The sequence below is a fragment of the Camellia sinensis genome, chromosome 8, assembly GCF_055761805.1.
Source record: "Camellia sinensis isolate YWXY chromosome 8, ASM5576180v1, whole genome shotgun sequence".
In the NCBI taxonomy this organism is placed as follows: Eukaryota; Viridiplantae; Streptophyta; class Magnoliopsida; order Ericales; family Theaceae; genus Camellia; species Camellia sinensis.
The window spans coordinates 16,637,922-16,710,010 of NC_138968.1; the positions used below are offsets into that span (position 1 = coordinate 16,637,922).

Below are 72,089 nucleotides of genomic sequence, written 5' to 3' on the forward strand. Positions count from 1 at the left end.
TTTTTTGAAATATTTTTTCACAAATATTTTACTATTTATATATATCTATGTAAAGTGCATCTAAAAAAATAAAAATATATTTTTTTAATTTTAAAAATATTTATTAAAAACAAAAATATATGAAAAATAAAAAATTCAATTTATTATTTTTATTTTTTTGGTGATATGGTGGTCTTCTACCTAAATGCCAAATTTTGACATATTCTTCTCATTCACAATGAAACTTGCTAATGGCATTTTAATTTGAATTTTGTGTGTGTGCGTGTGTGTGTGAAAAATAAAAGAAATAGCTAGTACATCAATGAAGTCACATTACTAAGCCCTTGTTTGGTATGGTGCGATCAGGTTAAAATAGTCGCAAAAAAATAAATTAGATTAAAAAGTTAATAAGACAAAATATCATATCTAAACCATAATCATTTCATTTACCACTACAACAAATTTGGGATTTAAAGACAAAACAAATTTGTCCAAAAATGTATATATTTCGTCACCCAAAGTAATTACGACGAACATTTTTCGTCACCCGTTTTGTCGCCAAAGGGTCGTCGCTAAAGGGTCTTAGAGACGAAAAAAAAAAATCTTCATTGAAAATGATAAATTTATGACGAATTTTTTTGTCTCCAATACACTTTGTTGGGAACATACTTGTAAGTAATTAGCGACAAAATATTTTGTTATTAAAGGAGAAATTAGAGACAAAAGTATTTCATCATAAATATAAGAAATAGAGACGAAATAATTTTGTCACGTTTAATATAAATGAAGACGAAATTTTTTTGTCAAAGAAGCTACCAATAGAGACAAAAACAAATTCATCATTAAAAATGAAAAATTTGTGACGAATTTTTTTGTGTCCAATACGCTCTGTTAGGAACATACTTGTAAGTAATTAGCGACAAAATATTTTGTCATTAAAGGAATAAATTAGAGACAAAAGTATTTTGTCATAAATATAAGAAATAGAGATGAAATAATTTTTTCACGTTTAATATAAACGAAGACAAAAAAAAATTTGTCAAAGAAGCTACCAATAGAGACAAAAACAAATTCATCATTAAAAATGATAAATTTGTGACGAATTTTTTTGTCTCCAATACATTCTGTTGGGAACATACTTGGAAGTAATTAGCGACAAAATATTTTGTCATTTAAAGAGAAATTAGAGACAAAAGTATTTTGTCATAAAAATAAGAAATGGAGACAATAATTTTGTCATGTTTAATATAAACGAAGACGAAAATTTTTTGTCAAAGAAGCTACCAATAGAGACAAAAATAAATTCGTCATTAAAAATATTGAAATAATGTCAAAAAAAATTCGTCACACATTGAGGGTAATAATGACAAAATGTGACAATATTTTTTGTCATGACAAATTCATTTAGCGACGAAATAAAGAATTCATGACAAAATTAATCCTCCACCTAAGCTAAATAAGAGAAAAAAAAACCTTCTTTAGGGATGAAAATTTTTATCAATAATTCCATAATATTTTTTTCCACATTATATACCTATTTTATCAAAATCTAAATTTTAGTTCAACAAATATGACCCTATTCATGTTGAAACCTGTTGAATATAACAATTCCATCACAACTTAACCTAACATGTTATCAACACATTTACGAATTAACAAAATGAAGATATTCATTCATCATTACAAATAATTTCATCCTAATACAATAAAATAGTGAAATATCCACAAAATATCCAAAAGTTATAACTTGTTCAATTCCACCAAAAATCCAACAATAACTAGTGCAACTCCAAAAAGTATGTGTATCCTTATCAAACAAAAATGAACATTCAAGCAAATTACATCATTGTTGCACGTCAAAAATGCCACTCTAATCCAATCTGCAAAAAAATAAATTAAAAGTTTTAGTAATTAATCAATTATACAAAAGATTAAAAACATTAGTAACTCATCAATTTACAATTAGATCAATTATACAATTTATCCCTGTAACAGACTTTTTTTGAGATTATGAGAACAAAAAATTAATTTTAAGGCTAATTCACAAATGGTGCATCCCATTAATGTGTCGTAAGTTCATACAACTTATATTGGTCCCTCCCAAGGTGCATCCCATTAATGTGTAATAGCTTACCGCTCAGGTGCTAAAGCTGAGTTATCATCACCACTGGAGAAAGGAAGAAGATCAATGAGTGTGGATGGGGGTTCCGTAGTCAGAATTATAAGCTACATCTTCACGCTATTTGCAAGGGGCAAAAAAGAAAAAAGAGAAAAGAGAAGCACCAGGTTAATATTGCAGAAACAGCAAAATCAAAGCCAATCAACAGTTAGGACTCTCACTGACAAATCTTCTCAATCTAATCCTAGTTGCATAAAGTCTAATAAAAGTTCAATTTCAATATCTGAAATGTTTCACTGCTTTGCCTTTGTATTACCAAGTTAGTAAAAAAAATATATGAAACCATTTGAAGCATAAAACAACCATCGTAAGTGAGTGGTAAGTCTCCCAAACACACAACAACACAACTCTCAAATGAGCCATACCAGCAAGCACAACAAGTTAACAATAATCCAAGTAGACAAATTACTACAACTAAAAGAACAACAAGGTCTTTAACACTCAATCCCTGAGAAAAGCCGATAACCAGATTGACACTCACTAGGACCTTTTAATAGGTGTATGACGGGCAAACCTCAAACAAAGATACAGTCCATGAAAAAGAGGCATGAAATATAGAGGTTTAGAACAAGGCTCATAAATTGAATTTTACATCAGCTATTATCAAGAAGATGCAGGATTTAAGTCCTCCTTAAAATTTGGATTTTTTATGTTTTTTTTTTTTTAAATATCAAAGGATGAATGAATAAACTTCGAAACAGTGTATAACCGCATTACATATATATTACAATGATCAAACTTCGCAATAACTTAAATACAATATGGAAACACAAAATAATATGGATACCAAGAAAAAAGGTATGGAAAAAAGTGCCCCCTGTTTAATTACAATAAAATAAAATCTACAACCTTACAACACATGTATAACACGTTCCCTTCACTAATTAAAATCTACTCAGTGATAGGTTTTATAGGGACTAATATGAAATTTATCACCCAACTAACAACTTTTCCTTTTATGCCAGTTATCTAATATGGCACCATGGATAATTCTCCCCTATAAAACTCCACACCTTTTACCGCTGGGCATGTAATCATTGGAATGACTTGTACAGATATAAGATATAAACAAAATTAAACTAGAAGGCAGCCTTATAGAAAAGGATTGAAAGACATGTGAAAGAGATATACTACCAACCTCATCAGAAGATTCAAGCCCAATATGTTCCTCATGAAACCAGTCCTCCCAAATACAGCACTGAATCATCTCTACCTGTTCCTCGGCTTCTGGATCAGGATAGGGGCGACCGCAGGTGCAATATGAACCTTTGAAGTTATGATTATATGAATTCTCCACATTTTCGATATCTTTGTTTGGGAAAAGCTTGCAAAAGAACTCCCCAAACTTTGAGTTTCCACAATCACACCTAAAGTTTCTCTTGGTCCACAATTCCACAATCTACTCCAAATAGCAAAAAGTAACTACCATCAAATGCAAGCAAAAAGTAATACAACAAGATCTGAGATTATACAACACAAGGTACGAATGACAAGATTGCATATTTAATAAAAAATCTGATTTGACAAAGAAAACGAAAAAACAGATTCGAGCAGAGATACGAGCAGTGGTGCAGTGATACGAATGCACATCAAATGCAAGCAGTGATGCAGAGATATGAATGTACATCATTACAGGTCCTCTCCATTAATAAAATGACAAACGGAATATAAGCGATTAAGCCAATACTAGTACTGTATTATGAAGTAACCACACTGTCACGGATATAATACGTAGTATTTCATTTAAATTTGAAGTAATATGTAAGGTAGAAATTCAAGTCATTAACATAAAAGAAAAATCAGTTAAGTTCAAAGTATGAAAACCAAACTCGATAAGGAGGACTATCATGGAGATTAAAGCTAGATGTCAGTAACCATCGCTAATGAGACTCATTATATCCAAATGGTTTGTTTTGAATAAGCAAGGATCCTTGGACAAATATTCACATGACCCCACCCACTCCCCTCCTCCCTTCTCTCTTCCCAAAGGGTAGTTAATGCATGCCAAATGTCATGTGTGATTACCATATAACACGACAACACAACTGGAAATTAAAACCACAAAACAAAAACAAAAAACAGAACAAAACAAAACAAAACAAACAAACAAAAAAGAACAAAATGAACCTTAGATGCAGTAACATTAAAATTTTTAAACTTGGATAGATTGACGTTATAGATACTTTCATGGCCTCATAATAAGTTAATATTTAATTTTACTGAAGAAACTCTCTTATAAATGCATTTGATAAATTGTAATGCTTGGCAAATATAGCGCTATGAGCACTACCTATAAATAACACTGACATGTGTTCACAAATCTACACCCATAAGTTAATGAGATATGTATCACAGAAAGATTATACTGAGAATACCTCATGGCCATCATGGCAAGACAAGCTACATGCTGTGCAAACCCCGGCATTCCCATCAGGAGTGCAGGTCAAGCACGAGAAAATCGCCTGCCTCTTCATATAACCTTTGGTATAGGTGCACTCTTTGCCCTCATCGCCACCCAAAACCAAATCCGCTTCCTATGCATTGGCATAGAAAAGAACGCAACATCAAAGTAAAAAACATTATATAACACAGAACGCTAAAGATAATAAAAAACAAAAAAAAACATTTTGGTCTCGAAATGAGATAGAGTTGTACAGAGAGATAAAAAAAGTGCCAGGAAAATTTGGCAAACAAATTTTTTTTCTCATTAGCTGTCAACTTTTGATTGTTTATTACACGGGAAAGAAAAATAAATAAATAAATAAAACAACCTTCAAAGTTTATCTAAAAAGAAAAAATATATATTTCTCTATGCCTCATTTTTCTGCTGGTATTCATTACTAAGTGAACCATAAATGAAACCCCACACTTACTAAAATTCAAACATCAACACAAATTAAATTTAGTTCTGACATTTTAAGTTTTATTTTGACATCCCATCTACATTCTCAGTCAAAATGGCACATATGTCTAATATACTTGATGGTTTTCTCATTAAAAAATTGCATCTATTTACATTTTATTCACACCTTTGCCCATGATAGTACAACATAATTAATAACAAAACAAAAGTTTAATTACCTATTCTTTTAAATTAACAAATCATAATAACGAATTACAACCGTTACATTTCTTATTCCAATTTTATCCTCCAAGTAATCTGATAATTCTTATTATGTCCAATCTCCAATTTTGTCCTCCATTAATTATCAATGACCAAAGCATTGCCATTACAACTAAAACACCAACTTTGTGCTATATCATTTGATTCGTTTATAGTCTACTAAGCACACATACAGACACAGGACGCGGGTTCAAGTACAAAACAATAAAAACATGTTGACACACTAATTTTAAAAGAATGAAGACACAAACATGTTAAGCACGCAAAAACCAAATAGATATCTATTATTCTATTTATATCCATATATGAATAGAATAATAAATTATTCATACCTTGAGTGACAAATAAATTCATATTTTTATATGAAAAAAATAACAAATAATTTATTTTCCATGTCTACTTTGGAAAGGATGCAAGAATAAAAATGATTAACACCTATTTTAAGATGGCCCAAAGTATTCAAAAAATAAAGGGGAGTTATTAAAGCCAATGCATAGAGATTCCAAATTAAAAAATCCTAAATTAGGGATTCATAGACATGACTTCTTTTAATTTTAACCATTTACCCCTAGTTTCATTTCCTTCAAACTTGCGCGAAGAGTCCAAGACCCTTGATATGTAACATACCTATGTGCCAAAGTGTGTTTGATTTTAAGAAAACTAGAAAAAGAAAAGGAATCATGTGGACTCATTTGACACATATCTAACACACATCAACAATTGTGTCAAGATTCAAGAATTTTGATGTTCAACACGTGTCAAAAATGAACACACCTCATATCCATGATTCCTAATTACTACTAGATATTATATTCTATTAATATTTTTAACTAATTTTATGATTTTACCTCAAATTGAAAATCAATTATGTCCGAGGCAAATTTCAATTGTCTTCATATCTTTTTAACTCTTTCATAAATGTTCACGGTATAAGCCTTACTTATTTATGTGTTATTTCATAATCTTCTCTATGCAACTTACCCATATAATCCCAATTATACCTTCTTTTCTTGATTAGCAATAATCCAACTTATATCTTATATGAATTAAAATCGATTTTGGCCTTTAACTTATATGCTAGTAAATTTTATGTTGTTTATCACATTTTTTTTTTATTTTATTATGTCTATAATAGTCATTTATAGGAATATTTCTTTCCATTTTTGTACTAGATAAGTAGTTTATAGTATATAAAAAGATATTGATTTCCATGTATGTATGTCTTCAGCCTTTCATTTTTATATTTTCCCTTAACAATAATTGATAACAATTGAGTTGTAACCCATCAGGGTATTCGACTGGTAAGTTGTATAAGTTCTATCCATGAGGTCTTAGGTTCAAGTTATGATGTCCTATTTTGCCCGATATGTGAGGCTAGTGGGTGATCACACACACATATCCCAAGTTTGTGCTCCTGGGGTGGGTGGGCCTAGGATCAATTCTCGATTATTCAAAAAAAATAATAATAATTGAGTTGTTGGCTAATGTAAATGTCATATAAATCTTCTATTTTTTTGTTTACACTCTTGCAATTCATAGTAACTTGTTTAATTATAGTGGTAATTCCATAAGTCCTAATTTTTAATGGATGATGATAATAATCATGCTATTGTGCATGTATACAAATAGATATAAACACAAGCTATTACATAATAATATAAGTTATAACAATGACCTTCATTTCATTTTAGATAAAAATTTCTCACTTACATGAATGCATAACAGTTTTAAAAAGATAATGATATAATTCCTTCAATGTTACTTTTTATCAACCTCTGCCAAGACTCGCATACGAATCTCTTCAGCTTCAAGCTCTGAAAGCGCAACATCTAGAGTAGGCAGAGAAGATTTGTGTAGGGGCTGGTCTCTGATGTACTCAAGCTGTGGGTTTTCAACTAGCTTGACTAAAAGAAATACCATATTAAAGAGCACAAGATGGAAAATGGAGACTATGGGGACCATAGGTGGTCTTTTTTTAAATCCATCAAGCTCGGTCAAATGCAGATGACTAGGAGTAAATACAATTCTAATATTGCAAAAAGGATTAGTTCAACCAGTTTTGAAAAAATCCCAAAAAATAGATTGCTTACCACCAGACTGAAAACCAGGTTGTTAACTTACTTCTCAAAACTAAAAACTATATGATATCATACACTCACTCTTCAATTGGATAGTAAGCAAATTAATATTGAAAGTGATCTTTGGAATCGTATGGGATTATAAACGATGTTCTGAGCTTAGTGTCCATTGTGCAAAATAAATTCCAATATTCTAGCAAGAGAAAACAAATACAACAAAAATAAATAGAAATAAAAGAATAAGAGGCTGCCACATCACTGGAGGTGCATAATCACATATACCTGAGTAAGCAATCCTTTCTTCAAAAAATCATAATTTTCAAGTACTCTCTTAAGAAATATTGCATATTCTTAGAACTTGCTTTCAATCCCAAAACTTTATTTTCTTCCCCATATTCATAATTTACATTTCAAGATCAACATAAACGAACACACACTCCAGCAAGGAGTAATTTGATTCACATTGAGGGAAAAAATAGATAACAGAGGAAGGCCAAGGAGAGCATGGTTTAACGTACTAAAAAAGGACATCATTGCCATGAACTTGACTGAGTAGAGATAAAGCCAAATGGGTCTATGTAATTGGGAGAAAATTTGTTAACTTGAGCTGACAACACATTAATAGGACCTTAGGATTCTCGTACAATTGAACAAACTAACCAGAAACAGAGCCATTAAGTGTTTGATCATCCATATACAATTGAACAAACTAGCTTGTTTCATAGTGCAGTAAGCATTAGAAGCTGTCGCAAACCATAGTAAACCAAGTGACCTTTAAACATTCAGCAATCCTCTGCCCAACAAACACTAACTTATAATAAAAAAAAAATATTGGGCAAGAACCAATAGAACCATTTGATTGACATAAAATCTAATTAAACTGTGAGCATTATGGGTTCCAATTAACTAATCCAATCCAACAAAAAGCTAAGAAGTAAGTCCTCGGTTTCCTCAGCACCTAAGGCTATGTTTGGCTGGGGGATTTGATGAGTGATTTAGAAAAAGAGAGGGAAAAAGTGTGTGAAACTAGGTAAAATGCATGTAAATTTATTTATATTTCAACTATCTTTTTCCTTTCCCTTCCCAAATCCTCCAACCAAATACAGCCTTAAAAAAACCAAAAATCCCTCATTCCAGAATTCAATTTACTTATCTTTCCTCCATTTTCGCAGCAAACAAACACACAGTAAGGAAATAATATAAAACATCAAGACATTTGCATGCAACCGAACCAAAAAAAAAAAAAAAAAACTAGGATTTTAAACAAGGCAGAGAGGTTACCAATTCCTGATCCTCAACATCCTTGAGGTACTTGTGGATTGAAACCGTGGGCTCAGCTTCAGCTTCCTCTTCAAACACATCAGCCATTTTTATCCAAATGAGATCAAAAAACAAATTTTCTCAGTGAAAGCCCCAAATTCGATTGAACAAACCCGAAACAACTGATGAGGACTGTTGTACAGAGCCAAAAAAACCTATATTCTTCGAGAAAAGAGGTCGAACATGGCTTTTCGAGACATGTTAGGGCACCAATTTATCGGTGAAAACAATAGAGAAGGTGATCGCAGAGAGGAGTGAGGAGGGTTGAGATTATGTGGGTCTTGAAGACGAGCTAGGGTTTTATATGAGACTAGGGACTCCGTGGACATTTTCCCGCCATAATAGAAGGCCAAGTTGTCTACTTTTTTGATGAAATCAAACAAAAAATGTAATCCCTTCCCTCCTAATTTTTTCACTTTTTTTAGAGTTCTTTGCCCTCATTCTATGCACATTTTTTCCCCTCCTAATCCCTTCTCTCCTAACAAAAAATGGACTCCAGCGTTGCCACGATCTCTGCCAGTCGAGGTGGATCGAAGCACCCTACGCTTCCGAGGCAGACGAACACCACCGTCTCACCCTACTCTTCCCCATTCAGGCATCGCCGATGAGGTTAGGGTAGTGAGACACAGTGATGAGGCTTTGGAGAGTGGTAGAGGAGCTCAAGGTTGGGGTTTCCATGAAGGCTCAGGTTGTGATGAAAATCTGTGAGACTGAGACAATGATCTGCGAGGCTGAGATGGTTTGGAGAGAGAGAGAGAGTGTGTGTGACATACAAGTGTTTAGAAAGAGAGCTACGCCCAATTCGAAGAGTGTTTCATTCGAAGATTGTTTCATTTTACCATTTGGCGCCAAAGTATTTCATTTCGGCGCCTATATTTATTTTGGGTGATTATTGAGACCCTCCAATCACCACCCTACACACACGTGGTGGGTGGTGATTGGAGGAGAAGGAAAAAAAAAAAAGTGACCAATTAGGTGAAGAGAAGGTCAAGGGGGTGGGAAAAAAATAGGGTCCAAGTTATTATTGATTTATTTTGGTCATATTATTTAGACATAAATTGCGTTTCATGAAAAATAAAATATTTTTAACAGTTAGCATATGTGCGTCATGGAAAGTGTACTTTCTAACGGTTGATTTTTTGTGCGTCGTAAAAAGTGCAATATTTTTAATGGCTGACTTTTTGTGCGCTGTAAAATATTCAATATTTTTAACAGCTAGTGTATGTGTGTTGTGTATAGTTGATGTATTAACGGCATGCCATATGCACGTCATAGAAAGTTTTATTATTTACGGCTAACATCGCAAGCTGTAAAAAAATCATCATTATTAGCATTTATCACCTACTCAATAGACACGCCGTAGTTGAGAAATTATTTACGACATGCAAAAAAAGTAAGTCGTAAAAGTGAGAAACCACGGCTTGCATTTACTGTATGTCGTTAATGTGGAGCTGTAAAAACTCTGTTTTGTTTTAGTGCCATCTCCTTCTCCCTCTGTCTCTCTTTCTCTCTATGTGCCTTTTGATGAACCCTAGCCTTCTACTTTCCTTTTAATTAGAAGCAGCCAAAGAGTTAAGGGTGTGTTTGGTAACGTTTACGTTTTCAGTTTATATTTATAAAAATTTTATAAACTGGTTTTTGTTTATTTTTAGAAAAACATAAACTACAAACACGTTTGGTAATTGACAAAATGTTTAAAAAAATTTAAAAATATAAAAAAGAGTGAGAAATGGCAAGTGGTGGCAGGTGGCGGCAGAAGACGGCGGTGGAAAGTGGTGACGGTGGGTGGTGGTGGTGGGTGGGTGGCTGACGGTGGCGGGTGGTGGGTGGTAGCGAGTGGGTAGTGGGTGGTAGTGGCAAGTGGGTGGCGGGTGGTAATGGGTGATGGCGGGTGGGTGGTGGTGGTGGATAGGTGGCGGGTGGTGGTGGTGGTGGTGGGTGGGTGGGTGACAGTGGCGAGTGGTAGGTGGTAGCGAGTGGGTGGTAGCGGTGGCGGTGGCGATGGCGGGTGGTGGGTAGCAGTGGCAGGTGGGTGGCGAATGGCGGGTGGTGGGTAGCAGTGGCAGGTGGGTGGCGAATGGCGGGTGGTGGCGGGTGGGTGTGGGTGGTGATGGTGGGTGGGTGGGTGACGGCAGTGGGTGGTGGGTGGTAGCGAGTGGGTGGTGGTGGTGGCGGGTGGTGGCAGGTGGCGGGTGGTGGCGGGTGGTGGCGAGTAGGTGGCAGGTGGTGGGGGGTAGGTGGCGGGTGGTGGTGGTGGTGGTGGTGGTGGGTGGGTGGGTGGGTGACGATGGTAGGTGGTAGGTGGTAGCGAGTGGGTGGTGGTGGTGGTGCTGGTGGTGGTGGAGATGGGTGGTGGGTGGTGGTGGCAGGTGGGTGGTGGGTGATGGTGGTGGTGGTGCTGGTACTGGTGTTGGTAGGTGGTGGTGGCGGGTGGGTGGCAGATGGCTGGTGGTGGTGATGGTGGTGGTGGGTGGGTGGGTGGTGGTGACAGGTGGTGGATGGTGGAGGCAGGTGGCTGGTGAGTGGTGGTGGCAAGTAGGTGGTGGGTGGTGGGTGGTGGCGGGTGGATAGCAAGTGGGTGGTAGTAGTGGTGGTGGCGGTGGTGGGTGGTGGGTGGTGGTGGCGGAAGACGGCGGTGGAAAATGGTGGCAGGTGGTGACTAGTGTTGGGTGGTAAAAAAAAAAAAAAACTCAAAACTCAAAACTCAAAACTCAAAACGGAAACACATTTTTTGTGTTTTCATTTTTTGGCCAAATTTATAAATTGAAACCACTGATTTATAAATCAAAAATTTTACCAAACAAGTTTTTATTTGAGTTTTTTAAATTTTTGTAAATATAAACAGAAAACTGAAAACGTAAAAGTGTTACCAAACGACACCTAAATGTATTTTGAATTTTTTTTTAATTTTATAATTTGTGTTTTGGTGTTCGGGCTTTTTTTTTTTTTTTTAAAAAAATAACTTGGGAATTGTATATCTTCTTTTTTTTTTTATAGATAGATATATCTTTTTTTTTTTTTTTTTTTGGTGTGGTTTCTATTCGGGTATTTGTTTTTCAATTTATTTAAGATGGAGTTGTGGGTATCTTTTTTTTAAAATTTAATTTATCTGTGATTTTCATTTGTTTTTAATTATTATTATTTAGGTAAGTTATGATGTGAGTTAGATATGTGATAGACATGTAAGTTTTATTGATTTAAAGTTTATTTAGATAAACTTTAAAGATTTTTTTTTTAGTTTTTAATTTTTTTTGGTTATGTTATAATGTAATATATAAAATATAGGTAGATATCTACAATTTTAAAAGAAAATATTATCTGATTTTTTGGGGAAGAGAAAATGAATGCAAGTTTTAATATTTTTTTTTGAAAATTGGTGAGAGGGATTAGGAGGGAGAGATTATGAAATATTTTTGTTATTAAATAAATAAATTAGTCAATAGTTTTTTTTAATCTATTTTGTAAATTAAAAATCAATAATTTTGGAAAATTGATTAATTTGTCCTATTAAGTGATTTAAAATTTTGATAGATATACATAAAAAAAAAAACATAATTATATTATTAAATCATAATTCAAATTTAGATGTTATATCTTTTTGAGATTTATAGCTAAATTCTTATCTTTTTATTTTTTATTTTTGTGTGTAACCATAGTATATGAGAGAAATTGAAAAGGGTGTTGTAATAATTATGAGAGAAGTCAAAAGGGATTGTGGGTTGGGAGAAGTCAATAAATGCTGAGGTTGGGTTGGGAGAAGTCAATAAATGTTGAGTTTTTTTTTTTTTTTTTAAATCAAAAAATTAGAAAATTAAGATTAGGAGATTGAAGCTCCCAGAGGCCTTGGGGTTAAAAACCCCTTTTTGCTTAATATATAGTATAGATATATATATATATATATAGATATAGATAAATAAATAGATATAGATCGATTGATAGATAGATAGATATAGATCGATAGATAGATAGATAGATAGATAGATATAGATATGACACATACCATTTATATGACACAAGGACCAAAGTACCGGGACAACTGCTGCAATTTGCTCTCATCTAAATTAAAGGGATTTAAAAAGTTAAAAAAAAAAAGAACAAAAAATTATAATATTAAAAAATGTTCACTAAAAACATATAGATTAAAAATTAAAAATTAATTATTGTAAACTCCATACTAAACAAGGTAATGTTTTCTATTAATTTGAAAATTAAAAAATTATTATTAATTTTTCCTCTGTTTTTTTTTCTCATAAAAAAAAAATAGCTACATTAATTATTTTCTTTCTTTCTTTTTTTTTTTTTTTTTTTTTTTTTTTTTTTTGTTGAAAGGGGTTTTGACCTGCGATTTTTCTAAAATGGGTGTTCTAGACGGAAATGGTAGAGTTGGTTCAGACAATAAGAAAAAGTGCTTATGCAAGAGGCGCCTTCACTATGAGCAAGAATAGTCAGTTTTGCATAGGGTGCCTTCTTGTATAATAGCTTCAATACTGGTATGCATGAAGGGCTTAAGTGTGAGACGTATAAGAGGGGCTTTAGTGCGAAAATAGAAGAAATGGTTTACAGAGTGTCTTCTTACTTCACGACTTCAATACTTGTGAGAGAGGAGTAGGCTCAAGTGCGAGAGAGAAATGAGGGTTTGTAGGAAGTGTCTTCTTGGGTCACGACTTGAGTGTCCGTGCACATGAAAATGAGTGATAAGGGTCAGAGTGTGTCTCTTGGGGTCACGGTTTTAGTGCTCCGAAACACAAAACCATAGCATATTAATAAAGAGAAATAATTAGTGAAAAAATGTTTTTGTCTTCTTAAATACAAGAACAGAGAATTTATTATTGGTGATGAAATATTTTTGTCTTCCACAACATAACCCTATGAGACGAAAAATATATTCATTGTGCAATCAATCAGAATTTATTAGTGACTAAATATTTTCATCTCCTACAACTTATTCTTCCAAGACAAAAATATATTTGTCGCTCATTTAATAGAAAGATGAAACGGCATCATTTGCATGATGGAGTGTTTATTGGTAACGAAACATATTCGTCTTCCATAACTTCTCATTCCTAGACAAAAATATATTTGTCGCCTAATAAATGGAAATATGCAACGACATCGTTTAATAGATAGGGAATTTATTGGTGACAAATTACGTTCGTCATAAAAAATATATATATTTTGTGACAAAAATGTTCGTCTCCAATGAGCTAAAATAATTCGTGCCAAAGCAAATAAAATTGGCGCCTAAATTTTGCAGATGAAATTTTTTTTCGTCTCCTATATGTTTGAGAAAAAATAAAACAAATGACAAAATTAATATTTTATCATCTTTGGGTTAAATTTTAAGACAAAAAAAAATTTCGTCACCAAATTTTGTCACAATAGCCTAGATTTCTTGTATTTTGTTTCCTTGTTTAATTATTATTATTATTTTTTTCATATTGTGGTGAGGGGTTTACTATGAGAAAGAATGATAGCTTTGCACAAAATGTCTTCTTGGATAATAATGTTTGCATGCACAAACGGTGAGAATAGAGGAGCTTTAGTGCAAAATAGAAGAGATGGTTTATAGAGATTATTTTCTTGAGTCACAGCTTCAATACTTGTGAGAGAGGAGACTCAAGTGCGAGATAGAAACGAGGGTTTGTAGAGGGTGTCTTTTCGGGTCACGACTTTAGTATTTGTGTGTGTGTGAAAGTAAGTGATTAAGGTGAGAGTGATCTCTTAGTTTCTGACGACATTTTAATAAAGAGAAATAATTAGGGATAAAATATTTTCGTCTCAAACTCATATGTTCGTTGCCTAATCAAAAAAAATACAAAAACAACGTTGTGTGGGGATGGAGAATTATTGGTGATGAAATATTTTTGTCTCCTTCAACTTAACCTTATGAGACGAAAATATATTCGTCGCACAATCACTCAAAATGCAACACGACACATGGAGAATTTATTAACGACGAAATATTTTCGTCTCCCAAAACATATCCTTCCGAGACAAAAATATATTTGTCGCCTAATTAACAGAAAGATAAAATGAGCATGAAGAGTTTATTGGTGACGAAATATTTTTGTCTCCCATAACTTATCCTTCCCAGCGAACAAATATATTTGTCACCAAATAAATAAGAAAATGAAACGACATCGTCTAATAAGTTTCGAATTTATTGGAGACGAATTCCTTTTGTCACAAAAAACTTTAAAATTTGTGACAAAAATGTTCGTCTCCAATGAACTAAAATAATTGGCGCCAACAAGAAAAAAAATTGGAGCCTCTTTTTTTTTTTCTGATGAATTTATTTTTTCGTCTCCTACAGTTTTGAGAAGAATTAAAAGAAACGACAAAAGTAATATTTGGTCATGTTTGGGTTACATTCTAAAACGAAAATAAATTTTATCACCAAATTTAAAAAATTAATTATTGAAAACTCCATACTAAACAAGATAATGTTTTCTATTAATTTTGAAAATTACAAATTTTTTATTATTTGTTTCTCTGTATTTTTTCTCACAAAAAAATAGCTACATTAATTATCCTTTTTTTTTTTTTTTTTTTTTTTGTGGAGAGAGATTTTGACCTTTGATTTTTCTGAAATATGTGTTCTAGACGGAAAGGGTAGAGTTGGTTCAGACAATGAGAAAAAGTGCTTGCGTACATAGGGTGCCTTATTGGATAATAGCTTCAATGTTGGCATGCACGAAGGGCTTAAGTGTGAGATAGAAGAGAGGGGCTTTTGCGCGAAATAGAAGAAATGATTTATAGAGTGTCTTCTTGAGTCACGACTTCAATACTTGTGCGAGAGGAGTAGACTCAAGTGCGAGAGAGAAATGAGGGTTTGTAGAAAGTGTCTTCTTGGGTCATGACTTCAAGGTCCGTGTACATGAAAATGAGTGATAAGCGTTAGAGTGTATCTCTTGGGGTCACAGTTTCAATGCTTCGAAACACAAAACCATGGCATTTTAATAAAGAGAAATGATTAGTGATAAAATATTTTTGTATCCTTCAATACCAGAACAAAGAATTTATTATTGGTGATGAAATATTTTTGTCTTCCACAACTTAACTTTATGAGATGAAAAATGTATTCGTCACGCAATCACTTAGAATTTATTAGTGACGAAATATTTTCGTCTCCCACAACTTATTCTTCTGAAACAAAAATATATTTGTCGCCTATTTAATAGAAAGATGAAATGACATTGTCTGCATGATGGAGTGTTTATTGATGACGAAATATTTTCGTCTTCCATAACTTATCCTTCCCAGACAAAAATATATTTGTCGCCTAATAAATAGAAATATGCAACGACATCGTTTAATAGGTATGGAATTTATTGGCAACGAATTACGTTCGTCACAAAAAAAATTATATTTTGTGACAAAAAATGTTCGTCTCCAATGAGCTAAAATAATTCGCGCCAATGCAAATGAAATTGGCGCCTCATTTTTGCACACAAAATTTTGTTTTCGTCACCTATACTTTTGAGAAAAATTAAAACAAACGACAAAATTAATATTTCGTCATCTTTGGCTTAAATTTTAAGACAAAAAGAAATTCGTCACCAAATTTTGTCACAATAGCCTAGATTTCTTGTATTTTTTATTGATTTTAAGCATTTGGTGACGAAATTTGGCTTTCCTCTCTAAAAATAATACATTTGGAGACGAAATTATTTCCTCTCTAAATTTTTTTACAATGGTGACGACAAATTTCATCTCCAAAATTATAGCGATCCCGGTATTCCCTGTTGTTGTATAACTATAATCTGGACTCAGTTCCGTAGATTCGTTGTTGTCTTATCCTCATTTCTATCCCTTACTCTTTGTTTTAGAGTTTTGGGTTGTGTTGGGCAAGTTGGGAATTAGTTGGTTGTGTTTTAAAGCTTTGAAATTCTGCCCAGGTTTTGGTCTCTCCGCTCGAGCGGCGGTTTTGTGCTCGAGCGAGCTTTTGTTGCTGCCTTTACGCTCGAGCGGCGGTTTGGACGCTCGAGCGTGAATTTCCTTCTCTCAGCATTTTGGTCGTCTGCAGAAAATTCTGGGAGAGTGCACCCGGCGCTCGAGCGGATCTTTGGACGCTCGAGCGTGAACCTGTGTCTGTACGCTCGAGCGGGGTGTTGTACGCTCGAGCGGACCTGCTTTTATATCAGTTCGTGAAACCACCTTTTTGATCACTTTTTGATTTCCTTTCTCTCTCTTACTTTTTCAAAACCTCCATTGGAGAGCACCTCACTCTAAAACCGAACTTCTCTCTTAGGATTGATCTACCTAGAGTGTTTTCCTCACCTTGGGCCTTTGTAAGAAGTGTGTTGATCGTCGAGGGCTTTGTTGAGATCTGAGAAATTTGGGATTTGGAGCACTTCTGAGTTTTACTCATCTTCTCCCTTGGAGCTCTGAATTTGAGGTAGGGATATCCTACTCCTCTCTATGGATTTTGTCTTTAAATTTTGGTAATTTGAGATGTTGGGGTTGGTTTGGTAATTTTGTGAAAGTTTGGGCCTTTTGTGTTATTTTACAAAAGTTGGGGTTTTATTTGTAATAAACCTAGATGCATGTTTGGTATAGAGAAATGGAATAAATGTTGAATCATTGATGAAAATGGGACCTAAGGGTAGTAATGGTAATTATGGAAAATGACCTAATTACATTGTTTAATTAATCGAGATAATTAATTGTGGGAAATGAGGAAATGAAATGGAATTGTTGAGATTGGGAGTGCATGGGGTTAAAGGGTGTAGTTGAATTATTTATCACTCACCGAATTGAAATGTCGATTGAATATCCATTGTGCATTTATTTCCTGCTTAGAAATAATTGCTTGGGGCTACCGGTGGAGGGTAGTGTTGATTGTTGTAGACAATGCTTGATGATTAGGCAAACTAAAACTAATCAATTGGATGTGTCATAGAGCATGTCGGTTGATAGAATACATTAATTTTATGTATTGATTGATTGCATATGTGATTCTGTGTTTATATGCATTACTTGTGTATGGGAGAAGATGGGGGATGTACTCCACGATTTAGGGGAAGATGGGGGATGTACCTCTAAACCGGTTAATGGTTTAGGGGAAGATGGGGGATGTACCTCTAAACCGGTTGTTGGAATGTTGATACAGCTCATATGCTTATCGGTTGAAGTGTTGATACAGCTCATATGCTTATCTATCGGAATGTTGATACAGCTCATATGCTTATCTGTTGTAGTAGTGATATAGCTCATATGCTTATCTATTGAAAAGTTTGATTGATTTGATATAGCACTAAAATGTATATCATCATTGTTTGCGAAGTATGGGAGTAGTTTATGTGTTATTGATACAACACCATAATGTGTATCCACCTTGGATTTCGAAAGTGTTCTAGTGATGAACTATAATCTCATCAAATGTTCTGGCCAGAGTACTGAGCCTTGTTTTCAAACTCAAAGTTGAACAAAAATGAAAAGTGAATTGTAACATAGACTTGGCTATCATGGAAACGTAGGGAGATGTAAATGGAAGTGTCAGTGTTGACCATCTATCAGTTGCTAATCTTTTAGTCATTGTTCATGGTTGGTTTAGTGTATTTCTACTGGGCTGTGGCTCACCCTATATGGGAATATCATTTTCAGGTACAGGTAGCATGCCACCTCCAAGGACGTAGCTTGGGAGGCCAGAGGCGGACTTTTTGTTGTTTTACTTTTGATGTATTACATGTAAATTCAAGCCAAGGGCTTAACGTGTTTGAGTTAGTACTCTTTTGTTGTAACCAAGTGTTAACTTGGAAAGCTGTAAGCCCATAGGGCATTTGCTTTTGTTGTTAACATGTAATACTTTTTGTAATGAAACTTTGATAAATGAAAGAACGTGGAACTTTTGAATACCAATGCATGTCTTATTTAATGGGTTTAAAGTTATTATTTTGAGGGCGTTACAACTTGGTATCAGAGCGTACCGGGTTCGAATACTTTGGGTACGTGGGAAGTGATTAGTATCACAATGGGTTTCTCTCGCTTGTTAGAGACTTAGACGTAATGTTACGTACTTTTGTGATAACATGTTTATGTGACTATTTGGGTATGGAATGTAGTTTCTTGGATGTTGATTGGATCCTTGGGTTTCTGGGAGTCCTGTTGGAAAGGCACTTGATCAATGCTGTTTCTGATCGGAACTCTAGTAACGCCTCGGGACTATCATTATCTGGAAATGAAATTCGTAAGTGCTTACATGTTTATGTGCTTATGTGGAGTGAATTACAGTTGTCCATGTGTTAGGATGTAAGTGTTTAGCTTCGGCACATGTATGAGTGTGCTAACGTGTCTCCGTTACTTTTACTAGGATGCCTAGGCGAGGAAGTTGCGATTTCCCTCCTTCCGCTCGGGAAGAGCTGCGGAAACAATTTGTGGAATTACGCCAAGGTACTACACCTTTGGTGCGGTTCGAAAGATGGTTTGCTAATCTGTTGAGGTTTGCTCCAGAATTGGTGGAGACGGAGGACTTACGTTGTTTCGAGTTTGAGAGTAAGCTGCGTGACGACATCCGTGTAAGGATAGCGGGGTCTTGGCATAAAAGATATAGGGCGCTTATTGAGGCGGCCGCCCATGTAGAGGCTGCAGTGCTAGCAATGGGGCAGAGTGGAGAGGAAGCCATCTCGGCGACTCCTGTGACTTAGGGTGTTGGTAGGCCTTTTAAGAGGCAGAGGGTTTTAAACTCGCAACAGGGAGGACGGGCTAGAACTACCCTTCCAGTGTTAGATTTGGGTTCGGGGGAAAGTAAGCAGAGGGGCATCATTTGTTTCAGATGTGGTCTGCTGGGCCACAGGGTTTCGGTTTGCCCACAGAAGAAAGGGGTGGGGTTAGCAGTTCAACCAGTAGTTGTACCACCAGGATCATCCAACCAGCCGGGTTTTGGACCGATTAAATGCTCAGTGGGGAGGCAGTTGTTGGGGTCTTCATCAGCCCAGATTCTGAACCAATCTCGTGCTCAGGCACCGCCTACCTGTTGGGTGTGTAATCAGCCGGGTCATATTCGACGTTTTTGTACTCAGCCGGGAGCTTCTTTAGGGGTTTTGCAACCTAGCCAGGCTCAGTTTCTTTCGACTGGGCAGGAATAGTATCGTTTTGGGGGACTAGCAGGCCAGATTGCGAGGGCCTCAGTAGAGTCGAGTTCCCAAGCCCCAGCTAGGGAAGTTTGTAGTTGTTCCAGGTGTGGGCAGAGGGGGCATACCAGTGGTTCTTGTCCGTGACTTGTAAGCTCGTAGGTTGCCTTATGTTCGGGGATGACCAACTTCGGCGGTCCAACAAGGGACGGTAGTAGTAGTAATACTGATGGGATGGTTTTGTTTTGACTAATCCGTTTTGTAATCAGTGGATTATTGTTTTGTGATCATTGGGTTCCGTTGTGTAACCAATGTGTTTTGGGAAGGTTGAAACATCTAAACTGTTTGTTTATCTATATTTATCTATATATATATATACATATATGCTTTGTTTGTTAATTTCCCTAGAGTGGGTGAATTGGAGCATGTCGTAGCTCTAAAATTTTATTAATGTATAAAGTTGCTATAAATAAAAAAAAATTTATGCTTGTGACTTGATTTGGGGAGGATGAGGGCTAGAGAGCCATGTTTTCAAAATTTGGAAGAACCACCGAGGGGTACGTGTCCTAGCCAAGGTAATATTGGAGCGAGAACTGTTTTACTTGCCGAGTGTGTGGAATTACATGGGTATTACCCATTTAAAGTTTTGTGCGTGGTATAGCTTTTGATCTACTGTCGGGTGAACTTGAGAGGATGTGAAGTGTACGATTAATACTAGATGTAACACGTATTTAATATGGTGTCCTACGGGGGCATGGCACATAATTTTGTCAAGGTTGGACTCGTACCTTCGTGGTAAGTAACGTTGTCAAGATTGCAGGTGTACTGATTGGCCGTTTCAAGTGAAGGGACGTCAGTCCCTATATAAGGTTGTGATTGTTGTATCGGGAGCGATGTGTTGTGAGTAGCTGGTACTATACCTCGGGCTGTAGTATAATGGATGTCTCCCTAAGTTTTCAAATTTCTTTATTTGGATTGAATGTGATAAGTTCGTACCTTAGCACTGGTCAAGTCAGAGGATATTATCAGAAGCGTTAATTGGGTATATAGCCCATGGTTAGAGTGTGACCCGTGGGTGGAGTCACAGTGGTATGGTGTTTGCGGATGAAGATGTGGGTTAATGACGAGGGAGGCGAGGACTTTTACCCCTCTGGAAAGTTAGAAGAGTGAATCTTTGGAAGCCCTATCGGCGACTTGTGACGATGTCGGGGTTTGGTTCATGATGGTTGCCTAGCGGTAGTGTGGACTAGTGGTTTAGCACGGAGGCCGGGCCTCTTGATGGTACTCTCGAGATGAGTGACAAGTAAGATATAGAATAACGAGTGGACCCTATGAGTTATTGGAGGATTCGGTGTAGGAGTAAAGGGGGCTTGCAAAATAAGGAGGTTTTGCCTAGTACGGTTGAATGTGTTAGATGGGATGGTTTCGAGAGTTGTGCGGTGTTGGCAGGACTATATGAGAATGTTCGAGGGAACGTGAGATTTGTATCTCGAGTTAGTGGGAATGGTACCTGTATGCTGGTTCGTGTGTTGGGCCTTGCTAGATAGTGAGTCCGTGGTGACCCCCTTGGTTGTATAGGGGTAGTGTTCATATTGTGATTGGTTATCCATTGTTGGGTGTGGGTTATGAGTGGATGCTGCCAGCATTCTTGAAGGAAGAGCAATTCGTGTTCTAAAGTAATGAGTATAGCGTGGGTCAAAGTAGTCCTTCGTATTCGGGATGTTGTGATTGAGGTTGACCATGTCGGTCTTCGGTCAAGGAAGTGAGCAGGCTTGCTAGATAACCATGGCGGGGGATGGTGATTCCCTTAGACGCGATGTTGAGGCGGTTAAATTTTAGGAAATCCGGTGAGATTCCAAAATTTGTGGTTCGTGTAGAGAACTCCGTGGTTGGGGTTAGTGGTCTGAGTAGCACATCAGTGTGTGGATTACTGAGTGTAGAGTTTATTGAGTTGACTAGTCAGCTTGTCGGTATCAGGTGTTGGGGTGGCATTGGTCACCTTGAGTTTAGTCTCGTTCGTTGTAGACTCCGTATGTTGATTAAGGAAAACTGAAATTAATCGAACATGTTTTGTCGTTGAGTCTGACGGTTGGAATAATACATCTAATATATGTATTGATTGATCATTGTGAATGATTGGCTTTTTATACATTATGAATGTATGGTGTTTAGTTTGATGTTGATACAGCACTATAATGTGTATCATTTGTGTATTTCTGAGCCGTGTTTATGATTATAAAGTGGTTAAGTAAAGGAAGGCGGGATAAAATTGCAAAACCATGAATTTCTTATACCTTATGTGTTGATAGTACGGTTGTTATTTCTATTAATTATCATTATAGAAATGTTGTGTTCCGTGTTGGTTGTGTCATCACTACGTGAGTGATGGTTGTTGATAGTGTTAATTTGGAAAGAAATGGAAAACAAAAGTTTCCTAGTGTTTGGGGTCATCTAAATGCGTTGTTGAAAAGTTGATTTAATTCAAGGATTTTCTTTTTAAGAATTCCAGATTACTCTTTTGGGCAAATAAACTGTGGATAACTCTGCGTTTTGGGTAACAGCGTATTTGTGAAAAATGTTTACAAAGCTTTTGAGTTTTCATATGGAAAATGCAAGATTTATCCTGGAATGTTAACGTTGAAAATTTAAACATCTTTGAGAAATGCCTCTTGAACAAGAAAATGTTTTCTTATTATCTACTTTAAGATTTGCTTTAGTCGTGTTGTTGAGTAGTGACTAAGCTTGGAGCACTAGTCGGTTTTTGGTGAATTGTTTCGGGGGAGGTTTGGTTTGTTGAGACTTGCGCACCTAAGGTGGTGTTATTTAGAATGTGTTCCCTTGGTTAGTCTTTTCCTTGGTAGAGTGAGTCGGAGGCTTGTTTTGAAAGTAATTTCTTTCCTTGGGGTTCGGTTGTTGAATGCTCTGTGATCATTTGGCCTTGTGTTTTGATGTATCTTTAATTTCGAGGACGAAATTCTTTAAGGGGGGGAGGTTATAGCGATCCCGGTATTCCCTGTTGTTGTATAACTATAATCTGGACTCAGTTCCGTAGATTCGTTGTTGTCTTATCCTCATTTCTATCCCTTACTCTTTGTTTTAGAGTTTTGGGTTGTGTTGGGCAAGTTGGGAATTAGTTGGTTGTGTTTTAAAGCTTTGAAATTCTGCCCAGGTTTTGGTCTCTCCGCTCGAGCGGCGGTTTTGTGCTCGAGCGAGCTTTTGTTGCTGCCTTTACGCTCGAGCGGCGGTTTGGACGCTCGAGCGTGAATTTCCTTCTCTCAGCATTTTGGTCGTCTGCAGAAAATTCTGGGAGAGTGCACCCGGCGCTCGAGCGGATCTTTGGACGCTCGAGCGTGAACCTGTGTCTGTACGCTCGAGCGGGGTGTTGTACGCTCGAGCGGACCTGCTTTTATATCAGTTCGTGAAACCACCTTTTTGATCACTTTTTGATTTCCTTTCTCTCTCTTACTTTTTCAAAACCTCCATTGGAGAGCACCTCACTCTAAAACCGAACTTCTCTCTTAGGATTGATCTACCTAGAGTGTTTTCCTCACCTTGGGCCTTTGTAAGAAGTGTGTTGATCGTCGAGGGCTTTGTTGAGATCTGAGAAATTTGGGATTTGGAGCACTTCTGAGTTTTACTCATCTTCTCCCTTGGAGCTCTGAATTTGAGGTAGGGATATCCTACTCCTCTCTATGGATTTTGTCTTTAAATTTTGGTAATTTGAGATGTTGGGGTTGGTTTGGTAATTTTGTGAAAGTTTGGGCCTTTTGTGTTATTTTACAAAAGTTGGGGTTTTATTTGTAATAAACCTAGATGCATGTTTGGTATAGAGAAATGGAATAAATGTTGAATCATTGATGAAAATGGGACCTAAGGGTGGTAATGGTAATTATGGAAAATGACCTAATTACATTGTTTACTTAATTGAGATAATTAATTGTGGGAAATGAGGAAATGAAATGGAATTGTTGAGATTGGGAGTGCATGGGGTTAAAGGGTGTAGTTGAATTATTTATCACTCACCGAATTGAAATGTCGATTGAATATCCATTGTGCATTTATTTCCTGCTTAGAAATAATTGCTTGGGGCTACCGGTGGAGGGTAGTGTTGATTGTTGTAGACAATGCTTGATGATTAGGCAAACTAAAACTAATCAATTGGATGTGTCATAGAGCATGTCGGTTGATAGAATACATTAATTTTATGTATTGATTGATTGCATATATGATTCTGTGTTTATATGCATTACTTGTGTATGGGAGGAGATGGGGGATGTACTCCACGGTTTAGGGGAAGATGGGGGATGTACCTCTAAACCGGTTAATGGTTTAGGGGAAGATGGGGGATGTACCTCTAAACCGGTTGTTGGAATGTTGATACAGCTCATATGCTTATCGGTTGAAGTGTTGATACAACTCATACGCTTATCTATCGGAATGTTGATACAGCTCATATGCTTATCTGTTGTAGTAGTGATATAGCTCATATGCTTATCTATTGAAAAGTTTGATTGATTTGATATAGCACTAAAATGTATATCATCATTGTTTGCGAAGTATGGGAGTAGTTTATGTGTTATTGATACAACACCATAATGTGTATCCACCTTGGATTTCGAAAGTGTTCTAGTGATGAACTATAATCTCATCAAATGTTCTGGCCAGAGTACTGAGCCTTGTTTTCAAACTCAAAGTTGAACAAAAATGAAAAGTGAATTGTAACATAGACTTGGCTATCATGGAAACGTAGGGAGATGTAAATGGAAGTGTCAGTGTTGACCATCTATCAGTTGCTAATCTTTTAGTCATTGTTCATGGTTGGTTTAGTGTATTTCTACTGGGCTGTGGCTCACCCTATATGGGAATATCATTTTCAGGTACAGGTAGCATGCCACCTCCAAGGACGTAGCTTGGGAGGCCAGAGGCGGACTTTTTGTTGTTTTACTTTTGATGTATTACATGTAAATTCAAGCCAAGGGCTTAACGTGTTTGAGTTAGTACTCTTTTGTTGTAACCAAGTGTTAACTTGGAAAGCTGTAAGCCCATAGGGCATTTGCTTTTGTTGTTAACATGTAATACTTTTTGTAATGAAACTTTGATAAATGAAAGAACGTGGAACTTTTGAATACCAATGCATGTCTTATTTAATGGGTTTAAAGTTATTATTTTGAGGGCGTTACAAAAATGGCGCCAAATCTTCCACCAAATTTTCCAAGGGCGGGAAATTGTTTTGTGACGAAAAATAAAATTTAGAGACGAATAAAATTTTCGTCACCTATTGTTTTATTTGATTTTAAGCATTTGGTGACGAAATTTGGTTTTCGTCTCTAAAAATAGTACAATTGGAGGCGAAATCTTATTTTCATCACTAAAACATGTATATTTGGAGACGAACTATTTTTTCGTCATGCGTTTTTGTCACCATAGACCTTTTTTGTTAAAAAAAGTTTTTTAATTCTCACAAAAGTTTAACTCTCACAAAAGTTTAACTCCAGACAAAAGTTAAACTCTCACAAAAGTTTAAAAAACTAAAAAACCTAACCCAAACAAGACTTTTTAACTCCAGACTAAAAAAGCCAAAAAACTAACACACTTTCCAAATGAAGCCTAAAATTTAACATTTTGATACTATAATAATATCAAAATTTAATTAGGACCATCCATTTTAGCATTATAGCTTTGGAGATGCTTGAATAGGTCTTACCATTTATATTTTTACTAATATCGTGGTGATATATCACATAATAAATATGATTTCTACTAATATTGTGGTGATACATTAAGGGGTTGGCCTAGTGAGCATAATTTGGGGCGTTTCATTTTTTTAGGTTAGTTGATATAGGACATTTTCTTGGACTTAAATGGGCCCCTGTAAGTGGATGGTAGAATTAGTTAAAGTACATGTAAACTAATTTGGACATCCGATTATCAAAACAAAAAATAATAAATAAAATAAGATAAGAAAGTAAGTCATCATAACATTATGGGCAAATTACACTTGGAAGCTCTGCAATCCACTTTATCTCATGACATTTACAACGTGACAGTCAACTATTTATGATGATGCTGCGTGCTCCAGATGGAACAGGTTGGGTAGATCCGCACTTCCCAAACTATTGTCCGATCGTTGGACCCACGGAGAAACCTGCACAAGAGTTCAACGGGGAACGGGGAGTCCCCCAGCGAACCCTCCGACGAACAAATTAGAGAAGAGAGGGAGTGATAAAATGTAGAGATAGGATGGTGATAGAGAACTTAACTTTCTCTTTGTCTTAGAAGCCTGCTTATATCTTTTGTTCATCATTTCCTTGTCCACTCCGAGCTGTCATGTTGGCCGAATGTCTATGTTCTAGCTTGCCTTGTTTGTGGTGAATCTGTTTTGTTCCGACGTGAAGGGGTTATCGTAATAAATGCTGCAGAACTCATTAATGGCTGATGTGTGGTGCAATAACTCTGCAGGATCTTTGTTTGCTGATGTGGTTGATTCTACTCTTGACAAGTGTCTAGATGTCATTGGTTCTTGGTGTAGCGTTGGGTTCTAGGAAAGTTAGGCTTTAGTGTTTGAATCATGGATTGGACCATAAGTGGTGGGCCAAAAGCCCCTATGGGCCCACCTACGTCAGTAGTCCCCCATTCCTAAGTGCAGCTTCAGTCCAACGAAGGGAATAAAGAGGAAGATAAGGGTTGTGAGAGGTCGAAGAAAATAGGACCGATTGGGAGGTGGGCCGACTGCGGAAGGTGGCCGAGTGGACGGACCGACCGTGAGGGGGGCCGATCTCGAAGAGAGTTGATCGCGAAGGGATGTCAAGTGGACGGACCGACCACAGGGGGGGTTGACCGTGAAAGGAGCTGACCGCGAAGGGAGGTCGAGTGGACGGACCAACCGCAAGGGGGGCCGACTGCGAAGAGAGCCGACTACGAAGAGTGGCCGAGTGGACGGACCGACTGCAAGGGGGCCGACCGCGAAGAGAGCCGACTGTGAAAGATGGTCGAGTGGACGGACAAACCGCAAGGGGGGGCTGACCGCGAAAGGAGGTCGAGTAGACGGACCGACCTCAAGGGGGGCCGACCACAAAGAGAGCCGACCGTGAAGGGTGGCCGAGTGGACGGACCAACTACAAGGAGGGGTCGACCGCGAAGAGAGCCGACCGCGAATGGTGGCCTAGTGGAAAGGGGAAATGGCGGTGCGCGGGGCTCGAGAAACGGCAGGGCACATGGTGATGTGAAGTGGAATAGACAGGGAAGGGGAAGAGAGTAGTGGATCGTGGGCGTATACGTGGCAGGATCCTTTAATGAGGGAGGTGACGCGTTAGTAAAAAGTGAAGGGATAAGGTAATATAGGGCAGTGAAATAGCAGGAGCGGGAATTTTTCAAAATTTTTCAAACTGGTGAAATTTAATCTTGACCCTTGGAATATAGGCAAACCATAGGCATTTGGAGTTGTTCGCTTTACCTACCTTATTGCCAAGAACCAACACATCCCTGAAGTGAACTCATTTGTCTCGCGTGACACACCTCTGCAACACTTTGCGAACTTCCTTGTGCCAGTGTCTGAAGCAATACGTAGACACGTAGGAAGGATGGTCTAAGAAGAAGTGCCAGCTGCAAGGCTTGACTTTTTGGGTGATGACGACGCGGTGGAATTAGCGGAACAGTATCGGGTGGAGCGAAGGGAGGCGAGGGTAGTTGGTCAAGCAGTGCAAGCTTGTCCGATGCCGATGATTGCGGCCGCGAGGCCCATCAGCCAAGTGGAGCCGGATCACTGGCACACCAAGCCAGATAGATCCACGTTTACAGCGGAGGAGTTGGAGGGGGTACGAAGGAAGTACCAAATTCCTGCGAAAATAGGGTTGAGGCTACCCACGTCCAAGGAGAGGGCATCGGATGTACGGTCGGACGTGTTCAGCCTATACGAGGAGGCATTGCGGGGGGGTCTGAGGCTACCACTCCCCTAATTTGTAGTGGATGTGCTTAACAGGTTAGAGGTGGCGCTAGGGCAGTTGATGCCGAATGCCTAGAAGATATTAATGGCCTGTGCAAGCGCCTGGGCGTAGGCGACCGGAGGGGCGGTCATGACGGTGGAGGAATTCTTCTCTTGCTACAAGGCCTTCGGTCAACAGGAGATGTGGGTGACCTTGCAGGCTGTGGCGGGTCGGGGTCTAGAGGCGAGCTTGCTGTCCTCGGTGAAAGGCTGGAGACTGAGGTGGTTTTTCGTGTCAGCGAACGGTGGGAGGGGGGTTCACACAACATTGAAGGTCCCCACAAAATCGGTTGAGCCAAAGTTGGATGTGGCGGTCAAAGACAGGGTAAAGAAGATGAAGGAGTGGAGGGAGGAGAAGGGGGTGAGGTGGGATGAGCTGGTCCTTCTTTCAACATTGTTTGCTTTGAAATTGGGACTGTAGCCGTCTGAGGAGGATCCGACGAAGGCAGAATTGGAGGTGCAGAGGAAGGCGGAGGAGGAGGAGGAGGATGAGAGGAGATTGTTCGCCAAAGCGGATAAATATAAAGAGACACAATTCGGGCCTTCTCCTATGCTGGTAATGAGGGAGCGGGTCCGACCGCGTCCCAAGCCGCTGGGCGACAAAGATTTAACTGGGTTTGCCCTCATTCCGTCCCCAGTTGACCCATTGAATGAGAGGGGTAAACTGGAGGTGGAGGTAGTTTTGAAGAAGTCAAGGGAGAAGATGGGGGGCGTGGAGAGGGGGAAAGACGCCCTTGCCTTGAAAAAGTTGAAGGTTGGGGAGAGGTTGCCCCTATGGTGGAGAAGATGAAGGAAGGAAGGGCGGAGGCGGCTGCAGAAGGGGAGACCGTCCAACTTCCAAATGACGATAAGGGTCCGAGTGCCCAAGTGCAGAGCGAACACTTGGGCTCAAGTGTCCAAATGGCGACGACGGTGGTACCTGCCCCAGAAGTAACCCCCAATCCTAGTGAAGAGAAAACTGGGATCAGCAAACCAGAGACGAGTGCCGCGTTGGCAACCGCGTTGTACTATGTGCATGCGCTAGCAGGTCGCTCGATAGAAGGGAAGGAAGCCAGGGTCGCAGCCGACCGCCTTATTGGAGTGGTGGAGGATGCGGCCGTACGGTCCATGGCACGGTTGACAAAGACCGACCTCTTGCGGGGGTTTTGCTCAGCCCAAATGGAGGCGGCGACCCTGGCAAGTGCCTTGATAAACAAAGCAGCACGCTCGAAGATGGGAGGTGGAGCCGCTGAGGACCCAGCTGGAAGAGTCAAAATTGTAGCTGCACAACCTAAGGGTTGAAACAACAGGGTGGAGAAGGCCGCTCGAAGTGTATGTGCGAAGGGGTTGGAGTATGCTCAAAAGGCGAAAGTCATGGAGGTGTTTGCGGTGGTGCAGAGCAACTCGGCGGGGCGAGCTAGTGCCGAGCTCCTCGCAACCAAGTTAGAGTTGGAAGCAGAGCGCCACAAGGCGATATCGCTTGAGTTCGAGTTGGCGGTCGAGAAGAGGAAACTAGGGGAAGTCCAGCAAGCTTGCACCACCGCCAACGAGAGGTGGGAGGAGGCCATGACCTCTAATGAAGAGCTGCATGACCAGGAGATCAAGGACAAAGAAACGGTAGACGGTCAGATCGCTGAGTTAGAGAAGGGTCTGGCGGAGGAAAGGGCCAAATTGGCGTTTGAGAAAGTGGCGTACCTTAACCTGTGCAAGGCGGCGGTGGAGCAATTCAAGGAGTCCGACGATTTCCAAATAGCCATTGATGCCGCAGTCGCTAGGAGCTTTGCGAGAGAGGGGGATGGGGGGTTGGGCCGTCAGGAGTGGCCGTTGGAAGTAGGAGTGAAGAGGAAGTGATCTAGAGCTTCCAGCGGTCGGACTTCTACAAACATGAAATGGCTGAGTTCTGGAACAGCAGATGGATGACCTTCAAACATGAAGCGCAAGAACTATTCCCAAACGTGGATTTCAGCCGCGTGAAGGTAGCAGAAGACGACGTTGCCCAAACACCCCTGGACAAGGGGATTGAGGAGGAAGATCTGGCCTCTAGCGAGGAAGAGTGATCTATGTATAAATTTTGTGTTTTGTTTGTTTTGTTATTATTGTTGTTGTTGTTGTTTTTTTTTTTTTTACATGTAATTTTGTGCAATTCCTGCAGCGAAGTGTATGAAATCGTAAGTGTGTAAATAAAACAACGAATTTTTGGTATGATTGTTGTCGCTACGTCTTGTGAGTTGTAAATTTGGAAATGATGAAAATGGCAGAGCAGAATTCAATGAAAAATGGGTGTGAAAGTAAGACTTGTGTGTGAATAGTGAAAGTTGCTAGTAGATTGTGATGTAAAAAGTTTGGAAATGGGCAGCCAGCCTAACTTGTGAGGAAACCATGATGCAAAAATCGTTAAAAATGGGCATACATGAAAATGTTGAATAAGTTAAAAATGAAAGACTGGCTTGGACGACTATGGACTTGGATTTTAACTAAATTAAAAATGCAAAGTTAAAAATGTAGAAAATGTTAAAAAATGTTGTAGTATGGGCCTGGATTGTGACATTAAATTACGAAAATGGACAGGCCGAATTCTTCCTTCGAGTTCTAAGTAAGACTGGGAAGGCCCTTCATCTGGTTGAACTCTTCATACTCAGTCTGGCTGTGGCTTTAATTAACTCAGTTTGGCTGAGCCCTTCGTGCTTAGTCTGGATGAGGCTTTAATTAACTTAGTCTGGCTGAGCACTTCGTATTCAGTCTGACTGAGGCTTTAATAAACTCAGTCTGGCTGAGCCCTTCGTGCTCAATCTAGCTGAGGCTTTAATTAACTCAGTCTAGCTGAGCTCTTCGTGCTCAGTCTGGCTGAGGCTTTAATTAACTCAGTCTGGCTAAGGCTTTAATAAAATCAGTCTGGCTGAGCTCTTCGTGCTCAGTCTGGCTGAGGCTTTAATTAACTCAGTCTGGCTGAGCTCTTCGTGCTCAGTCTGGCTAAGGCTTTAATTAACTCTGTTTAACAAGTCGTTATTGAAACACAACGCAGATAACGGAGATATAAAATCATTGTCATTTAAGGCGTAGCCTATTGATCACTAATTTACACCATGTATGAGGAGGACAAAAATAACCAGTGCGTAGATTGTCAAAAAAAACATACAGCAAATGATCAATACAAAAATAAGACATGGCACTTTACTAGAAATAACGCTTCAAGTGCTCAGCGTTCCACGGGTGGGGGAGGTCTTGGCCTTCCATATCCTGGAGTCGGTAAGTGCCCGGGCGAGGTCTGGCCTTTACAATGTAAGGTCCTTTCCACTTGGCTGCTAGCTTGCCCTCGGCAGGATTTTTGGTGGCAACAGTTGTTTCGCGCAAAACTAGGTCGCCAACTGTGAACTCTCTCGGTCGGACTTTGCGGTTGTAGTGTGCTCTCATTTTCTGTTGATATGAGGCCCGTCTGATAGCAGTGGTTTCTCGGAGCTCTTTAATCAGGTCTAAGTCAGCCCAACACAATTCTTCGGTTAGTTCTGGATTCGGGTGCAAAACCCTCGGGGTTGGCAGGCCGATTTCCACTGGGATGACTGCCTCAACGCCGTATGTTAAACGAAAGGGGGTCTCCCCAGTGGGGGTTCGGGCGGTAGTGCAGTAGGCCCAAAGTACGTTTGGTAATTCTTCAGCCCAGAGTCCCTTAGCGGCTTCCAACTTAGTTTTAATAATTTTTAGGAGAGAGCGGTTGGTAACCTTAACTTGCCCATTGGCCTGGAGATGACCCAGGAAAGAGAAACATGGCTGAATGTAAAGCTTTGCACAGAATTTCCTAAACTTGGCATTGTCAAATTGCTTTATGTTGTCTGAGACGATGGCTTAAGGGATTCCAAACCGGCATACAATCGACTGTCAGATGAATCTGGTTGTGTTCCGTTCGATGATTGTGGCGAGGGGTTCTGCTTCCACCCACTTAGTGAAGTAATCATTGGCGACGATAACAAACTTGGTTTGACCTCTACCGGTGGGCAATGGGCCAACTAAGTCGATCCCCCACTTGGTGAATGGGTAAGGATTGTAAAGTGTGATCAGTTCTGTAGGAGGAGCATGAGGGATATTGGCAAAGCGTTGGCATTTATCACACTTAAGCACGAATTCAGTGGCATCTTGGTTGAGAGTAGGCCAGAAGTAACCGGTGCGAAGGATTTTATGGTCTAGTGACCTGGCACCCGAATGATTACTACATACACCCTCGTGGACTTCCCTCATCACGTACGTCGCTTGAGTAGGATTGAGGCATCTGAGGTATGGTTATGAAAATCCGCATTTGTAGAGGAGGCCGCTGATGAGGATGTAGTTGGATGACCGGGCCCTGACTTTGGTGGCTTGCTGCTTGTCGTCTGGCAATTCCCCACTTGTCAAAAACAGAAGGATGTCTGCCGCCCATGGGATAGGTTCATTTTGGAGGAAGTGGACCTCTTGTTGGTTTGGCGAAATAGCCGGGTGGGCCAAGTATTCAAGGCGGACGCTACGGCTGAGATCTCACTGGTCAGCGGAAGCTAATTGAGCCATTTCATCTGCCTTGGAGTTTTCTGACCGAGGGATGTGTTTGATGTGGAAAGTGTTGAAAAGGCGAACAAGGGGGAGTGCAATATCCCTGTAAGCGCGCATTGTGTCTTCTTTTGCATTGAATTCCCCCGTGATTTGTCCGATGATCAGTTGAGAGTCACTGAACACCTGGATATGGCTTACACCAATGTCTCTGGCTAGGCCAAGACCTGCTATCAAGGCCTCATACTCGGCCTCATTATTGCTGGCGTCGAACAAGAAACAGAGAGCACACTTGAAATAACCACCTTCGGGGGCGGTGTGAGGATGAGACCAGCCCCACTGTTTTCCTTGCGGGATGATTCATCGACATTGAGAGTCCAAGAGTGGGGGTCTTCCGTCTTAGTGTTGAATTGCCTGGGCGGAGGTGCCGTGGTTGGAGTGGGATTGGTGAATTCCAAGATAAAATCGGCGATAGCCTGCCCTTTGATCGCTGTTCGAGGTCGATAAGAGATTTCAAATTGGCTAAGCTCGACAGACCATTGCATAAGCCTGCCGGACAACTCTGGTTGTTGCATTATCTTCTTCAAAGGTTGGTTAGTAAGGACCACTATGGAGTGAGCTTGGAAGTAAGGTCGGAGTCGTCTCGAGGCTATGACCAAGGCCAGGGCCATTTTTTCCAGCAACGGGTAGTTCTGTTCTGTTCCCTTGACAGCCCGGCTAATGTAATAAACCGGATGCTGGACTAAGCCGTCCTCCCTGATGAGGGCTACACTGACTGCGATGTTCGATACGGCTAAGTAGAGAAACAGGGGCTCACCCGTGAGCGCTTGAGAAAGTAAGGGGGGGTTAGCCATGCACTGCTTCAATTGTTGAAAGGTTTTTTCGGATTTGGTCGTCCACTCAAAAGCCTGCCGAAGGAATTTAAAGAAGGGAAGACACTTGTCTGTTGCGCGGGAAATAAAATGGTTGAGGGTGGCGACTCGGCCTGTAAGCCTTTGGACCTCTTTAACCATTCTAGGTGATTGCATTTCTATTAGAGTCTTGATCTTTTCGGGGTTGGCCTTGATACCCCGTTGACTGACCATGAAACCCAAGAATTTCTCCGGATTCAGCTTCATTTGATATTTACGCAGGGTGTCAAAGGTCTCTCGCAAGTCTGCCAGATGATCAGAGGAGAGTTTGCTCTTAACAAGCATGTCATTGACGTACACTTCCATGTTCCGACCTATCTGGTGATGAAAAACGGTATTGACTAACTGTTGGTATGTTGCTCCAGCATTTTTCAACCCAAATGGCATGACACGATAATGGTAGGTTCCCCGGTCAGTGATGAAGAAGGTGTGTTCCTGATCAGACGGGTGCATCAGAATTTGATTGTAGCCAGAGAAAGCGTCTATAAAACTGAGCATTTGATGCCCGGCCATGGCGTCGACAAGCAGGTCTGTGCGAGGAAGGGGATAACTATCTTTGCGGCAAGCTCGATTGAGGTCGGAGTAGTCGACACAAAGTCACCATTTGCTGTTGTTTTTACGGACCATGACCACATTTGACAGCCATCTGGGATAGTCCACGTTTTTGACAAACCGTGCCTCCAGTAGTTTATCTACTTCAGAAGCAATAAAAGCGTTGCGTTTCGAGTAAAAGATACACTGCTTCTAGTGGAAGGGTCGAAAATGGGGCTCGATGCTGAGACGATGAGTGATGAAGGAGGGATCGATACCCGGTATGTCGGAATGGGTCCTGGCAAATACATCATTGTGTTCGGTTAGGAGGGTTGTAAGGTCGGCCTTGGCTTAGGGAGATAGTTGGCTGCCGATCTTGGCTATTTTTATTGGGTTGGTGGGGTCGATGGAGACTTCAACAAGTTCTTTCACTGGTTCCCCTCTGACTAACTCATCTTCGTCTCTAGCGTCGAGTCCTTCGATGATCATAGTCTCCTTCAGCTTGACCTCTTTTAGTGAAGCGACATAGCATTCTCTGGCCACAGTCTGCTCCCCTCTAACGGTGCCAACTCCGAGGTCGGTAGGGAATTTTATGGCCAGATGGTACGTAGAAGTGACAGCTTGAAAAGCGTTACGGGTGGTGCGGCTGATGATGATGTTATAAGCAGAGGGACAGTGATGCAGCACAAAACGTGAATTAGTAACAATCTTAAAATTTGTTGATTCCAACAAGAATACCGGAAGTAAGATTCCTCTCTAGACCCGTTGATTCACAAAGAATACTGAGAATAAAGGCTCAACAATAGTTGATTCACAAAGAATAACCAAAGTTGGAACAAAAGAGTATATAAACTCAAAATATATTAATGATAAAAAACTATCTCTTCTTGCCCTAAGGCTTACATTCATTATTTATAAGCAAAATATAGATCTAACTTAATTAGGAAACAACCAGAATTGGCAACTACCATAATGCAATACGGAAATAAAGAAACTAAATAACTAAATAATTCCATAATAACATTAACTTTAAAATAATAAAATAAAAATACTTATTTTCTAAAATTTAATCTGCATCATTCTTCCTCGCTTGAGAAAACTCGTCCACGTCTGCACTTATCCGCATCAACCTTGTATTTGAGGTTAATTTTTGTAAATCTAAACTTCAAAGAAGAGTTTCCTAAAATTAAAGGAATAACTTTCTTTAACAAATTTAACACATCTTCGTCAAAGCCCAAATTTGAACGGTTCAAACCCAAATTTGTAAACTCTTCATGAAATTTCTCTTCAAACAGATCGTAGAAAATATTCTCCATATCGAAAATCGATTTTGCATGCTCATTAAACTCATGTAAACCAAGTATATGATCTTCCACAAAAATAAAATTAACACCAACCCTTCCATTACTCTGATTTATGCTTCCAATAGACAAAATATGATTAAACATATTATTAGTTCCATCAATGAATGGTTCATCATAAAAAATCGGTGGCTTACTCCAATCCACAATCGGATCTGGAATAAATTTTGACGTGAAAGGCCATTTAATTTGATCATCCTGTTTAGTGATTTGGTTCACGCGATATTTATAATTTTTCAATGCATGATCTCTCCTCGGCCTTTCACTATGAAAACTCAGCACGTTAGAATCACAGGAACCTCCTGAGCATCACTGTGATTCCTAGGCATGAAGCAAGAACGTAACAAGCTTTGATACCAACTGATGCAGCGCGAAACGTGAAATAATAACAATCTTAAAATCCGTTGATTCAAACAAGAATACCGGAAGTAAGATTCCTCTCTAGACTCGTTGATTCACAAAGAATACCGAGAATAAAGGCTCAATAATGGTTGGTTCGCAAGAATACCCAAAGTCGGATCAAAAGAGTATAAAACTCGAAATATATTGCTTCTTAGAACTCTCCTTGCCCTAAGGCTTACATCCATTATTTATAAGCAAAATATAGACCTAACTTAATTAAAAAACACCTAGAATTGGCAGCTACTAAAACATAGACCTAACTTAATTAGGAAACAACTAGAATTGGCAACTGCCATAATGCAATACAAAAATAAGGAAACTAAATAACTAAATAATTCCATAATAATATTAATTTTAAAATAATAAAATAAAAATACTTATTTTCTAAAATTCAATCTGCTTCAGACAGTCGACGACGAGGAAAGTGAGCAACTTAGTGGCTTGCCGTGGGTATTCTCCGATGGTGATGGGAAGATCGATGGAGCCTATCGAGGTCACCCGATCTCCAGTGAAGCCGACCAGCAGGGTTTGGAGAGGGGACAAACTTTCTTCCCCGGCCTTGAGCTGGCGATAAGCGTTTAGGAAGATGATGTTTGAAGAGCTACCGTTGTCGACAAGCATCCGTTTGACTTTGTAATTGGACAGGAGAGCAGAGATGACAAAGGAGTCGTCATGGGGGTAACGGGTGCCTGTGCAATCGGCCTCCGTAAAAGTGATGGGCTCCATCCACTGCTTGGGGTATTTAAAGGGGCGGTCCAACATCGCGACCTCTTTATCGGAGCCCTGCCTGATTTTTCTGAGTTCTGCTCGTTGGGCCGAACGGGATGGTCCTCCACATGCCAGACCGCCGACAATAACTCTGATATCTCCAACCGGGGGGGGTAGGTTTACCTTGTGCTCGGGGTTATTGTGGGGGCCGATCATTGCCTTGGTTAGGTTGTGTGGGTTGTCAAGGAGGGGTGTGTCGGTGGTTATTTCTGGTAGGTTCGGTCCTTGACCATTGCTGAGGGTGGGCCGCCGTGAACCGACTGAGGCGTCCTTGGCGTATCAAGCACTCGACCTGATCTTTAAGGTTAACACACTCCTCGGTATTGTGGCCGTGGTCTTGATGGAAACGACAGTATTTGGACTGGTCTCGCCGGTTAGAAGGAGACCGCGACGGTTGTGGCCATTTTAGAGGATAATCTCGTTGGATCTGGTTCGAGACTTGTTTCATGGGGAAATTGAGGAGAGTGTATCATTCGAACCGGCTAGGCGGTTGGGTAGGTGCCGACCGGTCAGCTCGAACAGGTCGGTCGGTATACTGAGATGTCTGTTGTGTGTACTGGATGGTTCTGGTTTCAGAGTCCTTTCTCTTATCTCTGGAGGTTGGGTTTTTGGTTGTGGAATCTTGTCGGGCGGCTAGGGAATCTTCTGTGTTTATGTATTTTTGGGCTTTGGAGAGGAAGGTTGCCATAGAGGTTGGAGGGTTTTTAGAGAGGAGAAAATGAAATCGGATGATCGTAGATCGGCCATGAAAGCCGCGAGAATGACCTTGTCATCATTTTTCGTCACTTGCAAGGCTTCGGTGTTGATGCTGGTGACGAAACTGCGCAGCGACTCCCCTTCTGTCTGACGGATGTTGAGGAGTTGAGTTGTCGGACGCCGCTAGCGTTGGACACCAATGAAGGGGCTAAGAAAGAAGTCACTTAGGTGCTGAAAAGTAGAAACAGAGTCCGTCGGTAGCTGACTAAACCACAGTCGGGCCGACCCCTTAAGCGTTACAGGAAAAGCCCGACACATGATCTCATCAGGGAATGCATGAAGGACCATGAGGGTCCTGTAAGTCTCCAAGTGGTCGACTAGGTCCGTTGTACCATCGAAAGAGTCGATCGAGGGCATTTTGAACTCAGGAGGTAGGGGTTTGTCCCTGATGGAGGCAACGAATGGTGAGTTGGCTGTGGTAGAGGGTTTATTTTGTATGTTCTACATGACTCCTTGAAGCTGGAGTTTCATGGCTCGGAGTTCTGCATCCCAAAGAGGAGCGTTGTCACCTCCGGAATAGAATGGAGGCTGGACACTTCTGGCTTCTCGCTCAGGGGCAAGACTTGGACATGTGGGTGTGAGGGCCGAGGTGGCGGGTTCATATCTTGAGGAGGGGGTTGCAAGCCCTCCAAGTTGGATGGGTGGGATTGTCGGATGGGATGGCTTGGGGCTCGTTCTCGGTTGGGTGGGATATCTTGAGGTGGGGGAGGAGGCATAGGAAGGTCTCTTTGAAGTGAAGCATTGATCAAGGCTTGGTTTTGTTCGGCTAAGCGGTTAATGTTGTTGGTGAGTTCTGTGAAATATTACGGTGGGTTGTTTGGGTTAAGAGGGTCGGCTTGGGGGTTGGCAACGTTGTGTTGAGAAGCCATGGATCTAGTTGTGACCATCCACCTTGGTGGATGGCAAGTATGGACTATCGGGAATGGGTCTTCGGCAACAATGAGCACAGTTGCCACACGGAGTAAAAGGATTCCCACAGACGGTGCCAACTGATGATGCTCCATGCTCCAAATAGAACAGGTCGGGTTGATTCACACTTCCCAGACTATTGTCCGATCATTGAACCCACGGAGAAACCTGCACAAGAGTTCAACGGGGAACGGGGAGTCCCCCAGCGAACCCTCCAACGAACCCTCCAACGAACAAGTTAGAGAAGAGAGGGAGTGATAGAATGTAGAGATAGGATGGTGATAGAGAACTTAACTTTCTCTTTGTCTTAGAAGCCTGCTTATATCCTTTGTTCATCATTTCCCTGTCCACTCCGAGTTGTCATGTTGGCCGAAAGTCTATGTTCTAATTTGCCTTGTTTGTGGTGAATCTGTTCTATTCCAACGTGAAGGGGTTATCGTAATAAATGCTGCAGAACTCATTAATGGCTGATGTGTGGTGCAATAATTCTGCAGGATCTTTGTTTGTTGATGTGGCTGGTTCTACTCTTGACAAGTGTCTAGATGTCATTGGTTCTTGGTGTAGCGTTGGGTTCCAAGAAAGTTGGGCTTTAGTGTTTGAATCATAGATTGGACCATAAGTGGTGGGCCAAAAGCCCCTATGGGCCCACCTACGTCAATTTAAACTTTCGGTTAAATTTCAATCTAACACATCTATTAGTCGACATTAAATCAGTAGACGGAAAATTATTATAAAATTGTGTATCGCTTTCTTACTTATAAAAAAAAGTAATCAACACTTGTTAGCCAAATAAATAGTAATCAACATTTGTTAACCCTTACTCTTAGGCATAAAATACTCAGATCTACACTTTGAAAGCCTTTTGGGAGCTCACCGAAGACATGCTGGAAAGTTCCCAAAGGAAAGTCGGAAATTGCCTAGAGAGAGGGGCTCCCAGTGCTCCCCTTATGTTCAATGTGTTTGTAATCATTTCATTACAAATTATAGTAATGTGTAATTATGACTCAGTATGGTTGTATGGTTCAAATTTTTTTGAATTATAAATCATTGTAGAGATAGATATAATTTATTATAATTTTTATTTTAGTTACCAAGGCATATTAGATTATGTCTCAAGTGGATCGCCAAAGCTAGGAAGGGTGATAGTCAAAGCTACTTGGTGGGAGTAGATAAGGTTAGCATTAAGGTTTGAGAATTAGTCATAAGAACTAAATTGAAATTTTATAATGGGATAAAATTGTAATACAAAAAAATATGAAAGGGTAAGAGTTTAAAGAAAAAAATTGAGTGTTATTAACAACACTCATTTAGTCGTGATCTATTATAATACTTTGGTTATAACTGAAAGTAGCAAGATGATGCAACAAAGTTGTATCAAGAATAAAATTTAAAAAAAAAAATGCCATAACCTCTCTATATGATGATATATCAAAAAGTAAAGAGAAAATAAAATGATTAATTTTTTTTGTGTATAATATGTTGGTTTTAACTTTTTTAATAATTTTTTAACTTTTAAACTAAACTAGTAAATTATTGAAACCTAAGTCATAATTACATATTACTTAACTCATAATTAAAAATTATAAACTATCATAACCACATTTATGGTAATAGAATTTGAATTTGCAATACTCAAGACCCACCCAAATAATTGGCTAAGCAATTGAACGTTCAACACGGTTTGATTGTGGTCTCCACTCAATCACCAATGAATCCATCGGAGTAGTTCGACACGGTTTGATTGTGGTCTCCACTCAACCACCAATGAATCCATCGAAGTAGTTGGCTGACTTGTCAAACACGAGACGCATTAATATATAATCCAAGTCGAGTCTACAATTTATACGAGGGGTTATAGTAAGTCTACATTTCAAGTCAAGTTTTTTGGGAAAAAATTGCAGAGGCTCACTTATAGTCAAGTCATACCATAGAAAATAAAGAAAAGAAAAAAACATATATTTAGATTTTTTCTTTTTATTTTTTATTTTTTTGGTGATAAGGTGGTCTTCTACCTAAATGCCAAATTTTGACATATTTTTCTCATTCGTAATGAAACTTACTAATGGCATTTTAATTTGAATATTTTTTTGTGTGAAAAAAATAAGAGAAATAGCTAGTACACCAATGAAGTCACATTACTAAGCCCTTGTTTGGCATGGGACTATCAGGTTAAAATAATCACAAAAAAATAAAATAGGTTAAAAATTTAATAAGACAATATCATTACAAATCATAATTATTTTTTTTTCTCACAAAAGTAAAAAAAAAACCTAAAAAAACTCAACCCAAATGAGACTTTTTAGATCCAGAGTAAAAAGCCAAAGCGCCAACCCATTTTTCAAATGAAACCTAAAATTTAACGTTTTGATACTATAATAATATCAAAATTTAATTGGGACCATCCATTTTAACAGTATAGCATTGGATAGGGCTGGGCATAGAGTTATTCGAACCGCGCAACCTGCTCAACTTGAACCAATCAGCATACAAATGGGCGGTTTCGCAAACACAATGCGGGCGGATGCGGTTTGGAATATGATATTATTGCGGGTTGCGGGTTTTACCTACACTCGCAAGAACCTACCCGCACTTAGACTTTTTTTTTTTTTTAATAATGGAGTTTGCAAGTTTGCAAATGCTTTTATTTTATTTAATGGATTTGAATTGAATGAAATTTGACAACAATTTATTGTCATTTTGTTATTACATTTTGGATGAATGTAAAAGTTAATGAATAATTACTTTTAGGTAAGTTTAGGATTTTGAATGATTTTACTTTAATTGTATTGTTGGATAGTGAATGATTTTAATGATTTAACTTAGGATTTTGAAAGATGTGTTTGTGCTTGGCCTAGTGAGTATAACTTGGGGCACTCTTTTTTTTTAGGTCAGTTTATACAGGACATTTGCTTGGGCTTAACTGAGCCCCAGCAAGTGGATGGTAGAATTAGTTAAGATATGTATAAACTGACTTAGACATCCGATAATCAGAACAAAAAAGATAATAAATAAAATAAGATCAGAAAATAAGTTATCACAACATTATGGGCATATCACACCTGGAAGCTCCACAATCCACTTTATCTCATGACATTTAAAAAGTGAAGGCCAACTTATCTAGACTTTCGGTTAAGTTTCAATCTAACACATCTATTAGTCGAGATTAAATCAACAAACGGAAAATTATTATAATATTATGTATCGCTTTTTTACCTATAAAAAAAAGTAATCAACACTTGTTAGCAAAATATAGAGTAATCAACATTTGTTAACAAAGTAAACAAATAAAATAAAGAATAATCAACACTTGTTAACAAATTAAACAAAATACAAATAATCAACATTTGTTAACAAAGTAAACAAAAAACAGAGTAACTAACAAATTTTTGAATGAAGTCCAAAAATAAAAATAACAATAAAAAAACACCCGGAATTAACACTTTTTCAAGAAAACCAATAATTAATGTATCAAGGGAGAGCAATGTAATTATGTTGAAAGTGTTGAATTAATTGTATTTTAAAAAAAAAAAAAAAAAAAACTTTAGGGGAAGTGAGTGTAATTTACGGTGACATTATTGTTTTGGTTATAAATCTCAATTAGGAGACAAATGGTGTTATGAACCAACGTGGCTACTTGTATTGGAAGCCTTGTTTACATTTGAAAGTCTCTACAACTCTCGTGGTGGGTGGCCAACAGAAATTTATGGTTCTGTTTCCTTGTTAAACCTCTGTGTGTGTGTATCCATGTTTAGGGGGAGGCTCCTCTTTGCTGCTGGTTACATAAGCCTTCTTGTTCATGTTCTCTTTTGTGTAAATTGTTGTAATTCTTCTTCTTGTGGAGATATCCATAACATCAGTTTCCCCTTTCGACTCAAATCCGACCCAGTTGATAATTGTGGATACAAGAATGTGGAACTTGAGTGCGAAAACAATCGGACAGTAGTATACTTGTTTTCTGGTAAATACTACGTGCAGGCCATCAACTACTATGAAACTGGCTTCGGCACCATCAGCCTGGTGGATGTGGGGATACAGAGGAATAATTGCTCTTCTCTTCCTCTTCATTCTTTAACTCCTAGTAAATTTCCTAAAATAGTAGGTCCCATAGATTACTATAATTATCCAGAATCATTTGTAGCGTTAGTGAGTTGTGAAAAACCAGTGAAATCTCCTCTCTACATAGACACTACTAGTAATATTAGTACTGCTTTCTGTGAAAACAAAGGAGGACGAGGAGGAGGTGGAGAAGGAGGAGTCAGAGGTTCGTCATCGTCGAAAAAGCATTCATACGTTCTGGTCGGAAACCATTCTCTTGAAAGGCTCTATTCTCTTGATTGGTCAGATGTTGCAAACTTATGCAGCGTCGACATGCTTTTTCCGATGAGGTTGCGGCTTCCAGATGGTCGTTTAATAGAACGTAACATGACGAGCTTGTTGGAGGTCCACAACGCGTTGGCTGATGGATTTGATCTTTACTGGTATGTCAACAACTACGAATATTGCAGACTTCAGGCGCATTGCTCCTTCAATCATACTCAAAATTACACCGCCGCCGTTTGCCATGGTCTACGTAGTAGGTTTTCGGCCTTTCTAGATGCGTACGTCCAAGACACCCTTTTTTTTTAATCTTATTTTATTATTATTTTTATTTTTATAATGAACATTTTATTATTATCAAATACAAAAATATGGAGAAATAATCTCTTATAACAAAATAAATATTGAGTTTTTAATTTTATCAATTTAAATTTTAATTTCTATAAAAAAAATTTCAATATAAATTATTCACTTATTTTTGTTAAGTAAAACTGAAAAAAATGATATTTTAATTATTAAAATCAATGTAAATCTATATAAAATGTCTAAAATATTTTTTTCCACTAATTTTACTTATAAAAAATGGATAAATAATTTAGATTAAAAATAAATCAAAAGATTTAGACTTTCAATTGATAAAATTAAAAATGTATAATTTATTTTGTTATAAGGGTAGAACCCTGCCTTATTTTTGTAATTTTTTCAAATAATATTACATGGAGTTGCTTATAATTTGCATCTCTAAAAAAATGCACATGCCATACACTTTCATTATTTTTTTTATAAAATTTCGTAATATGGATTATAAAATGTCATAATTTTTCTCACCACAAAAGTTACTAAAACTTTTCTCTCCTTAAAAAGTTATAACAAAAATTATAATGTGTCATAACAAAAATCACAAAGTATCACAATTTCATCATTCATAACTTTAAAATGCACACCATAAATTTATTATTCGTAACTTTACCACAAAGTATCATATTACATATCACATTCATAACTTTAATTTCTTACCATATATACCTTTTTAGGGACGTAAGCTATACATTTTTTTCAATATTACAATAAAATTCAATACACGTACCAACATACAATTATGAAAAAAAAAAAAAAATTTATCCTTCAATAACAAAATATAATGTATGCATTAAAACCCTCACTATATGTATATGTGTAGAATTTATTTTGAAATAAGAAATTACATTTGGAAAGTGAGTTTTTCTATTCACATATTAGTGATGAGCTGATATCACCCTAACAAAAATACAAAAGATACACATGGTGTATCTTTATTTGTAGAAATTCAAAGTTCTGCATAGTTTATTTGTACAAATTCAAAAACAAGAAGCTAGATGGAACACATAATTTTGACATGATAGACAATACAAGGTTGTAAATTTAAATGAGGGATCAGGCTTTGCGCTTAACTAATTAATTTCTACTAGTTTCTATCAGTCTCTTGCTTTCCTACTCACATTAATATCCTTTGTAGTCCAAGCGGACTATTTTTGATCTCTAACTATTTAATCTTTCAAAAATTGCAGCTGACTTGAAATATTTCTTGAAACATGGCTTGTGGAGTAAGTATTCCCCCCTCCTCCATCTATATCTGTTTCATTTCTAAGCAATCACACAAGGTTTATTTCGAATTTTGTCTGGAAGGAAACACAAAAAGCTCCCCTGGGCCGGACACCACCTTTATAATACTGATTCAATTTCTCAATTATTTCACAAATCTGTGAAACTTAAATTTGACTTGCTTGATTTGATCATTCTAGAATTGTTTTAAAAATTTATAGTGCAAATCATCATTTTCACCCTCGGACTTTTATTCTTCTATTTTTATTCTTATGTTTTATTTTTTACTTATTTAAAATAGTCGGTGACCGAGAAACACATTAAAACAAGAGATTTTTTATTTTTTTTCATAGATCGGCATTAAAACAAGAGTTAGAAATCTGATACTTGATCAATGTAATTAGAAGATATTCAAAAAACAAGGGAACAAATTGTTTGCACTCCAAAATCTCTGGACTGGAGAGTGTTGTTCGAGTTCATGGGGCTCATCCCAAGTTTTATTTCGATAATTTGAATAATTTATTTTGTAGAACCCTTCACGTATATTATTCACAAATTAAAAAATCTAATAATTACAATCTATTCAATTTATTGAAATGTCTCCAAAAAATAGATGATAAGTATATTTTTTAAAATAGACTGTCTATTTTATTTTTATTTTTTTGTGACAAACACAATAAATTAAACAAGTTTGGATTATCAGATTGAATTATTATTATTATTATTTTTTTTTGGAGAGATGATATACATGCAAGATCTTAAAAAATTGATGATTTAAATTGTCGAAATAGAACCTATGGCAGGTCTCACAAGTCCGAATAGTATCTGGACAGAAGGATAGTTCAGCCACAAAAACTAAGTGATACTATGAGAGTGTAATTACCCTGGAATATACATTGGGTTTTTTTTTTTTTTTTTCTAAATAAAAAAGTATGGTATGCAGTTAATCCGCAAGATCATTTTGAAAGTACAAAATTTGTATTGTACAAATTGAAAAACAAGAACCCAAATGGAACACTAGTTTGTAAAATTAAAGGAGAAATCAGGCTTTGGGAGTGACCTTTTATCTCCTAGTAGTTAATTTTCACTAGTTTCTATCAATCTCCTGCTCTGTTTTTTCTTCTTTTTTAATTTTTTTATTTTCTTGATGGGGGACTCATGCTCTGTTTTTCACCCCTTAATTGTTGTGCTTATGTGAAAATAAAATTCTAGTAAAATAATCATTTCATTTCACTTTCATATCAATGAATCAAATATGAATAATGTTAGATTTGTCACATTTTTATATCACTTTTAATCTACACATTATGTGCCAACACTTCATTGAAAATAGATACAATTGATAGGTCCTATTATCTACATTCCAAGGAAGAATGCTTTGGTCTCTAACACTCTTTATCTCTTTCAAAAAATGCAGATCAGTTTAGTAAAGACTTCATGTGTAAGTATGCTCCCTTCTGCATTCATATTCGTTTCAAAGTCATTACAACTATAAGAGAGTGAAATTTTTATTGCAAAAAATATTTGGGGATATATTCATGTCGTTGTGATGATGGTCATTAAAAATATGTTTTAAAAAGTCAAAAACATGGCTTTTAGTGACAAAAATTTGTAAATGTCGCTAATAAATGCATTGTAGTAACAAAATAATTTGAATCCAAAAAAAAAAAAAAAAAAAAATTAGAGGCAAATTTTGGTCATAAAATGATAATACTAATGTTCAAATTCCGTTGCTAAAAATATAATAATGACACTCTTGACAACACAAATATTTCTTTCTTTCCTAACAAGTACTGTACTTTTATCTTTAAATTTTAATCTTTAAAATCTTAATTAATTGTAGTGAGCAATCACATAATATTTAATTCAAAAGTTGTTTGGAAGAAAACAATAAAAGCTCCTTATTCATTTTCAAAATTTTGTTGCTAAAAACTTTGTTTTTGACTTTTCAAAACAACATTTTAACAATTATTCTTGCGACAACAGGAATTAATATCTTTTGTAACAAAATTTTTATTTTTAAAGACCAAAAATATTAATTCCTAACACTCTTATATGTTGTGGTGCAATTTTATCATACCAATGTTCAAATTGTTGGATCTCATCCGGTTACTTTTCTCATTCCTATCAAGACGCTTTTGATCATTTTGATAATTAGACTAATTGAATATTTCATTATGGTTAGTTTTAAGGCGGTGTGTCTTTAAACTTCCAGATTCATCGATTAATCCTTCGGATTGTCCATGTGAGTTCCTTTTTCGTTTCTGGATTTTAGTTTAATTTATTTGTAACTTTTATTCATGTCGGCTGATTTTTGTTTAATTTTTCTTATAGTTCGTAATTGGGGTTACGAGCTCAAAATCCCAGGTAAATTACTCCCCTTTTTAACTGGAAAAAGTTATTTTGTCAATTAATTTTGAGGGGGATTAGGATTGGCCACCGACCTGATGGGCTGTCAAGCTTGTGTTTCTTAAGACTTAAGATTGATATTAAGCTCACAAAGTTGGGTTAGGATGACTTTTTATGCCTGCTTAATGGGTTGGATTTAGGAATGTTTCTTGTGGCCTGATTTGACCCAATTGTTTATGACAAATGTTCTATACCATATGCCCCCGTAATTACAACATTTATAGTATTTGATTATGACCTATTATGGTATTAACTATTACTTAATTATATAACTTAGTTATATATATTGTGGTGTTAGTTATGACTTATTATAATATTAATTATTATATTATTTTAGTTATGATTCAAATTTTTTTTCGTTATATCTTATGCGGTGTTTGGTTATAATTTTATTTTTTATTTTTATAACTTCCATAGAATTGAGTTTTGACATTTGTGGGTATTAAATCCACAAATATTATAACTCGTTTATAGTACACACCTTTTTACCATAATATTACCTATTAATATGTATATACTTATAGAAAATTTATACCTAGGATATGGCTTGATCTTTAGTTTTTGTGGATATAAAATTATTAATTATAAGTTTTATAATATTAGTTTTTATTTAATATATGGGCTTGTTGGTGGGCTCGGGATTGTAATAGTTTAGGGCTAAGACTTCTAGGCCCGAAGTCAGACTAGGTTGGACTTGGGCACAAGAGTTTTCTATATATTTCTTAACTTAAATCCAACTGAGTCTGAACCTGACCGGATGTTTGTCCACCACTAGGGTAAATACTTCTAAATTCTAACAATGGCAGGACAAAAAATGATTTTTAATTAGTCATCTTGTGATTTTTATATACAGGAGTAATCCTTTTGGCAAGAATTCTATTTGCCTTATGTGCGTTTGCATTTTTAATCCGTAAGTTTAAGAGAAGGCATTTATCGATGTTCGATAACATTGAAGGTTATCTACGAAGTCAAAATCGCCTCATGCCAATTAGCTACTCTTACTTAGATATTAAAAAGATGGCCAAAGGTTTCAAGGACAAGTTGGGAGAAGGAGGCTATGGTTCTGTCTACAAAGGAAAGCTTAGAAGTGGTCATCTTGTAGCGATAAAAGTATTGGGCAAGCCCAAAGCCAATGGACAAGAATTTATCAATGAAGTTGCTACCATAGGAAGGATTCATCATGTTAATGTGGTTCAGCTAATTGGATATTGTGCAGAGAGATCTAAGAGAGCTCTTATATATGACTTCATGCCAAATGGGTCTTTGGAAAAGTATATATTTTCTCAAGAAGGATATATACCATTGAGTTGTAAGCAAATGTATGAGATTTCTCTAGGAGTGGCTTGCGGGATTGAATATTTACATCGGGGTTGTGACATGCAAATTTTGCATTTTGATATCAAGCCTCACAACATTTTGCTTGATGAGAATTTTACTCCAAAAGTTTCCGACTTTGGGCTTGCAAAATTGTATTCAACTGATGATAGCATTGTGACTTTGACTGCAGCAAGGGGGACAATGGGTTATATGGCTCCAGAGTTATTCTACAAAAATATTGGAGGCGTTTCATATAAAGCTGATGTTTACAGTTTTGGAATGTTGTTGATGGAAATGACTGGTAGGAGGAGGAATTTGAATGCCTTTGCTGATCATACAAGCCAAATTTACTTTCCTACTTGGATTTATGATCAATTCAAAGAAGGAAGGGACATAGAAATGGGAGAGACTAATGAGGAGGAAGGGGTGATGGTGAAGAAGATGATAATTGTGGCTTTGTGGTGCATACAAATGAAGCCTAGTGACCGTCCTTCGATGAACAAAGTTGTAGAAATGCTTGAAGGGAATGTTGAACAATTGCAGATGCCTCCCAAACCTTTTCTATGCCCACAAGAGATGCCGACTGAAGATAATAAAATTGACACAAATCCTACAGATTTGCCTATATGCCATTAGGTGAATGTATAAATTCCATCACTTTGAATGTAAGTGAACCTTAAATGGTTTCATATCAAATGCTTCATATTTAAGTAAATTATATTTGTTGGCATCCTCTGTTGCTTATGTATTATTGAGGCAGCCTTATTAAACATATGATGGGGAAACTATATATACATCATTAGATTAAATTTTTGTACGAAAACTTAGTATTTCGTTTAGATAGCTTCCGTTGGATTGCATTTCAATTTTTCTTGAAAGATTTTCCTTGTTAAAACTAGCTTGATTGGAACTATGCAAGTATAAATTTTTGTTTAATTTGGATTCATTTGTCATTGTTTAGAAATATTGCTTTGACACTGTACAACACCTAAAATTTTTAATTGTAAGTTATGGCATTTACAATAAAGAGAAATAAATTAAATATACAAAATATAATTTAAACGTGATTCGGCAATATGGTTACTTTCATAGAAGAAAGGAGATCAAATCCACTACATGGAATAAAAATTACAAAACTTTGAACATCTAAACTTAACCAATCTACAATAAAAACCCTAACAAAAAATATAATATATACCTCTAAAACTTTGGATCAGACCTCAGACCTCTGCATGGGCCTAGGTGACGCATGATTTGGTTTTTTACTCCTATTTTCAACTTTGTTAGGTTTTATTTCTTGGCAATTCCGTTTGACAAAACTCCTTTCAGTTGTATTTATTTTCGCATTTTTATTTCAGTGAGACTTTGAGTGTTTAGATGCGAATCCAACCCGAATCAAGCCTTTCAGAGAAGTTTGTGTTGATAATGCTTTCAAGATTGCCACTTCGCTGATTATGACGGGGATCGAGCTGGAAGGTGTGATTTTACGCTCGAGCGGATGCTCCTACGCTCGAGCGCATCTCAGTTTGTTCGCACGCAGTTTTTGGTCAGTCCGCTCGAGCGGGCTGTGTTGAGCTCGAGCGGAGATCGCGGGACAGATTCTATAAATTCGCGTATTGGGTCAGATTTTGAGGTGAACTGCTCCAGATCTTCTTTTTGGTTTCTAGGGTTTATATCTGGGGATACTTTGGGAGTTTTCTTTGATGTTTTTATTGAGTATTCAACTCATGATCTAAAGAGAGTACATCAAAGGTTTGTTTGTTATACACAAAAGAGAGTGTTATTCTTCAGTTGTGGATTCTGAAGAATTCGAGCCTGAAGCTTTGGTGGAATCCGGAGTGGCTCATCAGAAAGACAATTCCGTGGTGAAGATGGGGTTGGAAGAGACACTTAAAGGTTGGTTCAATTAGGCGTTGTGGATTCGCTAGGTAATTGAGAGTATACCTGTGTAATTCCTTTTATTCTTCTTAGTGGATTGTTCTTGTGGCTGTTGCCCGTGGTTTTTTATCACAGTTGGAGGTGTCCAATTGTGGTTTTTTCCACGTTAAATCACTGTGTCTCTTTGTCTTGATTGTTTGATTGGGATTGTTATATTCTGCTTAAAATTGATACATAATCACAAATCAACATCTAGGGGATTTCTAGGTTCTTCAAACTTCAACCCTCCACTTCTATAAAAAGCCCTGTAATAACCCGACCCTCGTATATGTTTTTGGAATATTTTCAATCCCTTATTCTGAGCATTTAAATGCTTACGGTGAAATTTTATGAGAAATTAAATTTAATTCAGTGAATCCTATGGTTATGGATGCATATTTGTTTAATAAGAGAAAAATCTGTCACAATTATAATGTTTGAATCAGAAATTGGAAGCCTTAGAGACTTAATTATTTGAAATTGATTTTACATTTGGGATCAGCATAATTTTTAAGTCATAATATGATTTTCTGTGAAATTTCAATTTGGAATGATTAAACTGATTAAATTTCGTCTTATTCACTTTTTATACATAAGTGCCAATGCTTCTTATACATTGACTTGGGAAAACCATCACTCAAAAATATCTCCTGGAGAGAAAAATTAGAGAAGAAGAGGGTTGAAGGGAAGAGAAGAAGATTGGGGAAATTGAGAGGCTTGGTAGGGAATTGAATCAAGGGCACCTACCGGGAGGGATTATCGCTCCATCCACGCACTATGAGTAATAGTACGGCAAATGTACATTCTACTTACCGTTAATGACTATGGTTACTAACGCTCTGTTCTGTGTAAATGATTATATTAACATTTATATTGGTTGAGAATTCGTGTGAACTTGTATAAATGCTGGAAGATTTGCATACATCGGTATGACTTTGGAACCTTTCTGCTCTATCACTAACGAACATTAACGCTTTGTTATCGATAAGCAAACTACGCCATTCTTAAGAAAAATGGAACTTATGTTCATCCAAAAGGGATGGTACTTGTGTGAATCGAAGATTATTCGGTTGTATTATACTGAATCTAAGGTTATTCAGGACCTATAATATGAACACAAAGGTCTACCACCGTTATATGACCCACGTTCTGAAATGAATTATTCTGTCTCTATTGACCATACTGTCATGATACGTACGTCTCCCATTACTAAATGTTATGGATACTCTATTATCTGCAAGCTGGCTATATTGAGTCACAACGAATAAATGGAATGTATGTACATTATTTATGGGACCTTTGGTATCTCCGTATCTCTGGAATGTGTTACCTTTTGCTAACAATTATCAATAACGTTCTGTTAAACCTATATTACCGATGGTAATTCATGTGAATAATGGGAAGATTGTATGTAATTTCTGTATGATGCTGAAGTTTTGCTAACAATTATCAGTAACGTTCTGTTAAACCTATATTACCGATGGTAATTCATGTGAATAATGGGAAGATTGTATGTAATTTCTGTATGATGCTGAAGTTAATCCGTTCTGATGATTTCTGGTATGGAGTAAAGTGCTGTACGAAACTAAGTGCTACACTTTGGTGGGAGCCACCTCTAGAATCCGTACGAGCCACCTCTTGAGTCCATACACATGTTATTTCTGGGCCGCTAAGCCGTTCTGTTATTTCTGGGCCGTTCGGCCGTTCTGTTATTTCTGGGCTGTTAGGCCGTTCTGTTATTTCTGGGCCGCTAGGCCGTTCTGTTATTTCTGGGCCGCTAGGCCGTTCTGTTAATTCTGGGCCGTTAGGCCGTTCTGTTATTTCTATTAGGCCTATGGCCGTTCTGTACATTGGTAGGCTTTAAGCCACTTTGTTAAGAAAACTGGACTCATGGCTATTCTGGAAGTAATTACAAAATGTAGTTAATCATATGCCTCTGCAGTTATATGCTTTATTACTCAAGTTAAACATTACAGTATTTATGTACTATTATTCACTGAGTTTCACTCATTTTGTATTTTGTCTGTTTTTGTAGGTAATCAACCAAGAGACCAGTCCTAACCCTTAAGGCTCGTCTCTCTCTTGTCAACCTCGGTGTGTCCAGGCACTTAGCTGAAGCCCGTACATTTTGTAAAGTGTTGTTAGTTTTTTTCGAATTATGCTTTGGTTGTCTTTCATTAATATTTTTGTTATACGTCCAATGGTGGAGCTGAGTCGAAGTATATGTGTGTAAGTTTTCTGTATATTATTTACCTAATGTGATGTGTGATTCTGGCATAATAGTGGTAGCTCAATGGAATAGATTTTTTTTATCAAGTGCTTCCGTTCAGGCCCCATACGTTACATATATCGATTTTATGTCCGTGTCTGATATAGTCATGACCAAAACTTTTAGGGGCGGTTTTGGGATGTGACAAGCCCCTTTTAGTAATTTTGAATATGTAGTAAAAATGTAAGACATATCACAACAAAAGCTTTCACCTTAAACCAAAAAAGTAAGTTGGAAAAAATAAAGATGAATTTTCCATAAAAAATCTTTTAAAAGATCACCATTTTATAGGATGATAATATCTAGGAAAATATTTAGTTACATTTTTTTCTTTTTAACCTCATTAATCCTTGGGAATTTGTACAGATTTAGTGGTCTTGCTTTGCTTAGGCAGTTGGCTTGTAAGTCAGCTTTCAACTCTCTATCTCAAATCTGTTTGAACAGCTACCTGTTTTTTACGTAGTTCTTAATTCTACAGTAATTAGCTGCATTCACTTTTTTTTCTTCTTCTTGTAATACAAAAATTGTAAAAATTTTACTACTGCATTCTTAAAGTTTTGAAAAAACTCCCTAGATATAGTAATAAAATTACAAGTATTTTACAATTATATAGGTTCGCCACCCCAAAGTTTTTGCACAAAATTTAAGAACCGCCACCTCCTAAATTTTGTATAAAATTTTTAATTTTTTTTTGATAAATACTAAAAATAATAATAATAATAACGATAATAATAACAATAATAATAATAATAATTTATTTTTTAAGTGTGATTACTTTTTTATTTTAAATTTAGTAATGTTAAAATAATTGAGAATTTATTTATTAATATGTTAAAGTCTTTTTTGTTTGATTAGGGCCCAATTTTTTAGTTGTTTGCTTATAACTAAATAAAAAAATGAAAAAAAAAAAGATTACTCAAGAAGATACAAATCACAATCATATATAGGCAGTAGTAACCTACCTGGAGCAGTCATCATATATTCAAAACAAAAAAGCTTCTCTTCTCTCTCTTATTTCACAACCGGTGAACCCAAATCATTAGAACCAGTGACCCAAAACACAATCTCTCTCTCGTGCATCGTGAGTCTTTCGGCGTTCAAGATCGTGATTCATCCAGGACACACACACACACTCTCTCTCTCTCTCTCTCTCTCTCTCTCTCTCAGAGTTAGAATTTATTATTTGGGAAAAAAAGATTGGACTATGAACTTGGTAATGCTGATAATGGAACCATTTGTGTAATTCTCAATCATCTATTTATACTTTTGTATTACATTTCTATTGTCAACTATTGAGCACAACTTTAGATGCCTAGGTAGATATGTAGAGCAAATAATTGCTTTTTCGAAAATTAATATGGATTTACTAGAACATATCAAATTGTATTTTGATAATATTTTGTAATTCTATACGATGAATGGAAACATCTAATTATATATTTTTGTGATATTTGGGTAGATATTGATATTGTCTATCACATGTTCATTACAAATTTTTTGATTGCACGTACACTCGCCCCCCAGACATTAGAATCCTGCATCCGTTCCTGGTCCATACTCGACTCTCCAACACTACTAACGCTTTAGAATATTTATATATAAAAAAATCTTTATATTTTAGTTTTTAGGATAATGAAAAATGAAAAAATAAATTTATTTATATGAAAAATATTTTTTAGTTTTAAAAAGTGTAAATTATTTTGGAATTAAAGTTTTAATAATTCCATCCCAATCACTGCCAATATAATTTTTTCCAATAATAACCTATACTCAAATATTTAAGAGAAGGATTATTTGAATTTTCAAAACAACACTAGTGAGTTCAAAAAACGTCCAAAATTATAGCAATACTCTCTGCGGTGTAGTGCGGTATAATTTGACGATAAAATTATAACCAAATTGTGGATGGTGACAAATTTATTATCGGTAATCAAACCGCAGCTTAAATAGTTTTAACTTGTTAGTTAATTTAAAAATAATTTTAAACAATTATCAAACGTATGCATATAATATATAATTCTATAACACTAATTTGCAACAAATTCTGCATCTCAAATATCACTCACATTTATTTTTAATTTTATATTTCATTGGAAATAAATAAATATATATTATGTATATGTGTATTAACTATGGCTAACGGTAGAGCTATATAAAATACTACATAATCTGTTAAAACCGCCTAATCCTCACCAATTCCTCTACTAACCGCAGATTAAATTTTGAAATTTATATTTGCCCTTAAAACCACTCCGTTATAGTTAATGCATACATTTTTTTTAATCTCTAATAAAATATCAAAATAAAAATGAATGTGAGAGAGATTAATGTGAAATTTGTTGCAAATTAGTAGTTATATTTATGAAAAATTAGTTTGTATTATGTATATGAAATGTATTATGCAACTTAATGTTATATATTATGCAAATAGTTGATAATTGTTTAAGAATATTCTTCAAGCAACTAGCAAATTGAAAACGCCCCAAACTATCCAAACCATGATTTGATTATTTGTTAACCTACCATTTACGGTTTGGTTCATAATTTAACTCTCAAACTGTCCAAACTACATTGCGGACACCCCTAGTAGAAGGGGACGATTTCATAAACAGATTATAAATTTGAAATTAATATCAAATCAACTCGCAATTAGCAAGTAAATCGGTGCAAATTAAACAATTTTAGCCAATTAAACAATATTTTGCATAATCTTTACTCTCCAATTTGATCCTCTCCATTTTATTTATGTAATAAAAGATTTTCATTTCTTATCTAATGATTATGAAAAATGAATATAAATTTATAATTATTTTAATAATGATGTTTGGTCCACAGCCCCAACTATGCCCAAATTACATGGCACCAACAAAAGCCAAGCAAAGACCCATGTGTTTCTTCGCTATGTGTGTCTACACCAAGTTACCAACGGTGTTCTTGTTGGGTATACCTCCTTATTGGAGTTTGAGACCCAATTGGTTTGTTAAAAGAAGAGTTTAATTTGGTTTGGTATTAGTTATAATATATTTTAATATATTATATCTAATTTGTGAAAATCCAATTCAATTTGGATGCAACTAGGGTTTTGATTGAAAAGCTCATTAATATATATATATATATATATATATTATGTTTTTGCCCGGTGGGAGAAAAAAGAAAAAAAACGGCAGTAGCAAAGTACTTCGGCAACAGTGCTGTGTATAACTTTGGGCTTCAATTGGTGTTGTTTGTTATTCTTGATTTGACTTGGTCAATCAAGAATTGGTGCTTTGATTTGTGAAGCAGTTTGGTTCAATTTTCGGTTTTGATTTGATTCGTTATTTTGGGTCTTTTACAACTCTGGTTTTGAAAATTTTGGTTCATCTATTTGGTGAGGTCTTTCTTCTTTGTTTATTTGTGATTATTTGGAATTCACCTAAGGGTGATTTTGTGAGACAATCTGTGTCTCGTTTGTAATCGTTTGGAAACTTTTTGGTTGATAGTAGAATCGGATTTCGATCCCATGGACGTACCTCACTTTGAGGGAACCACATAAAAATTCTTGTGTTGCTTTGATTTAATTTTTCCGCATTAGTTTTTATTCCCATTAATTGATTTACTTGTGGGGAATCATATATTTTCCCTAACAACTGGTATCAGAGCTTACGGTTTATTTGGGTTTAATTATTTGTGTAAATCAATGGAGGGGAATGCAGGTCGCATGTCTAGCTTCAATGGAAGTAATTGGGTAACTTGGAAAACTAAAATGGAGGATCTATTATTTTGTAAAGATTTGTATGGACCCATTGAGAGTAATAGTGGCAAACCCGAGGGTATGAAAGATGATGAATGGAATAGGTTTAATCGAAAAGCCGTTGGTGTTATCCGTCAATGGATTGATGACAATGTGTTTCATCATGTTGCTACTGAAACTTCGGCACATGATTTATGGAAAAAATTAGAGAGTCTTTATGATAGAAAATCAGCCACAAATAAAGCCTTTCTGTTTCGTAAGTTGGTTAATTTAAAATATAAGAGGGCAGCCCAATTCTAGAACATCTAAATGAAATAAAAAGTATTGTTAACCAACTTGCTTCTATGAAAATTATTTTTGATGATGAGTTGCAGGCTTTGATGCTACTTAGTTCTTTGCTTGAAAGTTGGGAGACTTTGGTTGTGACCGTTAGTAATTTGGCGCCCGATGGAGTTGTCACAATGGGCCAAGTCTCTAGTAGTCTATTAAATGAAGAAAGTAGAAGAAAATCAGCGGGTTCCTGTCATTCAGAAACATTTATTGTGAGAGGCCGAAGCAAAACAAGGGGGAGGAGTAAGACTCCTCGTGATCGTGATCAAAACCGTGACAAATCAAGAGATGACTCTTTTTCAAAGAAAGACATTGAGTGCTATTATTGCCATAAGAAAGGGCACATGAAGCGAGAATGCCGAAAGCGAGAAGAACAAAGAGAAAAGGCGTAACAAAAGTGTGGATAAGAAGCAAGAAGACACAACAGCAGTTACTACCAATGGTGATCTCATAGTCGTTTGTGAAGATGATTGCATCAATTTTGTGGGCCAAGAGAGCAATTGAGTGATTGATTCTGATGCTTCTTTTCATGTGACTTCTCGAGTTGATTTCTTCACTACCTACACCAAAGGAGATTATAGTTTTGTTCGAATGGGTAATGAAGGTTTGTCCAAGATTATTGGCATGGGTGATGTTTGCTTGGAAACAAATTTGAGCTGCAAATTGTTGCTTAAAGATGTGAGGCATGTTCCCGACATTTGCCTCAATTTGATCTCTACTAGGAAGCTAGAGGATGAAGGCTTCAACAATAAATTTGGTGATGGAATATGGAAGCTCACAAAGGGTTCTTTGGTGGTGGCTAAGTGCAAGAAGACTCATACACTTTATTCGATGCAAGGAAAAATTTGTAAAGGTGTTGTCAATGCACTTGAAGATGATACTTCTACTGAATTGTGGCACAGGCGACTTGGGCACATGAGTGAAAAGGGGCTGCAAGTTTTGTTCAAGAAAGAGCTTCTACCCGGTTTCAAAGGTACACATCTTAAAACTTGTGTTCATTGTTTGGCGGGTAAACAACATAGAGTTTCTTTTCATAAAAATGTTGCTTCTAGAAAAGAAAATGTTTTGGAGTTGATTTATTCGGATGTTTGTGGTCCTTTGAAAGTTAGAACACATAGTGGTGCACTTTATTTTGTTACTTTCATTGATGATTATTCAAGGAAAGTTTGGGCTTTTCTACTAAAAACTAAAGATCAAGTTCTAGAAGTATTTAAGTATTTTCAGACCATGGTTGAAAGAGAAACAAGGCAGAAATTGAAGTGCATCCGATCTGACAATGGTGGTGAATACATTGGGCCATTTGATGAGTATTGTCGCAGCCAAGGTATTCGGCACCAAAAGACAGTTAAGAAGACTCCTCAACAAAATGGCATTGCCGAGAGGATGAACCGCACAATTGTGGAAAGAACAAGGTGTTTGCTTTCACAAGCTAAATTGCCAAGATTCTTTTAGGGTGAGGCAATGAAGACAGCGGTTGACATAATCAATTTGTCTCCTTCTTATCCTTTGAATGGTGATGTTCCAGAAAGAGTTTGGACCAATAAAGATGTGTCTTATGAGCATTTGAGAGTGTTTGGTTGCCGAGCTTTTGTTTACATTCCAAAGGATGAGAGGTCTAAGCTTGATAGTAAGTCAAGACAATGTATTTTTCTTGGCTATGGGCGTGATGAATTCGGGTATAGATTATGGGATCCGGTCGACAAGAAAGTTATTCGAAGCCGTGATGTTGTGTTTCTTGAAGACCAAACAATTGAAGACTTTGGCAAAGGTGATCAACCTGAGCCAAAAACTAGTGATCTCATTGACATGGATCCATCTCCTTTATCTTCAGTTGATGATGAAAATGGGGGAGATGTACAGCCACCTATTGAAGATGTGAAGGATGATGCTAATCCTAATGAAGTTGAGCCAGAAATTGAGGAAGAGCATCCAACTCAAGAACCGCCACCACAACTTGAGTTGAGGAAATCTACAAGGGACCGACAACCTTCAAGAAAGTATTCTCCCAATGAGTTTGTGTTGATTTCCGATCAAAGGGAGCCTGAGAGCTACCAAGAAGCAATTAAGCATGCAAAGAAAGGTGATTGGAAAAAGGCCATGGAAGAGGAGATGAATTCCTTACTTGAAAACCAGACTTATGATTTAGTGAAGTTGCCTAAGGGGAGGAAAATTCTGAAAAATAAGTGGGTTTTCAAATTGAAGAATGATGGCAAGAATCTGAGGTACAAAGCACGTCTTGTTGTGAAAGGCTTTGGGCAAAAGAAAGGTATTGACTTTGATGAGATTTTCCCACCAGTTGTGAAGATGTCTTCTATTCGGGTTGTACTTGGCATGACTGCAAGTATGAACCTTGAAGTTGAATAACTTGATGTGAAGACCGCATTTCTTCATGGTGATCTTGAAGAAGAAATTTACATGGAGCAACCAGAAGGTTTTGTGAAAAAAGGGAAAGAGAAATTTGTTTGCAAATTGAAAAAAAGTTTGTATGGTCTCAAGCAAGCCCTACGGCAATGGTACAAAAAAATTGACTCTTTCATGATGAATAATGGTTTTTCTAAAACCACTTCGAACCATTGTGTGTTTTTGAAAAATTTTTCGAATGGAAAATTTATTATTCTTTTGCTTTATGTTGATGACATGTTAATTGTGGGTCAAGATTCTACCATGATAAACAGGTTGAAATTGGAGTTGAGCAAGTCTTTTGCTATGAAAGATTTGGGGTCGGCAAAGCAAATTCTTTGTATGAAAATTGTTCATGGTCGCAAAGAGGGGCTGGTTTGGTTGTCTCAAGAAAGCTACATTGCGAAAGTTCTTGAGAGGTTCAATATGGATAAAGCAAAGTCGGTTGGTTGTCCACTTGCAGGTCAATTCAAGCTTAGTTCGAATCAATGTCCTACAAGTGAGAAAGATAAAGAAGAGATGTTGAAAGTTCCTTATGCTTCAGCAGTTGGTTCTTTGATGTACGCTATGGTTTGTACAAGGCCGGATATTGCTCACGCCGTTGGTGTGGTAAGTCGTTTTCTCTCTAATCTAGGTAAAGAACATTGGGCAGCGGTAAAATGGATTCTAAGGTATCTTCGAGGGACTTCGAAGGTGTGTTTGTGTTTTGGGGATGGTAAGCCGATGCTTGATGGGTTCACAGATTCTAACATGGCCGGTGATATTGATTCTAGGAAATCTACTTCGGGGTATTTGATGACTTTTGCAGGAGGAGCTGTGGCATGGCAATCTAAATTACAAAAATGTGTTGCTCTCTCAACTACCGAAGCTGGATTTATTGCTATTACAGAAGCTTGCAAAGAAGAGTTATGGCTGAAGAAATTTTCGCAAGAGTTGGCTTTGAAGCAAGAAAAGTATGTGCTTTATTGTGATAGCCAAAGTGCTATTCACTTGAGTAAAAATTCTACTTTTCATTCGAGATCGAAACACATTGATGTGAGATACCATTGGATTCGTGATGTGTTAGATTCAAAATTGTTACAACTCGAAAAGGTTCACACAGATGATAATATTTTGGATATCTTGACTAAGACTTTGTCGAGGGACAAACATTTAAAGTGTCGAACTTTGGCGGGTATGGTTGATATCTCCACCATTGGATTCGTGATGTGTTAGATTCAAAATTGTTACAACTCGAAAAGGTTCACACAGATGATAATATTTCGGATATCTTGACTAAGACTTTGTCGAGGGACAAACATTTAAAGTGTCGAACTTTAGCAGGTATGGTTGATATCTCCACCTAAGTCGGTAGGGGGAGAATTGTTGGGTATACCTCCTTATTGGAGTTTGAGACCCAATTGGTTTGTTAAAAGAAGAGTTTAATTTGATTTTAATATATTTTAATATATTATATCTAATTTGTGAAAATCCAATTCAATTTGGATGTAACTAGGGTTTTGATTGAAAAGCTCATTAATTAACAATATATATATATATTGTTTATGTTTTTGCCCGGTGGGAGAAAAAAGAAAAAAAACGGCAGTAGCAAAGTACTTCGACAATAGTGCTGTGTATAACTTTGGGCTTCAATTGGTGTTGTTTGTTATTCTTGATTTGACTTGGTCAATCAAGAATTGGTGCTTTGATTTGTGAAGCAGTTTGGTTCAATTTTCGGTTCTGATTTGGTTCGTTATTTTGGGTCTTCTACAACTCTGGTTTTGAAGATTTTGGTTCATCTATTTGGTGAGGTCTTTCCTCTTTGTTTATTTGTGATTATTTGAAATTCACCTAAGGGTGGTTTTGTGAGACAATCCGTGTCTCGTTTGTAATCGTTTGGAAACTTTTTGGTTGATAGTGGAATCGAATTTCGATCCCATGGACGTACCTCACTTTGAGGGAACCACGTAAAAATTCTTGTGTTGCTTTGATTTAATTTTTCCGCATTAGTTTTTATTCCCATTAATTGATTTACTTGTGGGGAATCATATATTTTCCCTAACAGGTGTTCTCTCCCTCTCTTCTCTATTTCTCTCAAACAAACGGTGGTCTCTCTCTCCTCTTTCAAATATAACTTGTGAAGAAAAAAAAAAGAAGGGAATGGGTGATCGGAGAACTGACCTCCACACCCTCGCTGTCACTCATCCACCGACCACCGTGTACTACCTACCCCTTTTCATGAACCTCACCGCTGCAAGTCCAACCCTCTTTTCTGCTGTTGCAGATCGCAAGTCACTGCACTAGAGTGAGAAGCAAGAATAGTAGGAAATTGTGGGTTTTAAAGCACCATTTTCACTCTCTTTCTTTAAAACTCCAATGATCAAAACCCACAAGACCTCCATTTTGGCACAAACTCCACATCTTTTCACCCATATTCTTCCACACACACACAAAACACCTTTTTTCCTCTCTGCTCTAGTCTAGTTTGTAAAAGCAAAGCCACTACTCTCAATTGAACTTAGCAAGAAAACAGAGATGGGTTGTGTTGCCTCTAAAATGAGGATTTCGTCATCTAAAATAATTTAAATTTAAATAAATATATGTATCTACAATTTTGATAGTTGCATCCACACCACTCTATTTTCTGATTCTTCTATTAATCTCTTGGCTCTTGCTCACATTGAGATCAAAGAAAAACGAAGATGAAAGGGGTTAAGAACGATTAGAGGAGAGAGGTGGTCAGTGGTGGATGGTGGTTGTTCATGAGAGAGAAACATATTTGGCGGTCAGTGAGAGAGAGGCAGCGACGTCAATGAGAGAGGTAGTCTTGAGTGTTTGATTTTTTTATTCAGTGCCTCTTCTTTTTCCTATCGTGTGAGCCCATACTTTTTTGAGGTAACTGGAGCAAACAAACGAGTAAGACTTTCCACCTCATTTGGGCAATTCGGGTGGACATAAATTCAGTGAATGTAATAGTGTTGTTGTTTTAAATTAAGAGAATTGCTAGATATCCCTATCTTTCTTCTAAGGACCCCTCACTTCTTTAAACTCTCACCACCAAAATTGCTCCATTTCTTATTTTTCTTTAGACCCATTCCATAATCTCAAATGTACCCTTTAAACTTTCATCCCAACATTTTTCAACTGACAATCTCTCCCTACCTCCAACAACCCCTTTCCCTCACCGATAACCCTCCCACAGCCCTTCTCCTCCACTGGAGACCTTACTTCAGTCCCCCTTCCTCATCGGCAACTTTTCATTTCTGATAGCCCATCTCCTTAGCTCCATCTTTCTTCTTCTTCCTTTGGCGATCCTCTTCCTCATTTTTTTCACCCAAATCTCTCATTCCACGAATCTCAGTCATTTGTCATCGCTGCCACGCATACAACTATCCTGGAGCCCTTTCCTACATGCTTGTGTTCAAATTTTTTTCATTTGAAATCATCTCACTTGGTTAGAAAAACTCAGTATTGAACACACGGTGGAAGTTCGGATGTAAACCACCGAACAAATGGTGGTAGTTGGGTTGCAGACCATCTAACAAATGGTAGTGGTTTAGCCTTGAACTACCAAACGAAATCTGGAGAAATCGCAAGCAACACTACAGCCGTGACAATCGTGCAAGGAGGGTAGATTTTCCACCATCATTAATCTTTTGTGATCGCAATTGCGATCTGACAAGAGATCGATAGAGATAGGGATAGAGAAAGAGAAAGAGAGCCTAAGGCCCCTGTTTGGGAAGTCGACTATTTTAGTAGCCTATTTCAGTTTTTGACCTTTTTAGTAGGCTGAAATAGTTGTGTCTGGGAAAAGAATTAGATTTTTTTTTAGTTAGATGTGATATTTGTGAGAAAAAAAGTGAAACGATTATGGGTTTGATGTGATATTTTGTCTTATTAACTATTTTAGCCTATTTTTTCTTTTAGTACTATTTTAGTCCAAAAAGCTAAAAAAGCTTCTACCCAAACACTCCCTAAGAGTGGTGTGGGTGATGGCGTTGTTGGTGGTTGGTGAGTAAGGGTGGAGATGTTAGTGGCTGGAGGTGATGTTGGTGATGGTAGTGGTAGTTGCCGGTCGGAATGGAGGAGGTGGCCAATGTTGGGGTGATGGGGATGGTTGGTGGGATTAGGGTTAGGGTTTTGATGGGGATGGATGGTGGGATTAGGGTTAGGGTTTGGAAAATTAGGGTTAGAAAGTTAGTCATAGGAATAAAAATAAAATTTTATGTTTAAACAAAATTGGAATTAAAACAATAAAAGATGTGAGGGATCTTTAAAAAAAAATAAAGATAAATAGCACTATTTTTAAATTAAACAATATCATTGTAGTCATCGTTAAGGGATTTACTTGGTTGACTAGGTTGTTTAGCAATATTTTGTTGACTAGGAACATGCCAGATGAGTGGAGGAATAGTATTTTAGTGCCAATTTATAAGAACAAAGGAGATGTCAAGAATTACAACAACTATAGAGGAATTAAGCTAATGTGTCATATAATGAAAGTGTGGAAGAGGGTGATAGAACGTCGATTGCAAGATATAACAGAGGTGTCATAGAATCAATTTGGGTTTATACCTGGTAGGTCAACAATGAAAGTGATCTATCTTTTGAGGAGAATAATAGAAAGTGTAGAGAAAAGAAAAGACACATTCATATGGTGTTTATCGATCATAAGAAAGCATATGATAGAGTGCCTCGGGATATAATCTAGTGGGTGTTAGAGACGAAAATGGTGACAAATGGTTACATTGATGTGATTAGGAACATGTATGAATTGCTGGTTGGAGTGACAAATGAATTTCCAATTACTGTAGGATTACACCAAGGATTTACCTTAAGTTCTTATCTTTTTGCTTTAGTTATAGCGATCCCGGTTTTCCCTTTCTGTAATTGTCATGTTCCGGACTTTGGTTTCGTGGAGTTGGTGGTTGTATACCTTATTGTCATCCTTTAAATTCCTTATGTTTGAGTTTTAGGATGTGTTGGGTATGTTTCGAACAAGTAGGATGAGTTTTGGTCTCTAATGTTATTGCCCAGGTTTTTGGTGTTACGCTCGAGCGGGTCATTCTGTGCTCAAGCGGAGTTTGGTTTTTGGTTGTCCGTTCGAGCGGGTGTTCTGGCGCTCGAGTGGAGGTTGCACACTCCCAGTATTTCATGTCCGTGCAAAACTTCTGCAGGTGTGATTTCTACGCTCGAGCGGGTTTCCTGCGCTTGAGCGGGTCGCGCTCGAGCGGGTAGTACTGTCTTGGTGATAGTTCTGGGAGAGGGAAATTTGCGCTCGAGTGGACTGGTTTTCTCGCTCGAGCGGATGTACTTTATTCTTGTGTCTTGGAGCTCGAGTGGGCCTTCTTGCGCTCGAGCGGACCTAGTTTTTGTTTTTGACGCTCGAGCGTTGTGTTTTTCGCTCGAGCGGGAATGTCGTATATCAGTTGGCTGTGGGGCATTTTTAAATGACTTTTTCTCATTCTTTCTCTCTCTTACTTTTCTGAAAAAGCCATTAGAGAGCACCTCACTCTAAAACTCAAACTTCTCTCTAAGTATTTATCTAGTAGGAGTTGTTTCCTCACCTTTGGCCTTTGTAAAAGTTGGGTTGATCATCGAGGGCTATATTTTGATCCGAGAAACTTGTGATTTGGAGCAACTTCGTTTTAGTCATCTTCTTTGTTGGGTGTCATCTTTTGAGGTAGGGATTCTTACTCACTATTATGGGTTTTGACGTAGATATTTGGGTATTTTGTTAAATGGTTGATTTTGGGAAGTTAGGGTTTGAAAATGTTGAAAGGGGGTTTTGTTATTTTGAGTCAAAAATATGTATTTTGGGTTTCAAAATAATGATATTGTTGTTGGTTGTTGATATATAGGCCATTGGGTCAATATTGGGAAATGGGGTAGAAAACCCTAATTTGTTGTATAAATTAATTGGTATAATTAATTTGGGAAAATTGTGGGCTTATGGAATTGAGTTGGAAATAATGAAATTGGCTCATTATATGGTAGAATGGTGGAGTTAGATTTATTAATCGCTCACTTTTGAAAATATTGATATTTTATCTGTTGGAGCTTTTATTATCTGTTTAGAAATAATTGCTTGGGCTACCGGTGGAGGGTAGTTTGGATTGTTGTAGACAATGCATGATGATTAGGCAAACTAAAACTAATCAAGTGCATGTGTCATATAGTATGACGGTTGATAAAATACATTTGCGTTATGTATTGATTGATTGTGTATATGACCTATGTGTATATACGTTGTGTGTGTGGGAGGAGATACGGGATGCACTCCACGGTTTAGGGGAAGATAGGGGATGGACCTCTAAACCGGATGTTGTTTGGGAGGAGATAGGGGATGGACTCCACTGATACAGCTCATATGCTTGTCAGATAATGTGGTGATACAGCTCATATGCTTATCTATAGAAGTGTTGATATAGCTCATATGCTATTCTGTTGAAGTGTGGATACAGCTTGTATGCTTATCTGTTGAGATATTGATATAGCTAGTAGGCTTATCTATTGTGTAATGAGAAACGTTTAATATGAGTCACTGTCTCATGAAAATTGTTGGCTAGGTTCTGAGCCGTTGTTGTAATTGGGAAATTGGATAGAAATGGAAAATGAAATGAAACATGGACATAGTGGTCATGTAATAGAAATGGGTTATGAATTGATTTATGGGAATTAAACATTTATCATTTGCTAAATGTCTTAGTTATTGCTCATACTGTGTTTAGCATATCTCTACTGGGCGTTGGCTCACCCTATATGGGACATTATTTTCAGGTATAGGTAGCATGCCACCTCCAAGGACTTGTGGGGAAGTATTTTTCGAATGGCACCACGTGGCCGAGATAGACCTAAGATGTCGGCTAAGGTGCCACGTGGATGAGTCATGCTACCGAGGTGATCACGACATTGCCGAGATGTTTTGCTGTAATGCCGGGATCCCGAGGTATCCGAATAAGGGACAAGAATCCCAGAATAGGAAAGGATGTCAATCTGGATAAGGATAAGGCTCATGAAGAGTTTATCCCTATCTAGCCGAGAGTCGAGGATGAGCATTGAGCCTAAGTCCAATGAAGTGAGGCTTCTAGAGGATCAAGTCACTGCTGGTTATGAAAGTAAGGCATCCTCGTGGGTTTGAGATAAGTTTTTACTTGTGAGTTTAAGTATTGCATTGATATCTATGAGATATAAGATTTACTGACTTGATCGTTGGAGTGCTTCTGGTTGGACGAACAACCGTGGTATTCTCATCTTCTTGTTGGCATGTAGTTGGCTCAATTTATTCTGCCGGTGTTCTCCAGCTAAGTTCCCCATTTGGTTGTGTAACGCCCTCAAAATAATACATAAAAACCCACATTATAGGCATACATAGACATAAGTAAATAGAACTTAATTCCATTCATCAAAGTATTCCTTACAAATGTATTACATGTTGACAACAAAAGTAAATGCTCAACGGCTTACAACTTTCCAAGCCAATACTTGGTTACACAAAAGAGAGTACTAACTCAAAGCACATTAAGCCCTTGGCTTGAATTTACATGTAATACCAAAATAACAAAAAAATAATTCAAGAGTCTTCAACTCCCAAAACCTTTCAAGCTACGTCCTTGGAGGTAGCATATCACCTGAACCTGAAAATGATGTCCCATATAGGGTGAGCCACAGCCCAGCAGAGATATACTAAACCAAATATGAACAATGACTAAAACAATAGCATTTGATAGATGGTTAACTCTTATAAACCAATTTATAACCTAGTCCAATTCCATGACACGAAGTCCACGTTTTATTTCATATTTCTTTGTTTATACAAAACATTTCATAAACATGGCTCAGAACCTGGCCAAACAATTAATTGGGAATACATCCCATATCAAAGCACTTCATTTATTCACAATTCAAAGGAGTTTACAACTCATCTTAAAACACTTCTATACTTCAATTTAATACACACATTTACTGTATTAATACTTCAAATGATACACATATTTGCTATATCAATGGAGTCCATCCCCTATCTTCTCCCAAACGGGTTTGAGAGTCCATCCCCTATCTCCTCTCAAATTATGAAGTACATCCCCTATCTCCTCCCAAACAATATGCATATACAATGTATTCAACATTTGTCATACACAATAATCAGTCAATACACAAATTTGCTGTATTAATCCAACTGTCATATTCAATGACATAGTCAATGTGATTAGTTTCAGTTTTCCCTAATCAACATACAGTGTCTACAACAATCAAGACTATCCTCCACCGATAGCCCAAAGCAAATATTTCTAAACAGAACATAAATGCATCAACAGATATAATATCAACAATTTCATAGGTGAGTGAATAAATTAACCCAACTACACCATATAATTCCATAATTTCCTAATCTCATGATTCTCAACTCAATTTCTCATTTCTCCAAAATTAATTATATAAATTAATTTGTCTTAATAACTAGGGCATTATCTCATATTTCACATATCAACCCTAAGGTTTGATTTCACCAATCTAACAACAATAATAATTCCATTTTTCAACAACTCACATACACATAGGTTTTAATATTTGAAAACCCCTCTTTCATAAATTACACAACAAACCCTAACTTTCTTAATATTACCCAACATCACCAACTATTCAAAATGACCAAAATTAAAGACAAAACTCATAAGATGGAGTAGGGTATCCCTACCTCGAAATGAAGAGACCAAAGGAGAAGATGATAAAAATCCAAAGTGCTCCAAATCCACAAATTTTCAGATTAAAACGTAGCCCACACAACCCTCTATCTTTCTTACAAAGGACTTAGGGTAGAAACACACTAAAAGTAGATTAATCCCTCGAAAGAAGTTAAGTGTAGAGAGAGAGAGAGAGAGAGAGTTGGTCTAGGGTTTTGAAATCAAAAGGGATGAAAAAGTGAAGTGTAATCCCGCTACTGTCTATTGATATACGTATGACCCGCTCGAGCGGAGAATAGGACGCTCGAGCGTCAAACACAAAAACTGGACCTGCTCGAGCGCAAAGATACTCGCTCGAGCACCAAGACACAACAACAAATTCCATCGGCTCGAGCGTAGATTACACTCCTCCAGTACTTTCACAAACTTCGAACAGCCGCTCGAGTGCGACCCGCTTGAGCGCGAAAAACACTCTTGCAGTATTGCTGCAGACGTACAAAATGCTGAAAGTGTGCAAACTCCGCTCGAGCGCGGTAAAACCCGCTCGAGCGGATCACTAGAAATCTGGGCAACAAGAATTGGGACAAAGCTTAACCAACCTGTAACAAACCTGCCCAAAACATCCTATAACTCAACTACAAAGTATTGAAGGACGGACACGAGATAAATACAACAACTAACATCCACGAAACCAAGTCCGGATTACATTAATCAATGGAGGGAAAGCAGGATAACCTCCCCCCCTTAAGGAATTTCGTCCCCGAAATTAGATACAAGTTTCAAAAACATGTTTTTCTCAATTTTCAACAATGTTACCAACCAATATTTCAAATCCTGACCCAGTACCGGTCATCCCATCTCTATTCAAGAGGCAGCTCACAATATAATGTTCAACCTGCATTGTCAACATGCATTCCTTTGAAATTTACCAATTTCAACACATATTCCAAAATTCAATTACATATTCAATGCCTAACAACATATTTGCATTTCTGAAACAGAATTAACATACGTAATGTTAAAATAAACTTCCATTCTCAAGGCCTACTCAACTTTCACAATATTTTCCAAAAACCAAACATATACAATGTTTTACAACTTAAGACATATTCAATGCTCTTAAAGTTTATTAATACAACGAAATTCACAATACATTATTAAACATCAACAAACAAGTCTGGATATTTCTCACGGACCTCCAACTCACGTTCCCAAGTGGCTTCTTCCATTTCGTTGATGTTTCCACAAAACCTTAACCAATGGAATGGAATGGTCTTGTCTCGCAAGACTTGATCCCGCCTATCCAAGACCCGTACCGGTCTCTCCTCATACGAGGCATCCTCGTCTACCTCTAAGTCGGTCCAATCCAACACATGGGACGGATCCGACTCGTACTTCCGAAGCATGCTAACATGAAACACGTCATGCACCCCGGACAACTGCGGCAACAAAGCTAAACGGTAGGCAACCTCCCTAATCCTCTCAAGGATCTCAAAGGGACCAATAAACCGAGGGGACAACTTCCCACTCTTCCCAAACCTCATCAAACCCCGCCTAGGTGATATCTTCAGAAAGCCATGATCACCCATCTTAAATGCCAAAAGCCTCCTCCTACGGTCGGCATAACTCTTTTTGGTGACTCTAGGCTGTAACAAGCCTCTTACGGATAAGCTCAACTTTCTCTTGTCATTTCCCTTACCAACTCCGGGCCCAACAAAGGTGCATCACCCACCTCGGCCCAACAAACTGGAGACCTATACGGTCGGCCATACAAGGCCTCAAACGGTGCCATACCGATACTCGATTGGAAACTGTTGTTGTAGGCAAACTCCACCAAGGGCAAGTGCCTTTCCCACGTCCCACTAAAGTCAAGGACACAATCTCGAAGCTTATCCTCAAGGATCTGAATAGTGCGCTCGGACTGCCCGTCAGTCTGAGGATGATAAGCCGTGCTAAAGGTCAATTTAGTGCCCAAGGCACTCTACAAACTCTGCCACAACCTAGTAGTAAAACATGGATCTCTATCTGAGACGATTGACACTGGGACCCCGTGCAACCTCACTAAGTCCTGAATATACAAGTCGGCAAGATGATTTACCGAGTCTCTCACGCGCATAGGAATAAAGTGCGCCAACTTAGTTAACCGGTCTACAACCACCCAAATAGCATCACTACCCCACTGAGTCCTCGGAAGACCTACAACGAAGTCCATACTGACATGCTCCCACTTCCACTCAGCAATAGGCAAGGGTTGTAACAAACCCGTTGACCTCTAATGCTCGGCCTTCACTTGCTGACAAGTAAGGCACTTAGACACACAAACTGCCACATCTTTCTTCATTCCCCGCCACCAAAACTGGCAACCCAAATCACGATACATCTTTGTGCCTCCCGGATGCACCGCAAGGCATGAATGGTGAAACTCTCGGAGTGCCTCCTCTCGGAAAGACTCCGGTACAAACAGACGGTCTCGGTATCTCACACTCTTGTCGGGATACACAGTCAAACCCTTCTCAACCTTCCCACTGGAGACCTTCTCTCGGAGGGATTCTACCTCAAGGTCACCTCTCTGTGCCTCTAGCACTCGAGTCACAAGTGTAGACTGCGCAACAACAGTAAACAAGGCCGCAGCCTCAACGGATTCGCCCAAAAGCAAATCAAACTCGCCAAGTGCAGCCAACATCTCCCACTCCCGGATGGCTATACAAGCTACAGCACTAATGGATTTCCTACTAAGGGCATCGGCCACAATATTGGCCTTCCCCGGGTGATAGTGCAACTCGAAGTCATAATCCTCAATGAACTCCATCCACCTCCTCTGCCTCAAATTCAAGTCTCTCTGTGTAAACAGATACTTCAAACTCTTATGATCCAAGAATACCTCGAATCTCTCACCGTACAGATAATGCCTCCAAATTTTCAAGGCAAAGATTACAGCCGCTAACTCTAGGTCATGTGTAGGGTAATTCCTCTCATGTATTTTCAACTGACGTGAGCCATAGGCTACCACTTTCCCCTCTTGCATCAACACACAACCCAAACCCTCTCGTGAGGCATCACAATAAACCGCATAACCCAAACCTCTCTCTAGGATAATCAAAATCGGAGTGGTGGTCAATCTAACTTTCAACTCTTGGAACGACTTTTCACAAGTCTCACTCCACACAAATTTGACCCCTTTCCGCATCAATTTAGTCAATGGCGAAGCTAGCCTGGAGAAATCTTTCATAAACCGGCGGTAATACCTAGCTAATCCTAGAAAACTGCGGATCTCAAAAACACTCTTAGGCTGTGCCCAATCCTGCACTGCCTCTATCTTGGATGTATCAACAGATATCCCTTTCCCGGAGACCACATGGCCTAGAAACTTGACTTCCCCTAGCCAGAACTCACACTTCCCAAATTTGGCATACAGCCTATGGGCTCTAAGCAACTCAAGCACCATTCTCAAGTGTTCTTCGTGCTCCTTCTCAGACGGTGAATAAATTAGAATGTTGTCCACCAAAACGACTACAAAACGATCTAAGAATTCCCGGAAGATCCGGTTCATCAAATCCATAAACACTACCGGTGCATTGGTGAGCCCAAAAGGCATCACCAGAAACTCATAGTGGCCATACCGCGTACGGAATGCCATCTTTGGAATATCCTCCTCCTTAACCCTCAACTGGTTCAAATCTATCTTAGAGAAACAACATGACCCCTTCAACTGGTCAAACAGATCATCTATACGAGGCATAGGGTACTTATTCTTAACCGTAGCCCGATTCAATTTTCAGTAATCGATACAAAGTTTCAAGGCACCATCTTTCTTTTTAGCAAAGAGGGTCAGTGCTGCTCACGGCGAAACACTAGGGCGGATGAAACCCTTATCTAGTAACTCCTGGAGTTGAATCTTCAACTTGCTCAACTCAGCTGGGGTAAAACGATAAGGTGCCATAGAAATCGGCGCCGTGCCGGGCACTAAATCAATAGAGAACTCGATCTCTCGATGTGGTGGTAAACTCACAAGATCCTCAGGAAAGACATCTGAGTACTCACAAACCACTCTCGACAAAACAGTCTGGGTCCCATCACACTCACCACTCATAAAGCTGGCGAGAAGACCACTAAGCTCACTCCGTCCTCGCGGATCATACACCGGTGGAAACACACTACCAACCCGATCCCCCAAGAAATGGAAGCAATCCCCACTCACGGTACATACAGTGACTTTCTGGCAGTAACAATCAATAACAGCCAGGTATGACGATAACCAGTCCATACCCAAAATCACATCGAAACCCGACATAGCCATAACTATAAAAGAAAATGGAAGTCGGCGGTCGGCAACCTCTATATCACAGCCCCGACACCCTTGTTTCAAAATCAATTCACCCCCAACAGGTGATATAACACAAATAGGAGATGCTAACTGCGCCAACTCTAATCCCAAAACAGATGCAAATGCAGTAGATATAAAGAAATGAGATGTACCCGTATCAATCAATACATTGGCAACTGAGTTGCAAAACAAAAAGGTTACCTCTCACAACAGATGGAGCCAGTACAAAATCCTGCGCGGTAACAGCATACATGCGCCCTGAAGGTCTCTGGTCTACCTGCTCACCCCTAGGAGTAAAAGACTGCTGCACAGACTGGAACGACGAAGCTCCCAGATTGGCCCTCGAGGCCTGAACTGACTGTGCTGGCTGAAAACTCTGCGTTTGCCTCGAACCAGGCGCACCCGATGTGGCACTCAACTGCGGGCAAAACCTCTTCAGGTGCCCCGCCTGGCCACATTGGTAACAAGAGAGCGGCTCTCCTCTACCCTGACTCTGGCTCTGAGGTCGAGCCGAAGATAAAGCTGCTCTCTGATCTCCTCCCCTCTGCGGGCAAGTTGGAGAGTTGTGGCCTAGCTGACCACATTTGTAACAGGTAACGTCTCCCTGACCGCCTCTCCCAGAACCTGTACTCGGCACTGGAAAGGTGGATCTAGCAAAACCACCCAGAGATTGCTGAGGGTTAGAACCCTTTTCCCTCCTAGCATCCTCCTGGCCATCCTGACTCCTCTTGGAGCCCCTCATTCTCTCCTCCTCCTCACGCATGATAATCTCTATATGAGCTGCAACATCCACTAGACGCCCATACTCCCGGATCATGGACCCTGTAACTCTAGTCCTGAGTCCGTGCCTCAACTTCCTCTCAAATTCCAAACAACGACATTCCTCAGACGCCACTAACTCAGGAGCAAACCTCGACAAGCTAGTAAATGCGGCCTCAAACTCGGCCACAGGCAAACTCAGCTGATTAAG

General features: G+C 38.0%; 2 protein-coding genes across 2 annotated transcripts; one reads left to right on the plus strand and one right to left on the minus strand.

Moving 5' to 3' along the window:
* Positions 1 to 1,631: 1,631 nt before the first annotated feature.
* On the minus strand, positions 1,632 to 9,093 carry LOC114260264 (uncharacterized). Its single transcript, XM_082882120.1, has 5 exons — positions 8,642 to 9,093; positions 4,534 to 4,692; positions 3,297 to 3,557; positions 2,114 to 2,218; positions 1,632 to 1,859 (listed from the first exon to the last, which is right to left on the minus strand). The coding sequence occupies exons 1-4, from the start codon at positions 8,726 to 8,728 to the stop codon at positions 2,165 to 2,167; spliced, it is 561 nt and encodes a 186-aa protein (XP_082738246.1). The 5' UTR covers positions 8,729 to 9,093; the 3' UTR covers positions 1,632 to 1,859; positions 2,114 to 2,164.
* Positions 9,094 to 41,387: 32,294 nt separating this feature from the next.
* Positions 41,388 to 48,273, plus strand: LOC114297455 (rust resistance kinase Lr10). Its single transcript, XM_082884971.1, has 5 exons — positions 41,388 to 42,464; positions 43,214 to 43,217; positions 45,946 to 46,005; positions 46,095 to 46,127; positions 47,023 to 48,273. The coding sequence occupies exons 1-5, from the start codon at positions 41,607 to 41,609 to the stop codon at positions 48,120 to 48,122; spliced, it is 2,055 nt and encodes a 684-aa protein (XP_082741097.1). The 5' UTR covers positions 41,388 to 41,606; the 3' UTR covers positions 48,123 to 48,273.
* Positions 48,274 to 72,089: the final 23,816 nt, after the last annotated feature.

Excerpts from the sequence above, each read along its gene's own strand:
- LOC114260264 (XM_082882120.1), bottom strand. The coding sequence starts at position 8,728 with ATGGCTGATGTGTTTGAAGAGGAAGCTGAAGCTGAGCCCACGGTTTCA. Across the intron at positions 4,693-8,641 it reads ATGTTGAGGATCAGGAATTG|GAAGCGGATTTGGTTTTGGG; the intron begins GTAACCTCTCTG and ends GCCAATGCATAG. Across the intron at positions 3,558-4,533 it reads CTTGCCATGATGGCCATGAG|ATTGTGGAATTGTGGACCAA; the intron begins GTATTCTCAGTA and ends TATTTGGAGTAG.
- LOC114297455 (XM_082884971.1), top strand. The coding sequence starts at position 41,607 with ATGTTTAGGGGGAGGCTCCTCTTTGCTGCTGGTTACATAAGCCTTCTT. Across the intron at positions 46,006-46,094 it reads TAATCCTTCGGATTGTCCAT|TTCGTAATTGGGGTTACGAG; the intron begins GTGAGTTCCTTT and ends TTTTTCTTATAG. Across the intron at positions 46,128-47,022 it reads TTACGAGCTCAAAATCCCAG|GAGTAATCCTTTTGGCAAGA; the intron begins GTAAATTACTCC and ends TTTTATATACAG.